We start from the raw sequence: 55,905 nt of genomic DNA on the forward strand, positions 1-55,905 counted from the left end.
CCCACACTGGACTTAGAACAAAACTGATGTGCTTTTCCCTAAAAAGACAGACTTGCACGCAATTCCTCCTGATCTGCACCCGTCGTATATAGAACACCGCTTAACATGAACTGCTCTTTGGAAACTGTCTCCAATAGACCTTGACTTTGCTTTGCCTTCTTCCCACATGCAGGTGGTCCTCAACGGAGCCCAAAATTGCTGTCGCTAAGTGAGGCAGTTGTTAAGTGAGTTTCGCCCCATTTCGCCACCTTTCCTCCAACAGTTGCTGAGCGAATCACTGCTCTTGTTAAGTTAGTATCAGGGTTGTTAAGTGGAGCTGGCTTTCCCATGGACTTTGCTTGTCAGAAGGTCGCAAAACGGGATCACGTGACCCGGGGACACTTCAACCGTCATAAATACCAGCCAGTTGCCTTCCTATTTACTATACTGGTCTATAAGGAGAAGAACCTGAATCTGTTTTCTGATCTTCTGGCGTGGGGTCACATTCACCTTTTGGCCCCTCTGCTTGTTCTCAGTTGCCCTGCGACAGAGCGTTGAACAGACAAGCATGTGCGTTTTTTAATGAGCTTGTGCGCCTTTTTGATACTTTTTGCCAGAATTTCTAACCTCCAGCTCAAGTGCCACCAGATTTCCTTTTAAAAAAAAAAAGAACAAAAATAACACACACACCCCCGTGCAAAATACCGTTTAAATAATGATGAGAGCCGAGATAGAGGCAGGACACCCCGAGCAGAAAATCGTACTTTAAAATATGAGCATACTTCTAAAAGAAACATTTGCCCTGTCAAGCATTGTCCAAGAATCACATGATGAACGATTGCTTAAACATTCCAAGGGAAATGAGGAGGAGGATTGGTTAATGAATGAAAATGGGAGAGGAAACAGTCAATGTCTTGGTGGTTTGACTTGAGTCAAGCTTGCTTCTCTGGCTGTGGCACTTTTCCTTTTTAAAAAAAGAGTTACGCAGAAATTAAGTTCAATGAATTCCTTGGAAATAAACTAGTGAGATGGGTCCATTATTATGAACGTCACCTGTGACCTCTTTTTTTCAGCTTTGTGTTATAGTTTGTGGGGGTTTTTTAATAATATGATCGTAGCTGCTTTAAGCATGGATTGATTGTTTTATCTTTGTCATATGACGCGCAGAGTCAACGCTTGTAAGAACTGGACAAATAAATAAATCAGATGCTCTCGTGACACCCTCACCATTGTCAATCATTAAGAGTTTTATTTGGCTTTACCTCCCAGAATGCCAAGACTTTCATGGGAAAGTCTTCTCTCTTGCCTAAATAGCACATTTCGCCAGGCAAGGAACTGTGGTTGCGCCTATCCAGTTAAAACTCATCTATGGGTATAATATGCACAGACCTGGGAACACTGAGAAATTTCATTGGTTTATTTGAAATCTTGGCATCACTTGGAAATCATCCGCAGGTCACCTTAAACAAGCACAGCTGGCATTTGGGAGTTTTGTAGATCTTCCTACGAAGCTTCTCCAGCCAAGTAGAAGCCTTTTTCAGGCTTTTTTTTTTTAGCTAAGGAAGAATATTCTGCGTTTGTTTTGATGGTTACTTTTGATCAGTGTTCTCCAGCTTTGGCAACTTTCAGGTGTGTGGACATCAACTCCCAGAATTCTCCTCAATAGCCATGCTGCTTGTGAAATTCAGGAAGTTGAAGTCTACCCTCTTGAGATTGTTATGACTGGAGAACATGGTGTTAGGTCATGGGTGGGATATCCATGGCCTAAGTTTTTTCAATTGTTAAGAATTTAAGCAAGGAGGGAAGAAGGGGCCGCATTTAGTGTCTTTATATGACTGCGTTATCCAGGATTAGCTTGATCTTTCTGCTTTAAACCATTAATTGTTCAGGTTGGATGTACACAATAAACTAGGCCGCATGTAGTTTATTCATTTCAGTGTAAACATAACCAGTCTCTAATCATGGACTCCCTATTTGTGACTGCAACATTCATCTGAATATTTATTTAGAGCTTTCTTTGATTTGGATATTAGGGATACCTTGTTCCACAAACCCTATCCATTAGTATGGATAGAACTTCCATCCGCATTGACATCAATATAGAATGATAACAGATGAAGAACTCTGGATCAGAAGCTGTGAAACTGTAAGTTGTCTTCTGATTTCCTCTCAACATTTCAGGAATCCATAAACTTGAGTTGCAAAGTTAATGTAGAGGTCTATATCTTCCCACACGTTGAGAACAATTCTTGGCCTCCTTCATTGTTGTCTGAACTGGCTGGAGCTACTCAGATTTGTAGTTCTTCTGGGTTCTTCGCCCCTGCGTTATAAAGATTTGACTTCCAAAGTCTGCTAATGCCAACATCAGCCTGAACAGATACGATTTTATTACTTCTAATCCCAAGTGTCTGAGAGCAGTCAGCAGCGGCCTATCTCTGCCTTCACTTCATTTGTTGATAGAGTCTAAAGCTGTTCCAGAGAGTAAAATAAACCAAGGCAGGCCAAAATGTGACCAAACAAGTAAGAACCCTTAATCATGGCCTGTAGAAGATTGGAACAAAACAATGGGTTATTTTGACCTTGCAGTGAAAAAGCAGAACAAGAGGTTCTCTTATTTATGATAAACAGACTGCATTTGCAGAAGGTTGATCAGTCTAGAGAGATTGCAGAGTACTGGATTAGATGAGCCAGAGAACAAGAAAGGAAGGAAGAACTGTGGCTTCTGAAGACAGCTAGACACAACATTCTTGGCGGGATCTGGGACACCAGAATATGCTGGTCTTCAGCCATCATAAGGCTTTTGCTTCTTTGCCACATCAGAAAGAAGATAATTCAAAGCAATCTTGATACTTCAGGGAGTTTATCCAACTATCATACTGTATTTTTACCCTGAACCAGTGTTGCAAATAAATAACCTGTGGCTGGGAACCAGTGAGCTATTACAGAAATTTGGGCCCTGTTTCTTTGTTAACCCTTTACTCAGCTCTTTCTAAATTCTCCATGCAAGTGTAGAATCGGGCTCAAACTAATAACCGATGAGAGAGCAGCCTTCATCAACATGCACCTTTGGAAATCAGCTCAGCTAAATGTCAGTGAAGATTCACAGTCATCCAGGTCCTAGTTGTCCCAAAGGTGCTTTTTCAAAAGGCAACTGGACTTTGTTTTCCCTTGAAGATGTTTCACTTCTCATCCAAGAAGCTTGTTCAGTTCTGACTGAAAGGTGGAGGGTGGAAGAATGTATGTTTCCTTCAATCATCTGGTTATTAGCACTCTTTCTGAGAGTTGTTGAAGGCCCAGATAAACCTGGCCTCAATGACTTTCAGAAAGACCTATCAGAACCACTGGCTACAAAGATAGGAATCAGTCAGCCCCTTCCTAGTTGCTATGCAGACCATCTTTTCTCTTAAGATGCCAGCCAAATAGCAGGGAATCTGTTGTCTGGACTGTGGTCACTAAACCCTGCAGCTCAACCCTTCTCAGTGCAGGTTTCAGACAGAAAAAAAGGGTCTCATGATATATGTACATGGGTCGTGATATTTGGGAAATATAATAAATGGAAGTCCCTAGAAGCTTGTTGCAATAAAATCTTTGGCAGATAAATTTCTACACCACAATGTACAGCCTCTGTCCAGGCTTCAGCACTAAATCTTACTCTCCTGTGTTTCCACGCCTTAATCTAGCTGCTAGACTGAGATTTAACTTACCTGTTTCAGACACTTGGCTTGGTAAGGCTGAACGGCAGACCTGACTGGAAACCAGAAGCAAACTGTTATGAAGAATTGATTGCATTCAGCTAATATGAAGGTTGATTTTCCTCTTACACTCCTGGTAATGATTCTTTGCTTCGTTGTCTGCACTTGTGAAGCCAAACAGTTGCTTGCTGTTGACATAACCAAGGTCTTTGACCTGAAAACCATTGGCTCTCAGCTTCTGTCATAAATGGCCAATGAACTAGATTCAACCTAGGTTGATGACTTCCCCAGATGATCCATCAAATAACTTGTCTCTCTGGAAATGTCAATTAAGAAGGGGGGAAATAGCTAACACAACAGAGAAGCAACAACTGATTAAAACACATGCATAATTATAGCAGTTAAGCATCAGGGTGGCACTAAAGAGGTTGAAATCACAGGAAATGGCTGTTTGGGGTCAATTTAACCTGCTTAACAATAGCTGCCAAAAATGGTCTTTCTTACAAGCCAAGTCATTATCTCCTTGTTTCACAGGAAGACTGAAAGGCTTCTAGTTTCCAAAGTTGCACACAACTGAGTCACATCTGTTTACAAAACGTCTTCAATGCTATTCCTGGTAAATCTCTGTTTTGAACAATACATTCTTGGACTGAATAACCTCAAAAACTGGAACGGATATAGCCTTTGCCTGAGAAGGCTACAAGGAAATAGAGGCCAGAGAAATGAAAGCAGGAATAAAAAAAGGACAAGAAAAAAGGAGATGGAAGTGTTAGGAAAGAGGGTTGTGCATAGTCAGGAGCTTTAAAAAAAAACAACAACCACAAGTTTCGATTCTCTTTTGATTTTAAGCCAACTGCCAGTTAAATTTTTCACTCCAGGCTTCTGGGCCTATATATTATCCTTAGTAGGAATGAATTCCAATGCCACATTTTTCTCATCGCAGATGAGAGGAATGCATGAGAGGGAAAAAATGGGAGGGGGGAGAGAGAGAAATGCAAAAATCTGTTTGTAATGCCCAGGAAAAGATCTAAGACCAAAAAGTGTGCAGGGCATCTAATCTCCAATCCACAGAGCTTTCCTTCATCTCCCTTGGTGTTGCATCCAGACAAAAGATTTCTCTTGAGCTTTTCTTAAGCCAGGAAAGAAAAACACGGTGCAGGGTGGCAACACAGGCAGTTTGGCTTTGATACGATTACACATAGATTTGCTCCAATGTGTTCATTTATTTATTTGACTTATCCCCACCACAATTGGAAATATTGGGAATTTACGACATTGATCAACGCGTTAAAGAAAATATTAGGGTAAAAATAAAATAAAACAGAATAACCTTTTTTAGAAAAATATTATAGGCAGTCCTTAACTTACCACCATCTGTTATAGCAATAGCAGTAAGATTTATATATATCACTTTATAGTGCTTTATAGCCCTCTCTAAGCGGTTTGCAGAGTCAGCCTCTTGCCCCCAACAATCTGAGTCCTCATTTTACCAACCTTGGAAGGATGGAAGGCTGAGTCAACTTTGAGCCAGTCAGGATCGAACTCTCGGCAGTGAGCAGTGAGTTAGCCTCCGATATTGCATTCTAACCACTGCGCCATCACGGCTCTTCAAGCCAGCCATGACTAGCACATTCTGGATGAAATGAAGCTTCTAGGAGATTTTTCTATAGAATATGTTGCAGTGTTCCAAATGGGAGGATATAACACCGTGAATTACAATTGGGAGGGCTTCCAGGTCCAGGTAGGGCCATAATTAACCCATCCCAGTCAAAGTAAGCCTATACATGGGCTCCCCTTGCCCATCTAACAGTACCTGTAAGCCCGGGAAGAAATCGCACGCAATACCGGAAGCTCAGAAAACACCAATTAACAAACAGGCATGGGAAAAATGCAGGACGGAATTAGGGTGGGGATGGAGGAAAAAATGCCCAGCTTTCATTATTTTCCAAGGAGCCCACAATGAATGCCAGACCATCTTGTGTCTGCCCAGCGCCGATGCTAAGGAAATTATCAAGGGTTTAACCAATAGTAAAAAAAACATGTTTTGGAACTTAGAGTTATTGTACCCGGACTCATAAAGGAGAGAGTCAGTGCGTTTTACCCTTAAGCCTAACTACTTTCTTTTTAAGCAACTGCAAAACAGCCAGTCAGCTGTTTTTACAAAACAGTCATCCCAGAAAAATCACACTTCCTTTGCTGTAGCCCTCTCATACTCAGCAACTCGGAGACCACCCACACTTGTGGTATTCCACCTCCCATTGTTCCCCTTCCTTTTTTCCCATCCACTGGATTCCCTTGCCTTACGTGCAGTCCTCTACCCAGCCTCCTCTGCCTGTATGTCTCTCCATTGCTTTTGAGAGCCTCTCCTTATTAACGAGTGACATTGGTAATTATTCTGTTTTGCTTTGGCCCACAAGAAATTGGGTGTGCTGCAAAGCCCAAGCAAAACTGCACCCCACAGGAAGGAAGGAAGAAAGGAAGGAAGGAAGGAAGGAAGGAAGGAAGGAAGGAAGGAAGGAAGGAAGGAAGGAAGGAAGGAAGGGATTCTAGCCATTATATGTCCATGACATCCTTCCCACATTTTTAAAGATGATCATAAAAATTAAATATTTATCATCAAAAGAAGGAAATAATTTTGTAACATTCTCATTGGACCATTGCCAGTCCAGTGAATGAATGGAAGGGCTTGTGATAAGTCACATGGCAGTCTACACTTTGGGCTCACAGAGCAAGGTAGATCCACTAGATCTGGTGATCAAGAGGGGCCCTTCAAGTCAGTTTTGACTTCTGGCAACTGGCTGGACTATTTCCTGATTTATTTATTTTGGGGTAAGTTTTTCCAGAAGTAGTTTGACATTGCCTTCTTCCTAGGACAGAGAGGAAGTGACAGGCCCAAGACGACCCAGCTGATTTCGTGCCTAAGGCAGGACTGGAACTCACAATTTCCTGGAGTCGAGCTGCAACTTTATGCCTTTTAATAAAATTTATTAGTTAAAAAAATGGGCTACCCGATTCCTTCTGGTTCTATCCTTCCTCCAGTAGACTGAAAATAACTTTCATAAATTAAATAATAAGATAATATTACAGCACAATGCTGATATGATTATTGAAATCAGGACCCATATCACAAAAGACAAAATCATATCACAAAAGACAAAACTCTTTAAATATTTAACCATTTTTATTTCAGGTTTGCCACTGACACACAAATAGCAGAAAACTGAGATATAGTATACATGGTATACACCAACCACCCAGTACCATAGGCATTTCCATCCTTTTGCTGTATATTTGGCAAAAGAACTATTTAAAAACCCACATACAATTAAAAGCCCTTCTCTCCCCAATATCACCAGAACCAAAAAACAAAACAAAAAAAGGACTTTAGTGCTGTATAGTTTACAAGACTCAACTATTGTGGAAGTGAAAGGTTTAAGGCAAGCCTCAGAGAAACACGGTAGGCCAATCCATGAATAAGGGGGTAGGAGAAATATTTAAAAAGATCGAATCACATTCGTTCTCAGGGAATCAACATTCCACTTGAGGTCTGCGTTTAATCTGTATTTGCACTGCAGAGGTATTGTAGGATATTCCCTCCTATGCTTATATTTAAGATATTCTGAAACTCCTTGGGCAGGTCTAAGACTCTTCAACCCCAAATTCCAAATTTCAGAATTCAATGGAATGGAATGTCCCAAAGGTGCTTTTTTTCCAAAAGGCAACTGGACTTCGTTTTTTCCTTGGAAGACGTTTTACTTCTCATTCAAGAAGCTTCTTCAGTTCAAGTCAGAATCAAAGAAGCTTCTTGGATGAGAACAGTGGTGGGATTCAGCTGGTTCGCATCAGTTCAGTAGAACCGGTAGCTAAATTTTGTTGAGTTTGGAGAACAAACTGAGGCTGAACCCATGCTGCTTCTGGAAGTCCGTTGTAGGCCTTGGAGGCCTAGAGGAGGTCTCCCAGGCCTAGAACGGCCCACTATGGATGTCACTTCTGGAAGTCTGTTTTAGGCCTCGTGGAGGCCTCCCAGGACTAGAACGGCCCACCGGAAGTGTGTGGATGTCACTTCCGGAAGTCCATTCTAGGCCTTGGAGGCCCAGGCCTGCATCCATGCAGAGAACTGGATGTTCAGGTATTTGAATCCCACCACTGGATGAGAAGCGAAATGTTTTCATGGAAAAAAACAAAGTCCACTTGCCTTTTGAAAAAAAACACCTTTGGGACAACCATGACGTGGATGGCTGAGAATTACCATAGACAGTGGAATGTAACAACAACTCATCTTAATCAAGGAAAATAGATACCTACATTTTTGCTAGATGAGTAATAAGGGCACCAAATTTTTGACATTGACACATTTATCAATCTGAAGAAAGAAACGAGATCACTCTACAAACAATAATTACATCAGGTGTATACTTAGCAGGGTATGTGTGTGCAGAAATCGTTAACCATTTGAACCTTCCCCCCCCCCCCACACACACACACAAATATGCATACATCTGCAAAGCTTTTGGGATAAGAAAAGACAAAACAGTTAAGTTGATGGACATAGAAGAAACCTAAATTAGTTGAACAGCTGTTTTTTCTCCCCAAGGAAATGTAGCTGTTTGTATCGAGAACTGTAACTTCTTACTGACATTTCTCGTTAACTTTGCCAAACTACAATTCCTAGGATTCTTAAAAGAGTTCATATACACACAAACACAGATACGCACACCGTATTTATAGGAGGAAGACGGTCGCCTTCCACTGTCCATCATTTGCTTTCCTTAGAGACGTAGATATTGTACACCATAGAATCAAATGGATTTAGTCATTCCCTTTCTCTAAATCATGGGAGCGATGGATTTCATAATGTCTCTTTACCCTACCGACTCCGGAATTGTTTAGAGAAAGCCTTGGCAGGATAATAAAAATTAAAATTGTGGTGTAATCAGAACCAGAAACTGACCTGACAATAAGTATGAATTTTTATGAGCTGGCAGGAGCCACTACATCTCTCTGAAAGATTAGTTCGGCCTTAGAATCTTTGACGTTGTTCTTTAGCATTTGAGCCTTAGAACAGCCATGCTGGAACAAGTCCACCACCCAACTGGTTGAACAGCCTCATGTTCCCATAAATATTCAGTGACTCATGCTTCCTTTGAACATGGAAATGTGTCATAACCAGCATGACACATAGAGACAGACCATGATTGATTATTCCCCATGAGCCAATGAAAAACCAAGTAATGGTGACCAACACCAGCTGCAAACTTGACAAGTGACATCTAAATCAAAAAAAGCTCCGAAACAGGTTCTAAAGCCAACCTATTACGCAAGCTAACTTTCCTATTTAGTGACATTTCCAACAGATACTATTTTCTGAGAATTTCTGATCTCTAGAGTCACACTGGAATTATTAACATTCTCAAGGACATATCCATACCAAAAAAACATATATTATTTCTTTTATTATTCCAGGTTAGCTGTCAAAAGAAACTGGCGGAAAAAACCCCAAAAGCAACCAAACTCAAGTCTGCACCAATAGCAATCTTGCTCAAGTACATCTTGTTCTTTTTTGGAGTAAAATCAGATAGTTAACTTTAAAAAAAAAGTAGCTGAATTCACTCTGAAAATGATAATTGAATTGATAAAATGTCAAAGAACTTCTTAAGTGTAACAGGGTTGATATTTTCAATATGAACATTTTCACATAAAAGTGTGTGTAGGAAGCATGAGAAATTTCTGGTTTGGGACTCAACAGATTGATTTTAGAACCCTTCAGAACAAAGGTCTAGAAATAACAGCAGTCAAGCACCTTGGAATTACAGTACCACTAAAGAAGAAGGACAACAAAAACAATTATGTCCAGTCCAGAAATTTACCATTCTACACACTACCTTGTTGACCAATGAATCTTCATAATTCTTCTTCCTACCATTTCAAGATCAGGAAAAGCCCTCCCATAAGAGGTTTAATCCTGCTCTGTTAAAATAAAAGCTATTGGTTTCTAAGGAGCCATTTCAACAGGCTTGGATATGGCCTTGTAGAACATAAGCCCCAGTTATCTTTGCTAATGGTTTTGTGAGTATTAAAAAAAAACCTCTTAAAAAACTTGTAAACATTTTTGGAGGAGAGAGAGAGAGAGAGGAATGGTCCTGTTTTTTGTAAATAGAAATCCTATTCAAAAATAGAACAAAGTAACTCATATCTGAAGCACCATTTCAAAAGCCCTAATTCCTCTCTTTGCTACATGCAGCTGAAAAGAAGCCCTTGCTCATCTTTGGAGAAGGCATGAAACATCTGGAGGAGGAGGAGGAGTGAATTTAAAGACCTAGAAACTCCAGAACAGTGGTGGCGAACCTATGGCATGCGTACCAGAGGCGGCACTCAGAGTCCTCTCTGTGAGTACGTGTGCCGTCGCCCCAGGCCCGCCTCCCCCAGTGGCCCCCTCCTCACCAGCAGCCCCCCCCAGAGGAGAGTTGCCCCCGAGTGCGGCCCGTGTGGAGCAACGCAGCCAAGGACATGGCAGCCAGGCAGCAGGGACAAGACTCTGCCCTCGTGCCCCGTCGCATGCAGTTGATGCTGTGGGGCGCGGGCAGAGGACATGGCTGCCATGGCGCTGCTGGGCTACCTGGGTGATCTGTGGTGGGTTGTGCAGGCAGTGGGTGGCCTTGCGGGCAGGTGGGGTGGGGGTGTGGGCAGGGGTGGGGCAGGGGTGGGGCAGGGGCAGTTTTTGGGCACTCGGTCTCTAAAAGGTTTGCCATCACTGTTCTAGGATAACTTGTCTCTCACCAAGATACACATTTGAGTCAAAGGAAGGTTTTCACTTTTATTTCTACTCCAGACTTCAAAATGTGCATTTTGGGGGCAGGGGATACTCCTTATTATTATAGAATCAAACCCAACTTCTGCAGCCAAAGGAAGTGGAAAAACAAGCAATGATGGTAGCCATCAAGAATCAGGCTTCAGTTGAAATAAATCCAGGACCCAAACATTAAGAGATGAAGGATCTGCTTTGATTAATTGCTGAAATGAAAACTCCCTAAGGCCAAAGTTCTACCATCCTAGGACTTGTTAATACTGTCTGACAGTCCATTGTGGTGGGGTTTTCCTGAAGGTCTCCTAGGGCATCTGCAGCTCAAAACTCCTATGCATTTTACCCCAGAATTTAAACCCTCTTGGAAGGCGTGGACAGCACCTGTAAAAGAACGATGACTGACACAAAAACATGGACACTTCTGTTCTCTTTCACACAATGTTATGGAAGTTGGACTGTCTTCCAGAGCATTGTCAACAGCTGCTTCACCTGAGGATAGCGAGAACAGCATGCTGTTTGCCTGTTAATTTGTTCTTACACTGCCAAAGGCTTTTACAATAATTGCCAAAAGAAATTCCAGTTGCTGCAAGAATATTTATTGTCTAGCATCCCCAAAGAAAGATGTAGAGACTGCATCCCAAACCAACAGACCCTAATATTACAAAATCAAGAACCTTGACTCTGGGTAGTGTCTCACTTCACATATCATTTTTCCTGCCCTGCTTTGCCCTAGGATGAACTTTAGGACTGCATTCCCACCTGGTCTATCTTATGGGAAGATATGGACCAAATACTGCTCTTTAGAGTATCTATAATATGCAGGAACGTTCTGCATTTCATGAGATGGGAACTATATTTTTTTACATACCCCCACCTTTCAGGTAGTAAAAAAATAGCTATTTCAATAATTCAATTTTAGCTTATAGAATTTATATAGAAAACATTAAGGTGCAATACCACCATAATAAGTTTTCAGTGCAGGACAACAAAGGATGCCTCTCTATTACAGATAAGATAGGATTGTTGTTCAATCTAATAGAATAACAGAGTCGAAAGGGACCTTGGAGGTCTTCTAGTCTAACCTCCTGTTCATGCATTTCAGACAAATGGTTGTCCAATCTTTTCTTAAAAACCTCCAGTATTGGAGCACCCACAACTTCTGGAGGCCAGTCGTTCCACCGATTAATTGTTCTAACTCTCAGGAAATTTCTCCTTAGTTTTAGGTTGCTTCTCTCTTTGATTAGTTGAGCATTACTTACAACTATATTTCCTCCCTCACTTTCTGGTCATGTTCAAATCGTCCAGAAAAATCATCCTGGGAGCATGACGCTCACCAGCTTTTCAGTTTTTCCTGCACAGAATAAAGCTAGCCTGGCCTAAATCCGAAACATTGCAGATGAACAAAAGCTCAGGTGTTCACAGGTATCTTGCAAACTTATTATGGATCAGAGACATGAAACAGTGACATTGGAAGACATGTGGGCTTAAATAACAAAAGCAAGAAGGAAAGGAAGAAAGATGAATTCCTGTTCACTAAGGAACAGGAAACTAAGATGCAGCTCCACCTTAGCCAACATAGCAGATCTCTTGGAATGAATCATGAGAAGTGGGCAAAGCCAACACTTCAGAGGCAATTTGGTCCAGCACCGTTAAAATGTATATTGCTCATAAATGTTAATTGGTAGCTACCAATCAGTGGCTGGTTATTAGTCCTGCACAAAACCCCAAGTGTGTCTAGAGACCTGCAATTCCATCAGAGCTAGGATGTCATTTACTTGGGGGGGGTGTATGTCTTACAATACTTTTGTTCCAGGCTCAATGGTACTTCTTTATGGTCCACTATAACTCTAGGAGTTGAAGGAGGTGGATAGTCCTAAGAGTCCCTTTTATGTTTTATGTTTATTTTTGAAGGGATTTAGAGCCAGGCTTTAAAGGATCATCTTCCTTGTCTTTGGTCCATCTCAATGCTGCCTTTCAGTTCTGGCCTTGCCTCCTCCTTCAGGGCCTCAGAATGCATGGCTGAATTGTGATAACTTCTAGGAGGTTCGGGCAACTTCGAGGTAGTTGTTTACTTCTGCTTTACTACTAAGTGACTGGATGGTCAAAACCTCTATCAAGCCCCCTTCTTATTGGTATTTTTCTTCTCCTCTCTTAGAATGTTCTTGATCAAAATGCACTATGTACCAGACCCCCTTTGATTCAGCTGGATCCCATTCCCTCCCCACCCCCACCTCCCCCCGGGGCTATGTTTACACTTTCAGCCACTTGTTCAGAAAGTAGCACATTTGGCTTTGCTCAGTTGTGGAGTTGTGGAGTCAGCAAGGTCTCAGGGTGCAAAAGTCCAACTCCTGTGGTTTCTTCCTGAGGTTGCAGCGTTCACGGGGCAGCAGGACGCCGCCTCGCCCTGTGCATCTCAGTATGCGCCTTTTAAACCCCCTGCCACACGTTTTTGAGCATAAGGACCAAGGCAATGCCTCCCATGTTGGGCAAGGATCTCCACATATCCTGATGTCAATAGGCCTCTGAGCGGCATCGCAAGAGGAGGCCAACTGGCCAAGGGCATCACGACACAGCACCATGCGTTTCTGCAGACCGTTGCCGCAAGTGACTGAACAGTCTTCCCAGTTGGTGGTGGCCCATTTGTAAGCGGGGCGTTTGTAATCCAGCTGACCCAGCTCCAGGCGGTTGGACAGGCTGAGAATACTGTTGTTGAGGACTGGAGGACGCTTCCCATCTTTACGGTGGTAGGAAGACTTGTCCTCTTTGCTTTCTTTGGGCAAATAAAAGGAATAGCGTACTCGAGGTGGTGTCATCTTCCCAACTGATAGCACTTCCACAGTCAGGGGTTCCTGGATGGGCATAAAGGCTTGAAGGCTTTCCACTGCTGTACCTGTTCCACTATAGCGAATCACACTGCCCTTGACTATTAAGTCCCTTTCCACCGCGGAGACAATGAAATGTCCATTCAGAAGATATTTGCCGTGCCCATTCTTCAGGGCCAGGTAATTGTCATCACTAACCAGACCCTTGTAGCCTCTCTGACGGATGTCAATGCTGGAAGCACCAGCTGGGAGGAGCACCACAAAGTTGTAGCCATGCCTGGAAGAAAGACAAAAGTAGAAGTAAGGCAAAACATTAATAAGAGTTAGCAAAGTCACCTAAGAGATGCCTGACTTGGGTTGGCTAGAAACAAGGGTTGTAAAGGTTAGACAGGGGAAATCATGCGGTGTCCCTATACGGGACCACAAATTTCAGCTGATTTAATAGAGTTAAGCATGCAGAATGGATTTTTGAGCTATGGCTCCTGTACGTTCCAGCACTGTGGACAGTATTAGGGATTTTTTTAAGACTGTTAACAGAGTAGGTTTCTGCCCTAAACATAATGTGCTCATTTTCCCCAAATGTCCTATTTGTTCTCTCAGAAGAGGATGGCATGAACATAGCCCATTAATTTATGATTCAATATATTGGGAAGACCAAGAAGATGGTTGATTCAGTCACCCAGTTAAGCATCTCATATGGATCTAGCAAAACATTGCCTTGTACTGAATCAAGTCATTGGTCTACCTAGATCCATTCAGTCTTTAAGCCGGCCTTTGGGTGACTCTACCCAAAGTTCACTCACATAGGTTTGGTGAACAAGCCTGAAACTTTCTTGCAGCTTTTGGTGTCTCCTCCACACACGCCACACTTGTCGAATTTCTTTTTGGAACCAAGTTTCCCATCGCATCCAGCTTTGATACATTTTCCCTGGACACATAGCGAGCTAGAGTCTGGAGAACATGGTGTACCATCCACCACCTGGAAATCAGAAGGATAAGAATAGCACCCAGTGCTGCTTTAGTAAAATCTAGAGATGGCTGGAAAGTTGACCTGTAGCCATTTGATTTGGAAACAAGCAATCATCTGCCATCCCTGCCCGTGGTCCTAGCAAAGAAAATGTTATCCTTTGCTCTGTCCAAAGAAGCTGGTTGCACCACTGTTCATTAGGACTTCTGTCATGTAGTTGAATGTTCCACAGTGCTATGTATGACAAATACCCGTTCATGAATCTTGATTTTTTAAAAATATATTTCTGAGATCCGGGCACTATCTGGATATGGGACAGGTATGAAGATTCAGAACCACCAAAATGATTCTAAGTAGCATACTAGCTGTTCTGCAACAAGGTAGTCCTCGACTTACAACCAGTGACTTTATGACCATTCAAAGTTATGATGAATCCCTCTCCCCCCCCCCCAAAAAAAGCTACTTATAACCAATTTTCATGGCCACAAACACCCTGAGTCAAATGATCACATTGTGGGCACTTGGAAAACAGATCACCTTTACAGCCATTGGCCATGTCCTACAGACACATGACTGCAATTTGCAATTTTTTTGCCAGTTCCCAGTGCTTAATTCCAGTTTCTAGCAAAATATACCCACTTGGGAAAATTGAGCTGCTTAACAACTATGGTGTACACTTAACAGCCACAGTGTTTGAAAAAAATGTGAAAAAATCAGGTCTGCTCACAACTGCAACAACTTATGACTGTAATTCCAGGCTCATTTATGGTTATAAGTCAAGGACTGCTTTTTTGTCACAGTGTCCTCCATGGTTCCCATTAGAAACCAAGGCTCTTTGTGCATAGAAGCAAGCAACATGGGATTGCAAACATTACACAAATAATTGTGCACAGAAGTGTTGTATTAGCACTGAGTATGTTTGTAGGCATTTGTCAACATTTCATCTAGATAATTATGGGACTGATATGTTTCCAGGAAAATCTAAATACCTTCAATTAATCACCCTTCAACAAGCATCCCTTTACAATTTCTTTTTTTTTCTCTAAATTGAACATTCATTAAAGTACATTCCTTTCATTTTAAAATATCCAGCGCAAGTACTTCTTTTTTGTCAGCCTTTGCCCTTTGCTGCCATCCAACTTTAGCAACAACAACAACAACAAAAGAATTTTAAAAAGTCCAACTTACCTTTGGGGCTAAGACATAAAAGTAGCCAGTTCCATTGGCTCGACAGATGAGCTTGCACTTATCCCGCGGTGACACCCCAGAATATTTGGGGACCCAGGAGACAATGGTGGTGAGTCGGTTCGTGCTATGGTTGTAGCCATTGAAAGCCTCGCATTGTTCTTCCCGAAAACTCTTTCCTGGAACTATGAGAAATCAGAAATTTTAGGAGCTGATTCCTACCAACACAAATAGAGCGAGCATCTAGTGCAGTGGTGGCGAACCTATGGCACGCATGCTAGAGGCGGCACTCAGAGCCCTCTCTGTGGGCACGCATGCTGTCACCCCAGCCTCCCCAGGGGAGAGTTGCCCCCAGGTGTGGCCTGCACAGAGTAGCGCAGACAAGGACATGGCAGCCGGGCAGCGGGGGCAAGACTCTGCCCTCGTGCCCCATTGTGCGCAGATGATGCTGCGGGGCACAGGCGGAGGGCATGGCTGCCATGGTGCTGCAGGGCCATCTGGGCGATCTGCTGCAGTGGGCCATGGAGGCAGTGGGTGGCCTTCTGGGTAGGCAGGCGGGAGTGGGGGTGGAGTGGGGGTAGGTGGGGTTGGGCATGGGGGCGGAGCAGGGGTGGGCGGAGGCAGGGTGGTTTTGGGGTACTCGGTCTTTAAAAGGTTCACCATCACTGATCTAGTGAATCTTCAGACAACATTGCACATAGTCATAAATATTGGATTTGAACATGAGCAGAGAAGGAAATACAACACAGCTGAACATTTCCTCCTCATAATGCCCAGATTTTTATCCTGCTTTTATTTTTATAAATAACTCAAGGCAGTGATCATACCTAATATCTCCTGCATCCTCATATGCCTAATACCCAGAACATGCCTAATACCTTACCTAATATCTCTTCCCCATAACAACAACCCTGCGTGGTGAGCTGGGCTGAGAGGGAGTGACTGGCACAAAGTCACCCAGTCAGTTTGCATGCTTTAAAGTGAAACTAGAACTCACAGTCTCATGGCAATTGGCTAAAAATCACCCAGCTGGCTTTCTTTCCTAAGGTGGGACTAGAATTCACCATCTCCTGGTGATTGGCCAAAAGTCACCCAATCAACTTTCATGCTTAAGGTGAGACTAAAACTCTTGTCTCCTGAAGTTTGGCTAAAAATCACCCAGCTGGCTTTCTTTCCTAAGGTGGGACTAGAACTCTCCATCTCCTGGTGATTGGCCCAAGTCACCCAGTCAGCTCCTGGTGATTGGCCAAAAGTCACCCAATCAACTTTCATGCTTAAGGTGGGACTAAAACTCTTGTCTCCTGAAGACTGGCTAAAAGTCACCCAGTAGCTTTCTTTCCTAAGGTGGAACTAGAGCTCACAATCTCCTGGTTTCTAGTCTGATGCCTTAACTACTGTACCAAGACCTAGTCTAGTCCTGTTATCCCCTCCAAAAGAATTGATCAGCCATCTTGACAGTGCTGCAGTTGGCACCTTCATTAAATCTCACCTGAAGCAAAGCAGGGATCCAAACCACAAGAGCGATATTTAACTCGAACCCCTTCACAATACTTCCCTTCATTGGCTGGAGCCGGATTGTTGCATTGACGTTTAGCCAGCTGGACTCCTCCACCACATGTCCTTGAACATGTTCCATAAGGTGCCCACTTCCCCCAGTTGCCATCCACCTGTCAGGCCATAAGACATTGAGCAGATATGAAACCCACAAGGATGCCATCCCTATTTTTTCTCAAGGAATGCAACACTTTGGCTAGCTAGTGCCATGAACTACGTGCACAATGCTTTTTCAGCATTTTTAATAATCAGCAGATTAGGAATTGTTTTTATCCCTTAGCATTTCAAAAGAGCTGACTTGTTGTGGAAACTAACAAGCAATTAAATCAACTGCTTGTGCAGATCTCTGCAATTTTCTTAAGTGGATTAAACTAAACCATAACAAAGCAAATCAGCAATGATTCAGGAGACTATGAGTACAACTATCCAAATCCATGTGGACTACAATGGTTAATTTAGACGCTTCCAAAACTCTCAGTTCTGGATAATTCATGCCTGGGTCGAATTACGTTGGATTGCCTATTTAGCATAGTCTTTTTCTGTTTGTTTGTTTGTTTGTTTGCGTATGCATCTATGGCCTGAACTAAACCTTTGTGAACATCAGCGTTTGGGCTGCTCTCCATGTAAAGAGCCATCAGTACTCACCCGGTACTTACTGATGTTATGCCTCTCCACACAGGCACCTTTCATGCAGAACTTCCCTTCTCCACAGCTGGTGCCATCAGCCCAAGGGAAATGACGGGTCTGGCACATGATGTGGCCACGAGCCTTTCCAGTGCACCAAAGCTTAGTGCAGTATTGCATGTATGGGCAAGGCTTGGAGCCAATGCCAAAGGCCAGCTCACACTGCTGGTTGAGATTATAGCTGGAACCGGGAAGTTCCTGAGGCAAGGAGATCGGCTTGGTGGGTTGGTCCAAAAGGCAATCACCTGGAGAAGACAGAGGGCTACAGTGGGAGATCATCCCAAAGGAAGTATCCATAGCAATAGCACTTACACTTATATACCACTTCATAGTGCTTTACAGCCCTCTCTAAGCGGGTTACAGAGTCAGCGTATATTGCCCCCAACAATCTGGGTCCTCATTTTGCTGACCTCAGAAGGATGGAAGGCTGAGTCAACTTGAGCTGGTCAGGATCGAACTCCTGGCAGTGGGCCGAGTCAGCCCACTGCACCTCCATGGCTCTGTAGCATCAGGACTATTTCTCTTGCTTTGTTACAGTGGTGACAGAGGTGAGAATGCAGTGGTCAGGATTTACATTTTTAAACTGTGAACTGATTTGGATATTTAGGTTGGAGGTTGGCACAGAAATCTGATATAAATCACATTTTTTTTAAAAAAAAGTTTCAAACAAGGATGAGTACAGTTGACCTGCTGCCCTATAATTCCAGATCCTTCTAAAATGGGTATTCCAAGTTAGATTCAGCCTTAGCATTTCTAATGATTTACAGCTTTCCAAGTGTAAATTGTTTAGTAAAAGTAGAGGAGTGTGCCAAAAAGAGCGTGATCGGGTGATTATTCTATTTTTCTAGACAGCTGGTTTTAAGAATCTCCAACACCCTCCAGGTTTACCTTCTCTAAGGGCTCAGTTTTTATATACTCCTAAGAGCAGATTCAAATAAACATCTTGATAGCATAAGAGCAAACATTAAGAATGTGCAAAACCTACTTGAGACGCTAACAAAAAATGGTGAAAGGTTTTGCTTTCCTTTCTCCAAAAAGGTTTGTTTCTTTTTTTTTCTCTCTCTCTCTTTAAATTAATAGAAAAATCATAATATTTCAGTGACATTCATCAGCAAAATGAATTTCCAAATTAAAGGGAAATTCTTTAGTAATTCCAAACCTGGCTTTAATAAAGTCACGGTCTAATATTGTGTTTGCATCACAATATCGAGTCGAAGTCAAATAAGTCTTAAGGAGGTTTGCCTAGTTTTGACTTAACAGTGTCTTCTATTCTATAATCCATAGTTTATGGCTCTGTAAAGCTCCATTGTAGCTTATTCAATGAATCATTGTTACAATAAAACCTAGCTTAGTACAGGAGATGAACCCAATTTGAAAAGTAATGGACTCCAACAGATCCATTACTGATAAAGAAAGGATAATATCTAGATCATATCATGACTACAGAGATTGCTCATGTTTTTGTGGGTCTCGGCTTTAGGATATGCAGAATCCCACAGAGAAATTCTGTTTGTTTAACTGAGTTTTGCTGGATGCTCCAGCAAAAAAGTAAATTCCAAGATTTGCCTTGAAATACCACGTTTATGGAGTCAGCACACTATAGAAAGGTGAACTGCACAGGATATCCTTTGTCACAATTACTTTGGCTGAGATTCATTGCCACCAAGAAGGACCACCAGCTCAGATCATTATAACTTACATGCAAAAATCAGCAGTGACGAACCACAAGAATTTACTATTCCAAAGTGTAAGCATTCACCAAGTGAGAAAAGTTGGCTTCTGGAGCAAATACTTTGATTGAACCACTTCCCTTTCTCTTAAGGACATCATTTCGCCACTACCCTTCTGACTTGTCCACCTAAATTTTGGTGACAAAGGTGTCTTCCAGCCCGTTTCTAGACAAGCATCCCTAATCTGTAGCCCCCATCTCTCTTTCATGGATCTACCTCCTGTCCCCTTCTCACCATGTCCGCTGTCCAGGAAGTCAGTGATGATGGCCGTGCTACAAGGTGACCATGGGTTAACACGATCAATTTGGATGAGAGTGGGGGACATCATATGGTTAGTCTTCAGTTTACCAAAGACTTCTTCACAAGCCTTCACGTTGTCATGGGGCATGTTGAACACATGTCCTAGAAAGAGAGTTATGGTTTGAAAATTGCAGCCAGCATTCTGGTACTTCCCGAGGGATGGAATTAGTAATGAATAGAAGTATCTGTTAGTTTCTCCTTCCAACATACTGTTTCCTCTTACTGAAACCTTTCTTTATGTAAAACAGGAGGTGGTAAACAGTGAGCTTGAGTCCTTCTAATTCAAGAACCTTGCTTTGTGTTCATAATCATGGTTAATTTGGTTATTGATTAAACCAATTTTTAATATGAACAACTGGCCAGATTTAACCTATTGGAAGGAGTCATCAAATCTCTTTCCTGCTGTCCAGGCAACAGTAGGGACACGATGCCAAAGCTGTTGGACTTGGCATGGTCTGGAGGTTTTACAAAGGTTTAATTTGTGTCCTCCACCTCCTCTTTGCTTTTTCTTCCTTAATCCATGAAAGAAGTGACCTCTGTTGCACATAGCTTTGCAAGGGCCTGCAGCAAAACTGTTGTACTCTACATTCCCTTTCCTAGATCCACAAACATCTTCCTTCTCATGTTCTAATCAGGTTGTCCCTCAAAGGCCAATAAATTTACAACAGATGCAGAGTGCAATTGCTGCCAGCAAGACCTGCAAGCCAGCAGTTTTCTTTGCCAAGACTCACACCATTTACTATGTGTGCAGATACTTGTCGTTTCGAAAGACTTGAGGGGGAAAAAATGAGAAACGAGGGAGGAGAAGAGAAAAAGAGAATTCCTTATTCAAGCTCATAACTACCCTGGGTGGAACATCTGAAAGCTGATCAGAGACATACTGGGACTAGTGGAAGAACATCTAGTTAAACTAGGTCAGAAATAAATTAACTCTATTTGTTTAATGTAATTTCAGAATATTAAATGCCTTCCTGCTAGATTAACTGGTAAACTATCTCACCCAGTATTCTGCTTCTCACTGGGCTGACCAGTTGCCTTTGGCATCCTTATTTTATTTTTCTTCTTGTGTTTTTCTGCAAGTGCGGGGTCTCCTTTTTTCAGATCAACTGAGAGTTGATCCATTTGGGATTGGAAATGATGGGAATTGACCAATTGGCTTGTTTTCTAAGCCTGACAATATGGGCTAAAAGAGAGTGACTGAACCAAATTCACCCAACCTGGTTTCATTCCTAAAGTGAGACTAGAACTCACAGTCTCCTGTGATTGGCCCAAAGTCATCCAGCTGTCTTTCATGCCTAAGGTGGGACTAGAACTCACAGTCTCCTGATGATTGGCCCAAAGTCACCCATCTTTCATTCCTAAGGTGGGACTAGAACTCACAGTCTCCTGTGATTGGCCCAGTCATCCAGCTGTCTTTCATGCTTAAGGTGGGACTAGAACTCACAGTCTCCTGATGATTGGCCCAAAGTCATCCAGCTGTCTTTCATGCTTAAGGTGGGACTAGAACTCACAGTCTCCTGTGATTGGCTCAAAGTCACCCATCTTTCATTCCTAAGGTGGGACTAGAACTCACAGTCTCCTGTGATTGGCCCAAAGTCATCCAGCTGTCTTTCATGCTTAAGGTGGGACTAGAACTCACAGTTTCCTGTGATTGGTCCAAAGTGCCACGGTTGGACACCCCTGCTTTAGGCAGAGGATAATCAAAAATGTCTTCACAATTTTTGGTTGGCTTTATTCAGTCATTACATGATACCTGTCAACTCACTGTGACAGTTGACTATGTGAAGAGATACAAGACAATGCAGCTGAATTTAATCCAGCATGGAACACCAAACCTGAAGGGAACCATCAAAAGGCAGCAAAGGGCCTTGCCATGAGCTAGCCTATCCCAGCCAGAGGAATCTAATTTGCAGTGAAACCATTTCTAATTTTAGGAGCTATTTTGAATCGGAATATTTTGCTCCTCTAAACCCCAAATCCTCCTCCTGCTTTCTAAATGAGAACCAAGCCATTTGGTTGTCAATTCAGGAGACACTCTGGCGCTCTGGATCGAGGTGTGTATCTAACGCATCCCAGCAATTACACATTATTTCAGGATCTCTAAAGCCTGGGAACAGAAGAGCCAGCAACGAGGAGCCCTCCGCTTGGGATTCCTTCTCTTTCGAACAGCTGTTCTCCAGCAGTTCCAACCGAGCCTTGTCGTTGCACAGGGAATAAAATTGCAGCCTTGTTGCTCTCTTTTTCCTCCGCAAACATATATACACATTCATTTACAAGGCTGAGTTTCCCACAAAACTATTCTTAAACTTTTGCTATTATCAAGACTTCCTGAATCCAGTACTGGGATTTATTTTAAACGTCAAGCTTCTTTCTCTAATTAGAGAGAGAATTCTTCTGTTAAAAATGGAATTAAGCCACATTCCTCTCCCTCCGTTTCCTTGGCAAAATCTCTTTGGCAGGTGTCAACCACATTACAGTGTGGGCTCTGCCTCTCAGCTGTGGCCTTGGTTAAGTGACCACTTCCAAAGTCACTGGCTGAGGGATTGAAACTGCTGGCCAAGAATGGCTTGCCAAACATCGGAAGGAGAGCATGCAAAACCGGGCAGATGCAAAGAACAAGCTGTAAATGATTGGATGCTGCTGGATTTAAGAGGCTAAACTAGCTGACTTGGAACCATCTTCTGGAGATCTGTGCTTTCACAGTTCCTAATCTCCCATTTCTTCCTTTTCTAACTATAGATGACCACCACCACAAAAGTCATAGAACATAGAAATGCCACATTTAGAATTGGGTTACAGGATTGGTATCTGTCAAAGTGCCGGCTGATGATCCCAACGAAGTAAGCACACCTGAGACATCATGATCTCTAATGCAAAATTTTATTGAGCACAACATACCGGCACTAATGAATGAAAAACCAGCTCCACCAATATGGCGCCTCTAAACGCTTGCCATAACTTCTCTTCTGCAACCTTGGTTCCCAGTGGATAGAAATCACCTGTGCATTCCATACATTCCCCTCCCCCCCTCGGAAGTGTTGGCAAGCTAGAAGCGGCATGGCTGTCCTAGGGCAAGCAATCTTCATAGCTTGACAGTATCTCGGAAAGAAAAGGTAGGAGGACCACAAGAAGAATCCATACAGGAATATATTTTTTTAGTCTTCAGAATCTTCAAGAGTTTCTCTTTTTTTTCTTAGTATTTATTCTTTTTATAAATAACGCAAGATGATGGACATACCTAATACTCCTTCCTCCTCCTATTTTCCACACAATAACAATGCTCTAAGGAAGGTTGGACTGAGAAAGAATGATTATCCCAAAGTCACCCAGCCAGCTTTCAGACTTAAAGTGGATTAGAATATATACAGTTTCCTAAACGATTAGCCCAAAGTTACCCAGCCGTCATTCATGCCTAAGGTGGGACTAAGAAATCACAGGCTCCTGGTGATTGGCCAAAAATCACCCAACCAGCTTTAGATGTTCTTCTAAGTCTTCTCTCTCATCTTTCTATCCTTTTTTGAAGCCGTTCCTTACCTAGCTCATGAGCTGTAGTAAAAGCAGAAGGAAGACCATCATCCTCAATGACGGAGCAACTGCGTTTGGGATCACACATGGTGCCGACATCCGCCATTCCCAGGGTGTCACAAGTGGTAGCACCACACAAATCCTGCCAGGAACAAGAAACTATCCTTTAATCTCAACAGTTCATTTTTCATAATTTAAAATGTTATGTATACACAATGCTTCCCACATATCATTTGCTTGGATTGATTTCAGCTTCAAAGGCAGACTTTTAAAGCAGTTCTATCTATTTTACTCATTTACAAAGCAGTCGATAACAGGAATAATAATGAAGAACATCTCCGGATTCAATCCTATAGACACCTATATATGAATAAAGCTGGCTAAATGCAATGGAACTTAATTTAAAATAGGTTTGTTTCTTTGCTCATTCACAGTGATCTTCTCAGCTTTCAGACAATAAGCCTCCAGGAGAAACTTACAATCAATACGAGAAGCCCATCTGCAAATAGGTAGACAGTCCTTTGTTAGAGGTCTTCAAGTAGTTGGCTGAAAGTCACAGAGAAACTTTTATTCTGGATATCTAAACTGAACAAGGGTTTGATTCGTTGAGCTGTGGGATACTTCCAACTGATCAGATTATGCTCAGCTTTAGAAGCACCAAATTACTGAACGTCTACGCTGAAGAAGTGCAATTAACCATGGCTGACTTCTAGATATTTGTCAGCACAGAGTTCCAGGTGATAAGAGGAAGCTGGAAGTCACCATCATCCCATATTTGAAAGTCTGAGTAGAAAGGGAGATGAAAGCTTTCTGCTTGGTACTCAAAATGTGGGCCATTTCTTCTGTTCACCAAACAATACGGCTAAGTTCAGACTAATTACCTAATGTTCTTCATATCTTCCATGGGAGGCTGGTTATAGCACATTCTATTTCTTATTTCCCTGTTCCTTCTTCCTTCTTGTTGCTTTTAAGGGTGGATTTACTATCTGTGAGATGGTCATGTGATCACCCTCATATTTTGAATATTTGTACTTGAGCTGAACCATCCACAAGCCAAATCCAGCTGAGATCTACTGGATAAGCCAAGTCTTGTTTAGAATTATTAGAGCTTAGTCATAGACAGGTGTCAAAGAACCAGCCAATGACCAAGAACCAGAGATGAGTGCTGAGGGGCTGAAGCCAGAATTCAGAACTAAGATAGATGAATTGAGAGGTCATGCCAGGAAATAAACTATCATTGCCAAGCTACGTTGTCCCAGTCTGCTTGGGATGCCCTGTTTGTTCTTTATAACAGAATAACGAAGTTGGAAGGGATCTTGGAGGATTTCTAGCCACTTGATAGGATCTCCCACTTGAACAGAGGGTTGGACTAAAAGAACTCCAAGGTCCCTTGCATCATTCTATTCTATTCTATTCTATTCTATTCTATTCTATTCTATTCTATTCTATTCTATTCTATTCTATTCTATTCTATTCTATTCCAGTCCAACCCCCTGCTCAAGCCAGAGACCTTATACCATTTTAGACAAATGGTTGTCCAGTCCCTTCTTAAAAATCTCCAGTGATGGAGCAACCACACCTTCTGGATGCTGTTCCACTGGTTGATTGTTTCCCTGTCAGGAAATTCCTCCTTAGTTCTAGGTTGCTTCTCTCCTAGATTAGTTTCCATCCATTGTTCTGACTTCAGGTGCTTTGAAGAATAGGTTGACCCATTCCTCTTAGTGGCAGCCCTTCAAGTATTGGAACACTGCTATCATGTCACCCCCTAGTCCACAGGTCTGCAACCCGCGGCTCCGGAGCCACATGCGGCTCTTTTAGCCATCTCCTGCGGCTCCCAGTCCTCTGCCATGTGCAGTCTAAAAAAAAAGTGGGACTAAAAAAGTTCAACCAATCAATTCAAGTATGCAGGGTAGGTGCATATCTCGCCTTGGCTCCACTCTTCAAACCCTGTTCTGCGCATGCGCACATGTACGTGCATGGGCACACATTTTTTGCGGCTCCCAGTTTTTCCTTTTGTGAGGGAACCGGTTCCGAGTGGCTCTTTCACTGTTTCAGGTTGCTGACCCCTGCCCTAGTCCTTCTTTTCTCTTTACTAGATATACCCAATTCCAGCAATGTTTTAGCCTGCAGCCCCCTAATCATCTTTGTCACTTATTCTCTGCACTCTTTCCAGAATCTCAACTTCTTTTTTATATTGTGGTGACCAAAACTGGATGCTGTATTCCAAGGGTGGTCTTAACAAGGTATTATAAAGCAGTAGTATCATTTCACGAGAAGTGATTTTTCTTTTCACAACAAGTTATCTTTCTTTCCAAGAGACTCAGGAATATATCCAGTACCTCAAACAGCTTACTCTCTAGGGAGGTATGCCTGTGTAAAGTGATGGTGGCTCATTGTAGCTGCAGCAATTCCTGAAAGAAGATATATTAGTTCTAAGAAGGGAGAATAATGGTACAGACAGATATGTCATTAATTTAGCTGTGTCAACTGGAGCATATAAAAACAGGCATATTGCTGGAAGGCAAAAATAAAAAAAAATCCACCTTCAGCCATGTCATGCAATCAATTAGAAAAGGCAGTTGTGCTTGGAATGATCAGTGGTAAAGAAAATGAGGCTGTCAAAATCACAGTGGCTAGATTCTGTCAAAGCTGATGCCAGCCAAAACATAGAACAACTGAAAGAAGCTGTGCAAAGTAGGAAAATGTAGAGAGATGGTCCTTAGAATCCCCAGGAATGGACATGATTGAATGGATAGCATCATTGTCAACAAGAGTGCTTTTAGAGCCAATGCTCAAATGTGAATGCGATCAAAAATAATTTCATCCATTATCCAGACACAAACCCAGGTTTGTTTTGAACCCATTTGCATCAAGGTTGCCTGACCCTCAGCCAAAGACTAAACTAGCTAAGAATTCTAGGAGTTGTAATGCCAACACTATCCAGAGGGCATCAAGTTGGCAACACACTGATATATCTCCTTGCTTATAGCAGTAGCACTTAGATTATATACCACTCCATAGTGTTTTACAGCCCTCTCTGGGCGGTTTACAGAGTCAGTGTATTGCCCCCAACAATCTGGGTTCTCATTTTACTGACCTTGGAAGGGTGGCTGAGTTAACCTTGAGCCCCATCATGATCAAACTCCAGGCTGTGGGCAGAGTTTGCCTGCAATACTGCATTCTAACCACTGTGCCACCAAGGCTCCTTAGGGCAACATTCATGCTTTACAGCTGCTCTTAAAACATCTCAGATCTAGATCTAGTAATGCTATGGATGAAGCACACTAAATGGCAACCTATTAATGTTGGGATTAGGTGGACCTGTGAAAAAATGCTCATAAATATGGGTTTCTGGCAGGCTTGACAAACTGACAAGGGGTGGGTGGGAGGGAAACCTTTTCTAGTAAAGAATACTAGGAGAAAAGTCATGAGCTATGCAGTATGAAGTCATGAGAAGAAACTGAGAACATAGTTAAAGAATTAAGCAAGGGACAAAAATTTCACCATACCAGAAAAAAGAAATAAGGCAAGTTAACTTTCAATGCTCAAAAAGCATCTCTTGCTGAAGACCATTCTTCCACCAATTAACAAGGCCATGTGGGTCAAACTTTTGGCTCTCATTGAGAATGATGCTCTTTGGTGTTCCTTGAGTGTGATGCCAATAATTCAGCTAAGATCATTCAAGGGGAACAAAGATCATTTCCCCAGCTGGAAACCTGAAGATGAGCTACATTTTTTTTTACATGTTCTAGATACGAAAGCTTCATGCCACGAAAGGCATCGCTGGAACAGATTAAGCCAACCACCCCCTTACCCAGCACCAGGCAGAACATAGGGGAAGCTTGCCACATCCCATTCTTACTGCTGCTGGGATCCAGGATTGACATCATGTCCCAAAGAGGTCAATTCACAATCTGGAGCAAAGACAGCATTGTTATGTTCTTATTGCAAATTGCTTCCATACCCTCTTGTTCAAAAGCAACAAGGAATAGCTCCAGGCTGTATCCTGCAAGACTTGAGACACATGTTGGGAAGAAAAGATACTTCTAGGCCTTGGGAAATTAGAAAATGGGGAAAAAAGAAACTCAAAACAACTCCACCTTGATTGAGTTAGATATAGGTTGCACTAGAGAGAAGCTTTGATAGACTTACAAATCATGTTACAAGAACCTGCCTAAAATAGATGCCACGATTCCTAGCCCCTTCCTGTTTCTTGAACTTGACTCCCTTGAAAGGCTGACAATATTTAATCTCTATCAATCTCAGCAATCTAGCAAAGAAGTCCCAAAGGTGCTTTTTCAGGAGGTAACTGGACTTTCTTGTTTTTCTCTGAAGACATTTTGCTTCTCATCCAAGAAGCTTCTTCAGCTCTGACTAGGTAGTGGGGAATGGAAGGGTTTATATTCCTTGCAGACTGCTAGTTATTTGCATTCTTTTAGAGAGTTGTTGAGGCCACTTGGAGGTTTAACTGTGTCCTCAGGGTCACCTGAGTAGTGCAAATGTGTGTGGAGCTTTCTTGGTTGCAGGATGTTTCCTGCCCTGTGTCCCTTCACTGTTGAAGACAAGCCTTCTATTCCCCACCATCTAATCAGAGCCGAAGAAGCTTCTTGGTTGAGAAGTGAAATGTCTTCAAAGAAAAACAAGAATGTCCAGTTGCCTCCTGAAAAAGCACCTTTGGGACAACCATGACCTGGATGACCAAGAATCTCCAAAGATATCTAGCAAAGAAATCTACAGAGACTAGACTTGGACTACAGGAGACACAGGGAGAAATGGCCATAATGTCCATAATTGTGAAAAGAATTAAGATTGCATAGTCAGGATGTCTGTAAAACAATCAGCAGAAAGGTCTAGACATGGTGTGATCATCACCAAACCATGCAAGATAAAACTGATCCACAAAAGTCAAAGTGGAATAGCACAAGGGTTGTGTGCTAAAGATTTCTTAAGTGCTATTTCTGATCATTCTCAGTATAATGAGCAAAAAATGCTTTCTTTTTTATTATTTTTTTTCTCAAAGGGGAAGAGTATTTTGGTGAAATATTTATCGGCCTAGGAATCCTGAAAATGACCTTAGGCAGCTAAGCGAGATGCTTGAGACCAGTTATTTTTTTGGTACTGTTCCAAAAATCTTCCATCTTCCCAGTTGTCCATACTTCAATTCAGTCCCAAGGGAAGGCATCATCAGTTTGCAGCCATAAAGTAAATTTGGACACATCGTTACAAAAAAAAAAATCTGAAAGAAATATTAAAGCACCCTGAGAATGAGAAAAAAAAGCAGGAAGAAGAAAACTTGGAGAAAACTGGACAGATTTTGTAAAGGAATTGTCTACATGTAGCATTAACATCATCAATCAGCTAAAGGTTCTGCCAAAATAGGTTCACGATTGACATCCCGCTGACTAAGAGACCTTTTTCACGTTTCCTGCAACAGGCGAATAAATCAACCCCCAGCGGAATTATGTCTTAAAAATGTAGCCAGAATTGCTCCATGCAGCTTTGCTTCCTTCCTCTTCTCAATGGTCATCTCAAAAATGCCATCAACAGAGAAATGGAGACAGGCTTACATCATTTTTTTTTTTACAAAAGACACATCTTCTAGCCAGCACAATCCTTTGTGGTGGATATAAATCAACTGAGCAGATGATCTGGCATTCAGTTTTGGGGGAAAAAATAATAAAATTAAAAAGAGGAAGCTAACCTGGCCGAGAAGCCAAAAAACATCTTCTCCAAGGCAACTACTTATCCTTAACAGGAAGCTAGCCGTATCGCTTCTCGCGTGGGGAAATCAGATGGAGAGAGTCTTTGAGTTTTAAGCCAACATCCGGAAAAAAAGGAATCAGTTGAACAGGATTGAAAGTTCCCAGTTTGGGATAGACCAAGAGTTGTGTGTTTAAAAAAAAAGAAAAAAGAAAAGAACGTATGCTATTGTGTATTCTACATTACAGCTAGATGACAAAGGGCTCAAAGTTCACAATGTAAACTGTTTCTTTATTTACCCTGACTCCAACAGACTCATTCATTCATTTATGTCATCAGTGGGTGTTGTAAAGGATTGCAACCAACAATATCCTCAAGGATAAACCTAAACAAAATAATTAAAAGAGCTCTCTCGGTGAGTCATCCAGCCTCCTGACCCACAGGCCCTGGGACAAGTTTTGAAACATTTAAAATTCATAAAGCAATCATAGAAGATTATTAGGCCCTGCAATCGGACCTTTATAGTGTGCCTTAAACATCAACGTTCTAAGGAAAGGTTTGAGCTTGACAACCTTCCCAAGCCCAGTAGATGATAATAATAATAATAATAATAATAATAATAATAATAATAATAATAATAATAATAATAATAATAATAATAATAATAATAATGATGATGATGATGATGATGGTGATGATGATGATGTTGGAAGGGACCTTGGAGGTCATCTAGTCCAACCCCCTGCTCAGGCAGGAAAGCCTATACCATTTCAGACAAATGGCTGTCCAGCCTCTCTTTAAAAACTTCCAGTGTTGGAGCACCCACGACTTCTGGAAGAAAGTTGTTCCACTGGTTAATTGTTCTAACTGTCAGGAAGTTTCTCCTTAGTTCTAGGTTGCTTCTCTCTTTGGTTAGTTTCCATCTGTTGCTTCTTGTCCTGCCTTCAGGCACTTTGGGGAATAGCTTGACTCCCTCTTCTTTGGGACAGCCCCTGAGAGATATTGGAAGGCTGCTATCATCTCCCCCCTCGTCCTTCTCTTCATTAAACTACCCAATTCCAGCAATTCCGTTCCTTATATGTTATAGCCTCCAGTCCCCTATTCATCTTTGTTGCTCTTCTCTGCGCTCTTTCTAGAGTCTCAACATCTTTTCTACCACAAGATGCCACAAAGAAATGGTGTTTCATAATGGTGTACGGCATAACATGCAATGCAATTATCTCAGAATCTCCAGCTCTGTTCTGGGGTCCAGATCACTAACAGGAGATAAGGATCATCTTTAAAGGACAGTTGTACCATACTAAGCTAAACTTTTGCCACCTACTTTTTAGCTTCAACAAAGCAATCAGTTTTACGCCCTGAATCACCACCCAGCAATAGGAAGAGAGAATTAACGGTCCAACGATGTTCACCTTTGTCCACAGAGTCATTACTACATCGCTACTCTGCCTTTATGACCCTTGCCACCAGACCAAACCATTTTAAAAAGGAAAAAAAAACAGGCCATAAAATGTGGCCTATTGCTGGGATATAAGACTGCAAAATTTCATGTTCCTTAAGCTCTTGCTGCTAATTTGGAGTGCTCCTTAGACAGAATGAATGGAATGGCATAAAATTAGCTACCGGAAAGGGAACATTGCAAAAACATTCTGATAAGCAGTGACTGCAGCTGGTATATGGTTCCAATTGTGCAGGAGCTGCTATAAAGCCACCCAGTATAAAGGTTGTTCTAATTATGTGCATATGAATATATAGTCCTGAGTTTTAAGAGAGAGAGAAAACATCACCCAGCAATTTGCAAAAAGAAAATCCTAAAGTTAAGTTCCAATGTCTCAGTTGAAATGTACAGTAAATACTGGCAATGCTCTCCTTCAACCCAATTCCCTGGATGAGATCTGTCAATCAAAGTAGATAGTATTGGCCTTGATGATAAAACCCACAGCTCATATCCAGGTCAGGATCCCACTTAAAACTGCAAGAAAACCCCTCCACTAATATCCACCATATGTTATGTAGCATTCCTAATGTCTGCATTTTGGTCTGTTATTTCTGAGCCAAGAAACATTCTAAGACGAATGCTAGCAGAGACTGAATTATGTGGCCATTGGTGCCGCAGTTGTCCCACGGCAGATGTCCCAAGCAAAAGTCCTGCTGGAAGTAACATTTGTTGGCCAGAGGTGGCTTATGAAAAGATGCTTAAAGTCATCCATTACCATCAGGTTCTCAGGGCATCAAGACAAGGAAGCAACCAAACTTCATACATAACATCCAATATTTCCTTATGCAATGAGATGGACTTGGAAAATGCAAGGATATAATCCCTACGAGAGTGCAACACAACAGGACCTGGGGGGGGAGGGGGCAGAGGGGGGCTCTCACCACTGGAAGTGGCTGACCGGGTAGAAAATCTCTTAAATCTCTTAAAAACTATTGATAAAATGTAAGAAAATTGCTTTTATTTGATGGTTAGAATAAAAACTGTGTTAATTTAAATACGAGACGGTGCATAATACGGGGGAAAAGAGAGGAAATATTTACTGTATTAGTTTGAGATTTGTACCAATGATATTTGCATGGAATTGAATTATAGTAACTCAGCCGCCACGTTGCTTTTCAAATATGTAATCGTAACATTAGAAAACCAATAAAAAAAATTTAAAAAAAAATCTCATCCCCATCCCATCCGTCTCTTGGCCCTTTTAGATGTGGTTTGAACACAGTTTTTAATAAAAAAAAATCGAGACGCTCGTGGTTTTGAGGAGATGGGGAAGAAATTCCCACCTCAGACATGTCACTTGACACAAGATACAGCCATTAGCATCCTGGCTTTACTTCTTTGCCGGCCTTCCTCCCTAGCTTTAATAGTTTTTGGGGTGGATAGTTTCAGGGGTTTTTCCCCCCTTAGATTAAAAATGGAGGACATACGTTTTAGGTGAAAGAAAGTTCAAAGGAAGCTGATACCTCTAAGCTCAGGGGAACTAGGTGAGATGCCAAAAAAAGGCCTCCATTAAATATGTTACCTTGCCCTTGTCCTCGCATTGTGCTAGTAACAGATGTAGAACATCACCGAGCATAAAGGGCAGACCATTGTAAGATAGTACATTTAATGGCATTTCATGATCTCACTCATCCCTCTATTCTCTCCGCTTCCTGAGCAAGAATAAAATTTGTAGATTCTCTCGCAGATATTACATAAACAGTGCCTGGGATTTCAGAAGATGCATTTTCAAATACTTTTCATGAGCACTTAAGTTGTTCGTTCCCGGAGACTATCGTGTCTCCCTAGTCAAGCTGAACACGTTAAAAATGTTCAGAAGGCATCGTTTTCTTGTCTAGACTAAGCAGAGTATTTGTGGAGATAAGAGGTTATTCCCTACGTGACCCCCCTAATTTGCTCAAGAGTAGCCTGTAGAGGTATCCCCATGGGGGGGGGAAAGTTGTTTGGGGATGGAAAATCCAGATGTAAAGTGTTTTTGTTTTGTATTGTGAAAAGATTTTTGAGCAAAAGCCAAGGAGTAGATGAAGCCCAGCCTTGGGCTATTTGACTTCAAATCAGAGAATAGGAAGTTCACAAAGACATTTGCCTGGACATAATCGTGTACAGCATGCTAAATTGTTGTTGTTGTTAGCTGCGAAGTCATGTCCGACCCATCGCGACCCTATGGACAATGTTCCTCCAGGCCTTCCTGTCCTCTACCATCTTCTGGAGTCCATTTAAGCTCACACCTACAGCTTCAGTGACTCCATCCAGCCACCTCATTCTCCGTCGTCCCCTTCTTCTCTTGCCCTCAATCTTTCCCAGCATTAGGCTCTTCTCCAGTGAGTCCTTCCTTCTCATTAGGTGGCCAAAGTATTTGCTAAATTAGACAGGTCCTTTGACTGATCTATAGGCAGCTCTTCATATTCACAAAATCTATGTGGGATATTTTTTCCAGGATCCATAAGCGACATTTTTCCAATCTGCATTTGCCTGCATTCAGAGCAATCTAAATTATAATAAGCCCTTGACCTACCACCACAATGGAGGCCAACATTTCAGTTGCTAAGCCAGACAGTTGTTAAGTGAGTTTTGACCCATTTTATGATCTTTTTTTTTGCCACAATTGTTAAGTGACAACTGACTTGGCTTGTCGGAAGGTCGCAAAAAGTGATCACATGGCCTGGGACCCACGACAACCACTGTAAATACATGCCACCTGCCTGAATTTTAATCGCATCATTGTAGGGATGTTGCAACGGTCATGTGAAGACCGGTCATAAGTCACTTTTTTCATTGCTGTTGTAACTTCAAACCCTCGCTAAGTGAATGATTGTAAGTTGAGGACTGTCAGTATTTCAAGGTCTCTCAAGACCCCCGGGGTTGAAATCTCAGTTCCTTTAGAAGACAACAGGAGAGATACCCATCCAGAACTGTGCCAGTCATGATGTAATATGAAACTGCTCTTAAATAGTCCATATGTTTTACTCAGAGGAAGCATAGTTTTGAGGTCCTTTGGTTCCAGAAAGTCAGAACGCTTGAGCTATAAGTCCTCTGGGGGGGAGAGCTGTTCTGTGGAAGTTAGCCAATGCCATTTGTTTGCTTTACTTACTCATTGTCTTTCTTTTTTTAAAAAAAAAAGTTTCCTCACTAGCTGAAAGTAGGTCTTGGCTCTTTGCCAAACACCTGCACTGACATACTGACCCACTTTCTCTCAGTGCTGGGCTAAAATGAACAAACAGCTCTTAACACACATTCCTTAGGCCTGGGTTCAAGGGGATATTAAGAACCATAAAGAGTCCCATCTTCTCTCAGAGGTTCTCGAGGCCAACGTTGACTCCCACATTGCCTTGATCTGACTGCACCAAACCTTCTCACTGGATCTCTGGAGGCTTCCAAGGTACTCCATTAAAAGGGTACTTAAAAGTTAACCATTGTTTCTTTTTTAGGGAGATATGCTATTAAGAGGAGCAGTAAATGAAAAAGGTGAGAGGTAATGAACAATTTTAAGTCAGCAAGTCACGCAATAGTAGAAAAACCCTGCCAGGTAGCTTGCCCCGGTGTTAAATAGTTGTAGGAATTGTTCTCCAAACAAGAAGAAGAAGAAGAAGAAGAAGAAGAAGAAGAAGAAGAAGAAGAAGAAGAAGAAGAAGAAGAAGAAGAAGAAGAAGAAGAAGAAGAAGAAGAAGAAGAAGAAGAAGAAGAAGAAGAAGAAGAAGAAGAAGAAGAAGAAGAAGAAGAAGAAGAAGAAGAGGAGGAGGAGGAGGAGGAGGAGGAGGAGGAGGAGGAGGAGGAGTTTGACCTGACGTAGGCAGCCTAGATTGCTTGGGATCGAGCAACCAAGGGCCACCTTGTCTCTTCAAAAGATGAACATTAATCTGGATTGACTTTCAAGCAAGTTATGTATAGGTTCTGTGTTGTTCTGCCCTTCTAATGCTTTTAGTACAGGTAGTCCTTGACATCCAACAATTCATTTAGTGACCAATCAAAGTTACAACAGCAGTGAAGGAAGTGAGTTGTGACTGTTATTCACACTTACAACCATTATACCATCCCACGGTCACGTGATCAATATTCAGATGCTTGGCACCTGATTTGTACTTATGACGCTTGCAGTGTCCCGGGGTTATGTGGTTCCCTTTTGCGACCATCTGACAAGCAAAGTCAGATGGGGAAGCCAGATCCACTTAACGACCGTGTCACTAACTTAATCACTACAGTGACGACTGTGGCAAAAGAGCTCATAAAATGAAGCTAAACTCACTTAACAAATGTCTCACTTGGCAACTTAAATCTCGGGCTCCATTGTGGTCGTGAATCAAGGACTATCTGTATAGTAAGCAGCCTAGAATCTGGTAAGCAGCCTAAACACTATCGGGGGAGATAAATGAATAAAACTGCACGACAGAGTCAGAAATGGGGAGATGGGTGAACACAAAGGGGGGAACAGGTCCCCATCAACCACTGCTTGCTCTCAACTCTATTAGCTGACTTCAGAGCCAGTTCCAGGAAACTCACCCTTTAACAGGAAAGTTACTGGTGGTCCACACTCACTGGCTCTTCCAGCTTTCAAGCAAAACAATATTCCAATCTGAACTGGCCATCCCAAGAGTAGCACTTCTGCCTTCTTGTACACAATGTATGTGCTTCACAATTGAACTCTAGCTCTTCATTTCTATGCTGAAATGTAGGGAGAAGGTGAGCAGCAATAGAGGACAAACCATTCCGTAGCAATTATCCGTATCTTGACCGTGTATTTGCTGTCTGGAGAAGAAGCTTATCCAAAAACCAAAATAAAAACAAGCAATCAAGCACGATCCCCAACTTGTCCGCAACTCCAAACTGTCTATCAATTAACTTCTCTTCTCTTCTCTTCTCTCTCTCTCTCTCTCTCTCTCTCTCTCTCTCTCTCTCTCTCTCTCTCTCTCTCTCTCTCTCTCTCTCTCTCTCTCTCTCTCTCTCTCTCTCTAATGAAATGAGAGCTCTGGGTTTATATAACATTTTTTGGCAGGAAAATAAATGTTATGGTATCAAGAGACTACAGATGGAAGAGTTCAAGAAAGGCAGATGTCTTTGTTGATCCAATGCCCTCACAATAGGATTTGAGGCATGAGTAAATAGCAATAGCAGTTAGACTTATATACCGCTTCACAGTGCTTTACAGCCCTCTCTAAGCAGTTTGAAGAATCAGCATATTGCCCCCCAACAATCTGGGTCCTTCTTTTACTGACCTCAGAAGCTTGATTGTTTTCTTGCAGACGTTTCATGACCCAACTAGGTAACATCATCAGTGCTAGAAAGGATTGGGCTTTGTTCAATGCTTATATATTTATATAAACTGGGAGCAAAGCTCACACTCACTCGTACTGATGATGTTACCTAGTTGGGTCATGAAATATCTGCAAGAAAGGAGCCCACAGTTTAACCCTGAGCTACAAATCTTCTCCTCTATTGGTACTTTAGAGTACGACTATCAAGAGATATGACTTAAGCAAATTAAACATATAAGCTGCAGATTTGTAATTTAGGGCATTTTCCTCAAGAACTCTGTGCCAGTTTGAAACTAACTCCAGATTTGTGGTTTTCTCCAACTTGGCAGCGCTCAAGAGGTAAGCCAGTTAATCACTGACTCTCTGCAATGTACTTGAAACTGCAGTAAAGCTAATGTTTTCTTTGCATTATTAAAGCTCTGTTAGAGCTTGTGGCTTTCTCAGATTGGAGGAATTCCTGCCTCACTTTACCTGCTCATTTCTTGATTTCATCCATCTTAACAGGCCCTTTCGAAGGAAAAAGTGTAGTTGTTCCCCTGGCTCAGCTCAAGCTTCTCTTTTCTCTTTTCTTTTTCTCTCTCTCTCTCTCTTTTTTGCATGCAAGACAAATCCACCCAACATGAAGTAAGACCATGGGAGGAAGGGAATGGAAGCAATTGGTTGTTGCGGTTCCCTTCATCATGGAGTAAAGGTGAGGAGACGCTGATTTCTCCGGGGACTGAGACACTGCTAGCTAGTAGAAGAGGAAGAAAAAAAAGTGGACCATCTTCAAACTGCTTTTGACATAGTAGAGAATAGAAATTATGTCAGCAATGTCTTTAAATAAGACTGGGACAAAGAAGAAAGAGGGAGAGGAGAGAGAGAGAGAGAAGTACAGGCAGTCAACTTACACTCATTCATTTAGCAACCATTCAAAGTTACAAAAGCACAGAGAAAAGTGATTTATTAGGTCTATGACAATTTGCCATGGTCAACTCGCCACAGCCAACTTGCCACAGTCAACTCAACTCACCACAGCCGACCCACCACAACCAACTCACCACAGCCAACTCGCCAGAGTCAACTCGCCAGAGCCAACTCGCCAGAGCCAACTTGTCACAGTCAACTACCATGGTCAACTCGCTACAGCCAACTCACCACAGCCAATTTGCCATGACCAACTTGCCATGGCAACATCTTGGGGTCACGTAATCACCACTTTCTCAGCCTGCTTCCAACAAGCAAAGTCAATAGGGGAAGCTGGATTTGCCTAATGACATCTGATCCACTTAACAACTGCAATGATTTGCTTAACAATCATGGCCAATACAATTGTAACATTGGGTGCGACTCACTTAATGCCCACCTTACTTAACAATGGAAATTCTGGTCTCAGTTGTGATCCTATCTTCACCCGTATCTTCAGCAGAAAGTGGATACACCACCATGGCATGAAGTACCCACTCACTCTTTTTGAGTGGCAAGAGGTTTTTAAACTTCACTGCAGAGAAACACAGGATCTCCTCAGCTGCTGGAGTTGAAGCATATCTTGTGTTAATTTGGTGGCTTGCTGTGAAGTCTGGGAGCTTCACAATTTAAAGCAAGCACCATAAAAAAGCGGAAATTTTTTGCATCTGGTCTGCAACAAACTGAAGGAGATGTTCTTTCTGTCTTCTCCATCCTAGCTTGATGCTGACAGAACTTAGTTACCTCCCTGAAATTGGCAGTAGGAAAAAAAAAGGTTTCCATTGGTGGGAGTCAAATTACTTTCTGAGAAGGATCTCAGAAGCCTTTGGAGATGTCATGGATGTGGAGGAATTCATCCTCCCCACACACAATGCTGTCACCCCAACCACTTCTCCTAGTATGCCAAGGAGGAAATCTTTCTAATCCACTGATAAGCGTGCAACGCTACCCAATTAACATTGCACAGTGACAGTGTTCACAAAATATACTTAAGCCGGGGAGAGGGGCTTAAGCTGGTCCATGAAGCTTGGCAGTATTCCTTGTATGGCCCCTAGAGCTAGCCATAAGTGGATGAGGCTCAAAACTTTGTCTCTCTGTGTATTTGGAATTGAGATTTAAAGAGTAAAACCATCACAATCAGGCTCGCAAACACTTGCCAACTCCTTCATCCAATCCCCAACTGCTTCCTACCCAAAACAGGAAGTTTTGGGGTGCCATGCAAAGCCTTAGAGATAGTGAGCCTTCAGTTGATGGATGTTTCCCAACTTAATTGCTACAGACACATAGTATATTGTGCAAGTGTCAACTCATTGCTGAGTTGGATCATTTTAGTTTCCAGGTACAGTTGGATAGGAGACTGAGATGACCCAAAATTCTTGCATGCAATAACTTCCTTTCCATAATTAGCTTTCAAGGGAGGATGCTATTCTTGTCTTCTGTCTGATTAGGTCCATGACATTCCCTCACATCACACCTCCCTCCTTCCATCCTGAAGAACAGTCTCACACTTGAGCCTACGTCTCCACCACAATTAGTGAGAACCAAGTCATCTCACCCAAGCTGAGTTAAAGGTCAATTCTCCATCCACTCATCACAACGTCTAGATATCTCCAAACTTATTTGGAGATCCATTTACTGAGTTCCCAAACGTATTTATTCTGGAACTTCTTATGGGGGGAAAAAGAACCCCAAGAAGGTATGATTTCTCTGGTTTAAATTCTACAGAATGAGAAGTCAGGGAGAAAAAAATGAGACACCTTTGCATTATCTATACCAAAACATTATTTTTCCTTTCTTTGTTGCTGTTACAGAAAGCAGGAAACCGTCGATCCGATTTCTACGACTCAAGCACAATCACCTTCCTTTTCTGCAAAGAACTCCTTAACCAGTTGTATTCTGGTTGCCACGTTCTCTTCTTCGTTTGCAAAGTGTCATGATACAACCAGTGGGAAGCATTCTGCTCTCTCTTGGAATTGATGGGGAATCTTCAAGGACTCAGTTGGCTGAAACAAAGGACTCACCCGCTGAGTTTATAATGTACATCATGTGAAGTTCCAGCATCTGATGGGCAGAGGGAGACCAGCCCAAATGTGCTGGATTTCATTTTACGTGGAGAAGGGGGGAAAAGAGTGCAAATATGTCTTAGCCTCACGTCTTCCATTCAGCACCATCATACACCAAAACACTAAGGCCAGTTACATTAATTGGCAACTCCTGCCACTCCAAGGAACAATGGTGTGGTTGTTTCTTAATGACCTTCCCCTCACCCCCTTTTGTTTAGCTCATGCAGCCTACAGGCCATCAGCTGCTCCCCCACCCCCTCCTTTCTCCCACCCCTAAAGTCCATTGAAACCAGACAGGGTTCAACTGGAACGGCACATGACACCCATCTTTTTCGGCTTCGGGAGATCATTAAGAACCAAGTTATCTAAGAGCATCTGTGATTTATCGATGTCACCATGCATTTCTACTGCTGTTCGGCTGTTTTTATCTTTTATCTGTGTTTTTATTGGGGGAAGAGAGTGCCCCTTTTTTTCATTAGTAGGCAATCCGAATTCTTCTTATGCTGGCAAACCACAAAGGGTCTTGTGGCGGGCAGATTGTGGGAGGTAAAAGTTTAACTAAATGGAGGGCTAAATAAACAAAGACGCCGTTGAACTTTGGCAAAGCAATTGAGCCCCTCCAAAAATGTGCGTGGTGGGTTTTAATGAAAGAACCCCATGGAAGGCAGAGTGTCGGTCTTAATAATGGCCTTATCAGACTCGGGGGTGGGGGGGAAACGTTAACCTTCTCTTTCGAGTTAGGATGTTGATGATTAGACAGGACCGATTAGGGAAAGAAGAGCAATACGGTGCAACTTTAGGGAGAGGGGGTCAAAGTATATCTGTACTTGTAAGTTACGTGAAGACTATTGGAAGGCTGTATTTTCTTCCTTTTCTATTTTTCTTCCACTTGGTTTACTTTTTCTTGCACTTTTTTCCTTTCTCTTTGATTCCTGTCTTTCCCCTTGTTCTTCCTTGCTTTCTATTGGTTTCTCTTCTTGTTTCAAAGTTTTAATAAAAACTATATACGCGCTGGCTCAGTGGGTTAGGACGCTGAGCTTGTCGATCAGAAGGTCGGCAGTTTGGTGGGTTGAATCCCGAGTGCCACGTAGCAGAGTGAGCACCTGTTACTCGTCCCAGCTCCTGCCAACCTAGCAGTTCGAAAGCACGTAAAAATGCAAGTAGAAAAATAGGGACCACTACGGTGGGAAGGTAACAGTGTTCCGTGCGCCTTTGGTGTCTAGTCATGCTGGCCACATGACCACAGAGACGTCCTCGGACAAGCGCTGGCTCTTCGGCTTTGAAACGGAGATGAGCACCGGCCCCTAGAGACGGAAACGACTAGCACGCATGTGCGGGGGAACCTTTACCTTTTATATACAATAAAAAGCAAAAGGTCCTAGCTTCCCATTGAAAAGTCAGCAAGAAACACTGAGTATCCACATCTGACCCACGTCTACTCTATGTGGGGGGGGGGCATCTCCTTTGCCTGATCATTCCCTTTCCCCATGGACTAAAAGAGAACCAACCTGTTTTAGGTAAGCAGAATAAGCAGAAGAAAGCTAAAGACGGTCTCCATTGGATCGAAGTTTAGTCTGCTTTGCCCTGGCTTAAGCTTAAGCAAACTCCATGTGTAGATGTGACTTCCATCATGGCTGTATTAATCAAGCTGGATCTCTCCCGCTAATGAAATCCTGACCTATATCACGTCTACATGTAGTCAACTAAGTTGGGCTGGCAGCTCAGACACAATCATCCTCAGTTTTATGATGTTCTACACCGTGATATAAAAAAGATGTTGAGACTCTAGAAAGAGTGCAGAGAACAGCACCAAAATGATTAGGAGCCTGGAGGCTAAAACATATGAAGAATGGTTGCAGGAATAGGTTGGGTCTAGTTTAATGAAAAGGAGTAGGGGTGACACAGTAGCAGTGTTCCAATATATCAAGGGTTGCCCCAAAGAAGAGGGAGTCAAGCTATTCTCCAAAGCATCTGAAGGCAGGACAAGAAGCAACGGATGGAAACTAGTCAAGGAGAGAAGCAACCTAGAACTAAGGAGAATTTCCTGACAGTTAGAACAATTAACCAGTGGAACAACTTGCTTTCAGAAGTTGTGAGTGCTCCAACATGGGGGGGGGGGGGTGTTAAAGAAGAGATTGGACAACCACTTGTCTGAAATGATATAGGGTCTTCTGTTTGACCAGGGGGTTGGACTAGAAGACCTCCAAGGTCCCTTCCAACTCTCTTATTCTGTTATATTCCATTCCTTTTCTGAAAAGGAAAGTAGTGTCTTTGAGCCCGAACTTGCAAAGCTGTAAGGAAGATAATTCTCCCATGTTGGACCCCAAACAAAGCCCTATTGAATTAATTAGTGGTAGTCACCAGCCATACTGAACAGGTTAGGTTGGACAATTAACTTCCATCATTTCCATGATGGCAACACTAAGAGAATTACACAGCCCAGCTAATCTAAGGATTGCCTGTCAAGGAAAGGTGTACCGACATACAAAAAAACCCCACTACTGATGAAATGAAACCTGGAAAAATAAGGTGGTGAAGAGAATGGAAATACTAGACTTTTGGTTAAAGCTTCTGTCATATAAAATGAGAAATCCAGATCAGAGGTGTGGAAACATCTCCCACAAATATAACTGGGTCTGTTGCCATGTATTGGAATGATAGGAACCACAAACGTTCAACCTGAGCATACCAAGAAAGTCCTCAATGAAACATGAAGCCCATTACCTGCTTAAATCCCAGTAGTTAGAATGCAAACAAGCTCTGCCCACAGCAAGCAGTTTGACCCTGGGTGGCTCCAGGTTGACATAGCCTTCCATCCTTCCCAGATCAGTAAAATGAGGACCCAGATTGTTGGGGGCAATAGGCTGACTCTGTCAAACCCCCCCCCAAAAATTGCTGGTGATTGATATGGACTCACAACAAACTGAGAACTTGCTTTCCTATTGGTCAAGAATCTATCACACCGACCATTCATAAGATATACTCAAGTTGTCAGCATCCACACAAAAGAAGTGAAGGGTGACACCCGAGAGGCATTTTTTTAAAAAAATGAAGAAGTCCAACGTCTGATTTCAGGATATAGTAGGAGGAAGCTGTGAGGACTGTGATGTTTCTAAAGTATGGTGCGACTGAATGACACTCACACTGTCCATGGGTTTGTGAAGGATATCCCCTGAGCCTCAAATGAGAGGAAAAGAAACCACACTGCAAGGAATAGAGTAGCAAATCCTTCTCTAATTAAGAACAAATCACAGGATTTCCCTTGAAGGACAAAGAGTCAGGCAATTAGATAAACAGAGTTGTTTACACCAACAGTAAATAAATCTTCCCATGAAAAATGAGACCTCCAGGGAACAAATGGTGAACTGGAGACAGCTCCACTAAAAGCAGAGCCAATGATGCCAGCCAGCAGAATGAAGAGCCGGCTATTAAACTGGCTTTTTGTCATTCCTCTCTGGATAAGGAGAAGACTTGAGATCACCCACTATGGCTCCGTACCATCTTGTGTCATTCTTGGGGAGCTGATTGAGCAAGGCTGTAACCACCTAACTATACAGCTCCAAGTTTAGGAAAACTACTCAACAGTACTTTGAAGGACTTAACTGCTTCTGGCCATAGAGAAGTTCTGTGAGAAGATCTAGAGAAAACCCTAGCTCTCCATCCTAAATTCTTAAACTTTGTAACAAGAAAACCCACTGAGTCATTCTATTCCAAAGAAAAGTTTTGTCCTAAATTTGTTATCTGATCAGAGGATGACCTTAGAGTTTGGGGTAATCAGCAACCTGGAGTCCTTCAGATGTTTTAAACTTTAACCCTTGTTAGGCAACAAACTGTGGAAGTTGTAGTTGAAGCACAAGGCTGCCTACACTTGTTCTAAGTCAAGAGCAGAAGAAGTAGAGCTACAGGAAGCATCAAGAAAGTCTTCCAGTCCACACCGATTACATCTTGTGTACATTTCACAAGGTCTGCCCTCCCCACCCCCTTTGTTTGTCTCCCCTATAAGTGAAGCCATCTATTGCCTTCACAGATGGAACTCTACAGACCACGAGATGGTAGGCAACTCTGCTTCATCCATGGAGCCACCAGACTGGACATCTAACAATGGGAAGAAAGAAGGGAAGATTCTGACATGCCCTTAGCAATTGGTATGGCTCTTGGTCAACAAGGCGGCTTCTTCCAATTCTGCCTTTTTCCCACGGCCTGTTTATTGGTCTCATTACAAACTATGCCAAAAATGTTCCACTCCAAAACTAGGTTCAGAAGGAATTTCAAGCATGTTAGATTGACAGCCGATGGCTGCAGAGAATCACAAACCTGAGCTTTGCAGGAGGTGAGCTGCCCTGAAATGATCTTCCCAGGAACTATCCATAAGTCACTTGTTGCCCTCCCACAGCAAAGCAAGACATTCTAGAGCAAGAGTGTCCAACCTTGGCAACTTTAAGACTTGTGGACTTCAACTCCCAGAATTCCCCAGAAGCTGGGAAAGTGAAATCCACAGTCTTAAAGTTGCCAAGGTTGGACACCCCTGTTCCAAGTGTCATTGGCCCATAAAGCCCATCCCACTTAAGTGACAGCACCCAGCTGACTTTCCCCTGCAGACGGTCCAGCCAGATCCAGTGAGCTGCGGGATGGGAGACCACACGGAAGACTGAGAAATATACATTCGACTGAGAAGTTAATATCTGAGATGAAAGCGAAGGCCAAAACCTCTTCCATGCTGCTAACAAGGAAATGAGAGATGGATATTTCCATGAAGTCAACCAGGCTGACTTACCTGGCCTCCCTTTACAAGTGTGTCCATACAAGCAATTTGTACCATCTGCCCCCTATCAAGCAGGCAAGCTTTACACGTGACAGTAGCAGGTGAGGCTCTCACTCCCTAATGGGCACATGTTTCAAGGGGTCTTCGACAGGACGTAGACCCACCCTCAACCCCCACTCCCTGTTTATTTGGAAGCTACCAGCCTACTGTGCCTTGCTTCTGGAGGGATCGAGTTTGCTGCCTAAGAAAAGGCTGGAAAGAAAGCCAGGCAAGGGAGCAAGGAGGATTCCATCACCACCATCCCTGCAAAAGTGTCCATCATCTGCACCACATCTGGATTCTTACAGCGCCTCCTCCCCGTCTGGTCCCGCTGCGAAGACACGGGGGAGCTCAGTGCTTCTGGAGGCGGCGAGGGCTGCGACAGTTCTCTCTTCCCCCCCCCCCCCGTCCCGTCCCGTCCCGTCCCGCCTGCAAAGCCACGCAGCCCTCGAGGGAGGAGACGAGCAGAAGCAGCCAGAAGGGAAGACAAGGTGGCCGCCAAACTGGCGAGGGCTCGGGAGCCCCACTCCAAAGCACCGGAGAGCGCAAGGGAGCGGAACCGCCTTTCCCCGGCCGTCCCGTCCCTCCGGCCCCGCTCGAGAACCCCCCACTCCTCTCCTCCCACCTGTTTGGTGAAGAGGATGGCGGTGTCCCAATACTCGGGGTGCTTGTCGCTGCCCTTGTTCCACTTCTTCTGCCAGACGCAGAAGTTGCGCAAGGTCAGCGCCGCGTTGTTCGTCACTTTGGGCCCCTTGTCGTCCTGCCCGATGACCAGGAACTTGACCACCGCCAGATTGATGGGGTTCTGGATGCTGGGGTGCCGGTAGAGCCGGGCGGCCGTGGCCATCAGGGTCAGCAGATAGTGCTGGAGGTCATCGCCGTGGAACTTGACCATGGACTCGTCGGCCACCACCAGCGTCTCCACGTACCTGGGGATGGAGACGAAGCGCTTGGCGCGGCCGCTTTTCCTGGCCGACGCGGGCAGCCCCCGGCCCGCCGTCTCGTTCTGGCCCGGCCTGGCCCCGCCGCCGCCGGGCCCGGAGCCCTTGTACTTCTCCAGGGCTTGCGCCAGGGCCGGGTGGGAGGCGGAATCCACCCCGCAGCGAGAGGTGGCCGCGGCGTGGCGGGGCGCGCTCCGCCGCTGCAACAGGTGCGCTCCTTGGCTGTTGCGCAGCGGCCGTCCAGCCTGGCTGCTGCTGGCGTTGCGGACCGGGCTGATGAGATACTCGGCCCCGCCGTAGCCGAAGGCGCCGGTCAGCCCTCCGCAGAGGCTCAGGGCGGCGAAGGAGTCCCGATCCGAGTTGACGTCGCCGGAGTAGAAGCAGCGGCGCAAGTCCCCGTGCTCAGCCCTCCGCGGGGCGCCCAGGTGGCGGGTGGCGAAGGCGGGCGCCAGGAACTGGGCATCCGGGCTCAGGTTCAGGTAGAAATCCTCCTGGAAGGCGGTGATCTGGAAGATGGCCCCTGGCTGGGGGGGCTCCTCGGCCCCCCGCTGGAAGTACTGCCGCCCGTTGAGATCCGGGTCCAGGCGGATGGGAGTCACGATCTCCGACGGCATCGGCGCGCCCAGGCCGGGCAGCAGAGCCAGCAGGCACAGCCAGCAGGAGCCCCGCAAGAGAGGCGGCATGGCTCGCCTGGCCCGGAGGGGGAAGCTGGCTCGCCTGGGCGCCGAGGTCACTTGCGCATCCGCCCGGCGGAAGGCAGACTCCCCCGGGCGGCTCCGGAGCCCCGAGCTGCGCCCGTTCCGCCCTCCGGTTCCTTCTTCGGCTTTTAAAGAGGCATCTTCGCCTCCTTCTTCTCCTTCTCCTTCTCCTTCTCCTCCTCCTCCGCCGCCTCCGGGCCTTTCCCCCCAGCGCCCAGCACCTGGCTTCTCCAAAAGGCGCTGGGATCGTTAAGGCTTTATATACAGAGCTGTCATGTGCCAATTCTCTCCCCCCCCCACCACCAACCCCCGACGGAGCCAAAGGTTTGTAATCAGACTTTCTTCTTGGTTTCCAAGGGGAGGTGCTGAAAGCTCTTATTGGGTCTGCCCGCAGCCACTTGAAGCTCGCGGAGTTCCGCGCTGCAGCTTCGGCACCGATTAAATCGCCCGCGATTTAAAGAGGCAGCGCCGGAGCTCGGCCGGATTGCCCGAGTTTAGCTGACTGGTGTGATTCTCCCTTGCCCACCGTCCTTCCCCCCGTTTCTTCTTCTTCTTCTTCTTCTTCTTCTTCTTCTTCTTCTTCTTCTTCTTCTTCTTCTTCTTCTTCTTCTTCTTCTTCTTCTTCTTCTTCTTCTTCTTCTTCTTCTTCTTCTTCTTCTTCTTCTTCTTCTTCTTCTTCTTCTTCTCTCTCTTTTTAAAGGCGGAACGTTTTGCAGCGCTGCCGTGTTTGCTGTGACTTTTTTTTGCTGTCTCTGCAGCCAGTTCGTCTCTCTCTCTCTCTCTCTCTCTCTCTCTCTCTCTCTCTCTCTCTCTCTCTCTCTCTCTCCCTTCTGCCTCTGCCTCTATCTCTCTCTCTATCTCTGCCTTTCTCTCTCTCTGCCTCTCTCTGTGTCTCTGTGTCTCTGTCTCTCTGTCTTTCTCATTGTTTCTCTGAACCAAACCAAAGTTTGGTTCTCTGATCCCATTGCTTTGGGGTTATGTTTTGTTTATAGCCAAATCTATTAATGGTCCCTGATTCCAACAAGTGTTGGCAAGGGGTGCTGCACATGGAGAGAGTACAGTGACCTGGCCCAACAGTGTATAAGGCTGCATTAGGATATTTATTTATTTATTTATTTTATTTATTTATTTATTAGTTTTTATAAACCGCCCTTCTCCCGAGGGACTCGGGGCGGTGTACAGAGGAAGGAAGGTATACAGATCGAACAATAAAAATAATAAGAAACACTAATGAACACAAACTGGGACCCCAATTAACGCTATCATGCCAGGCCAGCCTGCTGAAACAGGAAAGTTTTTAAGTCGCGACGGAAGGTACGGAGGTCAGGGGCCATCCGGATTTCTGTTGGTAAGGTGTTCCAGAGGGCTGGCGCACCCACTGAGAATGCCCTCCCCCTGGGGGCCACCAGCCGACATTCCTTGAGCGGTGGCACCCTGAGGAGGCCCTCTCTGTGGGAGCGCACAGGACGGTGGGGTGCTGACATCGGCAGAAGGTGCTCCCGAAGGTAGTCCGGACCCATGCCATGTAGGGCTTTGTAAGTCATCGTTAGCACCTTGAACTTCACACGGAAGGCAGCCGGAAGCCAGTGCAGCGCACGGAGGAGAGGTGTGATATGGGAGTATCGGGAGGCTCCCAAGAGTGTCCGTGCCGCCGCACTTTGCACCAGTTGAAGCTTCCGAGTGGATCTCAAGGGCAGCCCCATGTAGAGAGCGTTACAATAGTCTAGGCGAGATGTCACAAGGGCATGGGTGACTGTACGTAAGGAATCCAGGTCCAGATAAGGCCGTAGTTGGCGAATTAGTCGAACCCGGGAGAAGGCCCCCTTGGTCACAGCTCCAATGTGGTCTTCCAGGGAGAGCTGCGAGTCTAGGAGGACACCCAGGTTGCGGGCCCTATCAACAGGGGGAAGTAACTTGTCCCCAATGTTAAGCAGTGGGACGTTCTGAATCTCCTGGTTTCCCGGTACGTACAGCCATTCAGTCTTGTCCGGGTTCAGTTGAAGCCTGTTTCTCCCCATCCATTCCCGGACCGCTTTCAGGCAGCGGGACATCACGTCTAGGGCATCACTGATATTGTTTGGAGTTGAGATAAAAAGCTGGGTGTCATCAGCATACTGATGGTACCCTACTCCAAAACTGCGAATGATCTCACCCAGCGGTTTCATGTAGATGTTGAACAGGAGAGGCGAGAGGACCGACCCCTGAGGGACTCCGCAAGCGAGAGGCCTCGGGGTCGACCTCTGTCCCCCCGTCAGCACCGACTGCGAGCGACCCTGGAGAAAGGAGGAGAACCAACGCAGAACCGTGCCTCCCACTCCCAGTCCCCTGAGGCGTCGCAGCAAGATACCATGGTCGATGGTATCGAAAGCCGCCGAGAGGTCTAATAAGACTAGGACAGAGGAATGGCCCCTGTCCTGGGCTCTCCAGAGATCATTCATCAGAGCGACCAATGCCGTCTCCGTGCTGTAGCCCGGCCTGAAACCCGATTGGTACGGGTCTAGATAAACCGCTTCATCCAGGATCTGAGGAAGTTGGTGCGCCACCACGCTCTCAACAACCTTCGCAAGGAAGCGAAGATTGGAGACTGGACGAAAGTTATTCAAAGAGGATGGGTCCAAGGTGGGCTTCTTGAGGAGAGGTCTCACCACCGCCTCCTTCAAGGCGGTGGGGAAGTGACCCTCACTCAGAGAAGCAGAGATGACCGCTAGGAACCAGCCTCGTGTCGCCTCTCGAGCTGCATAGGCCAGCCAGGAAGGGCACGGGTCCAGTAAGCATGTGGAGGAGCTTAACCTTCTCATAATCCTGTCCACTTCCTTAGGAGTTACAGGATCAAATTCTTCCCAGATGACGTCGACAAGACTGTCCATGTCTTGTTCTTCCATCTCAGCCCAGTTGGAGTCCAGACCAGTTCGAATCCGAGCGATTTTATCCAGCAGATATTGACCAAATTCCTCGGCTCGACCCTGCAAGGGTTCCTCCCTCACCTCTTGGTTTAATAGGGAGCGAGTCACCCTGAACAAGGCAGCTGGGCGATTATCTGCGGACGCGATGAGGGTGGAAAAGTAGTTGGATTTTGCCACCCTTATCGCAGCGAGATAAGACCTGGTGAGGATTCTTAGTCGCAATCGGTCGGATTCGGATCGACTGGACCTCCAACGGCTCTCTAGGCCCCGTCTCCGACGCTTCATCTCCCGGAGCTCCTCGGTGAACCATGGGGCTCGCTGGGATCTGCGCCGGGTCAGAGGCCGCAAGGGTACAACTCGGTCCAGAGCCTCTGTGGCTGCCTTTTCCCAGGCTTCCACTAAGGCTTCCGCCGAGCTGTGAGCAGGGGGTGCATGCGAGTCCCTAAGCGCTGCCTGGAACTTATCAGGGTCCATTAGGCGCCTAGGGCGGTACCATCTGACTGGCACCGTGCACCCACGGTGGGGGGTGGCAAGGGGGAAGTCTAGCCGCAGGAGGTGGTGATCGGTCCATGACAGGGGCGTAACAGTTGTGGCACCCCCACCGACATCATCACGCCACCGTCCAGACAAGAACACCAAGTCTGGGTTGTGGCCTCTCTCATGAGTCGGCCCAGAAATTATTTGCAACAGGTCCATGGCCGTCATGGAAGCCATGAACTCCCGAGCCAGTTCGGACGATCCTCCCAGGGACGGTAGATTAAAGTCGCCCAAGACCATGAGTCTTGGGAATTCAACCACCAACTCTGAGAGGACATCGAGTAGCTCGGGTAGGGCCGCCGCTGCACGATTAGGTGGTAGGTACGCCAGCAGCAGACCCAGCTGCGCCCCTGGGCCGAATCTCAGTAGGAGAGACTCACACCCGACCATCTGAGGGACGGTGGTCTCTCGCGGGCTAAGGGATTCCCTGATGATAACTGCCACTCCCCCGCCCCTCCCATGAGCCCGGGGCTGGTGCAGTACCTGGAAACCTGGCGGGCAGAGGTCAACCAGAGGAACACCCCCCTCTGGGCCCAGCCAGGTTTCCGTGATGCAGGCCAGGTCCGCATGCTCACTCTCCAATAGGTCACGAATGAGGTGAGCTTTGTTGGCTGCGGACCTTGCATTCAGGTAGACCAGCCTCAGTATGGGAGGGTGCGCACCTTTGCTCCCGGGTCCTCCGGGGGAGAACAGAGGGTCGGAGCGTCTCACCGCCTTTACAGAGCGGAGATGACACTCCCGGTGACGATACGGCCCTCTGTCTGTGCACCTTCTGCCATTCCCCACCATCCTAGGGATGGGACGTTCGTCAGTACGCCACTGGGTGTTATCGGCGACTGGCCCTCGTTGTACGCCGTCGCGAACGGCCGTGGGCCTGGCATGCGTTATGGTGGCTGGAAGGTGTGCCTTTCCCGCGCAACCATAGTCTCCTCCCTCCCCCCTCCCTAACCCCACAAAAAACTTAGCTAAGAACTTAATCAGGGGCCTCTTGATGGGAATGTGCTGGAGGCCCCTGACCCTGCCCGGCCATCTCTCAGAGGCCCAGTGGTTGGGCCCGTCATCAAGATTGGATGTGATGAAGGCGGGTCGCACCCAGGAGAGTGGGGAACCCCTGAGGGCGTGCAGTGCTATGCTAGAGTATTGAACGGGCATAGTCACAGGTGGTTCCGGGAAGGTTGTCCCCTGGATGGTGAATTTGCAGGAGGGTCGAGCCGGGTAGGTGCGTATCTGGATCGTCGCCCTGCCACTGCCACTTGGCCGGGCGAACCCCCAGAAGCAGGCCACTCCTCATCCTCTCACGATGGGTTGTGTCTCTGCTTCCGGAGGTGGTCCAGAACGTACTCTGGGTGAGGCATACCCCATAGAGCTCTCACCACTATGGGGTAGCAGGTGTATGGCCCAGCCACTCTGCCACCGTGGCTAGCACCCAGGCCCGTTATGTCCTGTGGGGAGAGAATGGGCAAAGATGGGTGAGAATGGGCAGAAGGCAGGATGGAGGGATCCATTAATTGGCGTCAGCTCCGGTGGTTCAGCCGCCCCAAACAGTTCCCTCCCTGATCCTCTGGGCGTTGTTCCCGGCCGCAGTTCCATGGCCCCTATTGGTTGGGGACCGTCCAGAGCGTGGCATCTCAGAGGTACGGGAGACCCTGGTGTCATGCCCCTGGTGTTGCCGTCTCCGATCAAGATGTTTCGAGGAGGTGGGTCGGGCCGTCGCCTCCATTGTCCAGCGTCTCCTTTGGTGCGCATCTTTCGGAGGCACCGCCGTCCAGGGGCAGCCCACGGTGGTCGAGACGCCGCACCGCTGCTCTTACCGCCGAAGATGCCGCCGCCACCCGGGAGCCGGTCAGGGGCAGAGCAGAGCCTTCGGCCCCTCCTGTATGGCTGCGAGGGCTGCCGTGGTCCAGGGTTGTTGTGGTCCAGGGGCGGGTCTCTCACCTCCGGCGCCGCCAATGCCTCCGCCTCCGCCACCCGGCTGGTCCAGCTGGTCCGCGGCGTCTCCGCTGATAACCTGGAGACGCCGCCGTCGCCCGGGAGCCGGTGGGGGGGGGGCCGGGGCAGAGCAGAGCCTCCGGCCCCTCCTGGATGGCTGCGACGGCTGCCGTGGTCCAGGGGCGGGTCTCTCACCTCCGGCGCCGCCGATGCCTTCGCCTCCGCCACCCAGCTGGTCCAGCTGGTGCCGCCGTCGCCCGGGAGCCGGTGGGGGGGGGGGGGCGGGGCAGAGCAGAGCCTCCGGCCCCTCCTGGATGGCTGCGACGGCTGCCGTGGTCCAGGGGCGGGTCTCTCACCTCCGGCGCCGCCGATGCCTTCGCCTCCGCCACCCAGCTGGTCCAGCTGGTCCGCGGCGTCTCCGCTGATAACCTGGAGACGCCGCCGTCGCCCGGGAGCCTGTGGGGGGGCCGGGGCAGAGCAGAGCCTCCGGCCCCTCCTCGATGGCCAGGGGGGGGGGGCCTGGAGGCGCCCCGCCGCCACCGCCATCGCCGTTGCCAGCGTCCCTGGATCCACGACCAGCCTGGGGGCTTGAAAAAAAATCGTTGCCGCAGCCGCTGCCATCCTTCCCGCCGGGGCCTCCGCCGCACAGCTGATCGGCGGAGGCGCCGCCCTTGCTCAGCAGTTGACAGCGGCAGAGGCAGGGCGGAGGGTGCTGGCTCCGTTATAACGGTCGCCAGCGGCCCAGGCGGCGGGGCAGGGGTGTCCTGGCACCCCTGCAGTTGTTCCGGGAGGCAGCGGGCGGCATAGTTACCCAGCTGTTTTGCCCGAAATTCTTGCCCCACCCCAGGGGTCCATTGACGTCCCTGGGGGGCTCCTGGGGGGACGCCTTACTGTTGGGGGCTACGGAGCTCTCCCCAGCGCGTCCGCCATCTTCGGAGCCGGCAAAAAAAAAAAAAAAAAAAAAATAGATAGATAGATAGATAGATAGATAGATAGATAGATAGATAGATAGATAGATGGATGGATGGATGGATGGACGGACGGACAGACAGACAGACAGACAGACCCAAGGTCATGAAGCTGACTTCATATCGAACAAGGGACCAGAACTCACATATACCCAATTTCTACCCTGTTGTCTTCACCACTACAGGTAATCCTTGTTTAGCAACCACACTTAGGACCGGCAGCTGTCATTAAGGGAAGCAGTCACCAAGTGAAACCATGACTGAGCTTATGAGCTCACTTCAGCTTTCCTTTGCTTTACAGATCTGTGAAGATCGCTTGCATCCTGCGAGGGTACCTTTAACAAGATCTGCCCATCCCAGGTCCTTTTGGGAAGGGCTCAATAAGTAAATGAAAATGCCAAATCCAGTTTAAACATCTGGTTTATTGTGCAACCAACTCTAATAATAATAATAATAGTATCTTTTCCTTTTTTCCTTGAAAAGGGTTAAGAAAACCTGAGTAAAACCAGAGGCCTTTCTAGGCCAGTCTTCTATCCCTAAAGCAGCTGATCAAATGCATTTGGAGGAACTCATAAAGAGGACATGGGTGCAATGTTAGCATCCAAAATTGACACTCGGTGTGGAGACCTTCCGTACTATGGTATACAGTTTCATCCAGCCACTAGATCAAGGTTTCCCAACCAGGAGTGCTCACACCCTCTGCGGGTGCAAGACGATATTCCAGGGGGTGTGAAAACCTGGCTATTCAAAATTACAGTGTATATGCATAATTTGTTGCTGTTATTTCGAACTTTTGTAAGGGGTGCGAGAATCTATCAGAAGCATTCTAGGGGCACGGGGTATACAAAAGGTTGGGAGCTGCTGCACTAGATAGATCAGTCATGTAGACCAGGGCTTTTCAACCAGTGGTACGGGTACCACCTGTGGTACATTGGCACCTGGCAAGTGGTACGTGACCATCCTAGAAAAATGGTAGCGGGGGAGAGGAATGAGCTGAACTGGTGGCAGCACCGCACAAGCCTGAGCGAGAGACGGCTGGAGCTGCAGGGCTGTCAGGGCTCAGCGGAAGCGCCAGGATCAGTGCTTCTTTGGGGCTGTCAGGGCTCCAGCTGTAGCTCGGCGCTGATCCTGGCGCTTCTGAGCCCAGAAGAAGCGCTGATCAGCTGGAATGTTGCAGCATCTCCAGGGTCTTGTGATTTACATTCAGATGCTTGGCCACTGATTCATATTTACGATGGTCACAGTGTCCCAGGGTCATGTGAAGTGACCAAAACCTGCTGCAACCACCCAGCAGAGGGGGGGGGAATAAAAGCCAAACACCCCCCACCCCACCCCTGCTGCCAATCCTCAACAGAAATGCTCACAACAATGGAAACCTCAGACAGGAGGAAGAGCGCCATCAGGCGAGCAGGCAGGTGTCTTGCTCGTCTGTGGCTTGGGGGGCACTTTTTCAGTGCCATTGTAACTTCGAACAGTCATTAAGCGAACTGTTGTAAGTCGAGGACTACCTGTACTTCATCACTTTTTTCCTTTTTTTTTTTGGTGATCAAGTTTTTGACACCTTGCTAGGCGCCTGGTGGTCCTCAGATGTTGCCCTATCCTAAAAGTGGTACAACGGGTGAAAAGGTTGAAAAGCCCTGGGGTAGACAAGCTGATTTTTGTCCAAGGGTCCTTGTGCTGGTTCCAGGGACTCAGCCTGAGCTTCCATGCTAGACAATCTAGGCATCAGCTCGTGAAGGGAGGCTGGGCCAGCTCATTGTGCAGCTTGGAATAATTGTGTTTGCCTTCTAATTAAAGATGGGACGGAGGGCAGGGAGGGAGGGAGCACTGCAAGTAGTTTTCTGTGCTCAAGGGCGGGGAGAACAGAGGCAAAATGGTTGTTGCCTAATTAAGAAACCCCCTCTGAGATGGGCCCATTGCTTCCGATGTGGGAGGTTGTGTACACAAGTAGTCCTCCCCTTATCATTACGAATGGAACCAGAGTTTCCGTTGCTAAGCAAAGCAATCGTTAAGTGAGACCCATCTGGTTTCATGACCTTTTTGCCATGGTTGTTAAGCTCAAGTCGTTAAGTGAATCACACACTCATTAAGCAAATCCGGCAAAGATGATTAGGGGACTAGAGGCTAAATCACATGAAGAACGGTGCAGGAGACAGGAAGGGAGGGAGGGAGGGAGGAAGGAAGGAAGGAAGGAGGGAGGGACGGAGGGAGGGAGGGAGGGACGGAGGGAGGAAAGAAGGAAGGAAGGAAGGAGGGAGGGAGGGAGGGAGGAAGGAAGGAAGGAAGGAAGGAAGGAAGGAGGGAGGGAGGGAGGGAGGGAGGAAGGAAGGTAGCAAGGAAGCAAGGAAGCAAGGAAGGAAGATTCATTCTATTCTTTGTTACTTTCAGCATATGAATAAACAGTATCAGATCTGCACTTTGCTCCGTGTATACATACTTTCTAAGGCAGTACACGGAAATGGACAGTTCTTCACCTGTCCAACCTTTGATTTTCATATTTGTATTTCAAGCACACTGCTACAAAGGTAAGGGAAGAACGAGGAATGGGGTCATTATTTGCTGAAGTCAACAGGAACGTTCTCCCCACTGAATGAGCTCATAAAGAATTTTTGGCAGCGGTTGAATAAGAATGCCGATAAGGGTGGGGTTTGAGAGCAGAGTAGTGGGTCAGTTTCATCCGGGAGGATGTGGAATCTTGAAAAGTAGCCAATAACAATTATGTAAAAGCAAGGCTTGTTTTAATTGCTGGTTGTATAAAGGCAGCAACACACACACAAAAGTCAAAAGTACAAGCAAGAAGGATTTAGGGTTGCTATAGTTGAAGGTGGGGTGCAGGGGTCTCCAAACCTGGCCGCTTTAAGACTTGTGGACTTCAATTCCCAGAATTCTGGGAGTTGACGTCCACAAGTCTTAAAGCGGTCAAGTTTGGAGACCGTGGTGAGACCCAGCAGAATGTTGGCTGGGGTGCAGGGCACCATTAGACATTGAGAGTCAAAAGATCTCCCTAATCCCATAACTCAGTGGCCCTGTAGTAATAATCAGGAAATTCTCAAGGTTACCATTTCAAATTCACCCACCTTAGGGGCTCCCATTGAAGGCAATCCTGGGAGCAGAACTTCAAAGGCTGCAGTGCTACATTCTTTGAGAATGGGAGACACAAGCCTGATCTATGGGCCTTTTTCCTTCTGATACATTTTTCCAAATCCTGGAGATCCTATTCACTCTTGAAGTAGGGAAGGAGAACAGAGTTCTCAGCTATTGGAATTTCCGAAGAACCAGGTTAGCGACTGATTACTGTTGAGAAAATATTTCTAGGTGGTTGCTAAGAGTCGGTACCAAATTGATAGTGATGTATCTAATGGATCAGAAAAACTTTCCAGCAGTGGATGGATGGATGGATGGATGGATGGATGGATGGATGGATGGACGGACGGAGGGAGAGAGAGAGAGAGAGAGAGAGAGAGAGAGAGAGAGAGAGAGAGAGAGAGAGAGAGAGAGAGAGAGAGAGAGAGAGAGAGAGAGAGAGAGATGAATATCTTAAGAAAGCAGAATTGAAACACAATTATAAAAAGTCAGCATACCTTTTCAGAAATCTGGATTTTGTTTTTGCCTTCTTTGTTCCCCAAATCTTGTTTCTTATTCTGAATCATCAATAGGAACTTGATCTGCCCACTGAAATGTGTTGTGAGCCCCTTGGATAGGATTATGAGTGGTGGGGAAGTTCATGCCTTATTTACTTGCCAGGTTGTTACTTTTTCAGCAAAGATATGTATAAATGGCTTTCCATTTTGGAAACAGACCGAAACATCTGGAGAAGCATTCAGAGGTCAGTCACATAAAGCCACTTTTTTTGCCACCAAAATCTTAGTTCTGTTGGGGAAAAAATGAAGAAAAAAAAGGGAGAGATACTGAAAATATATTGCTGTTTTATTACTTAATTTTCCTCTCGATGTACTATTAATGTTTTCTGTTAGGAGGGACAATGATGGTCATTTCAACCTGTTTACTCCTCGTTAAAATGATAAAAATGGCTACCAACTTTCTTTTGGTGATAAAGTGCAGTGCGGTTTCCTTTAGAAGCATTTGACAACAAGTCCCAGAAATCTGAGGTAGAATTATCATGGTGGCTAGGGATTATGTGCACACTAAAAAGCAGAGACATCACCCTGTCAACAAAAGTGCGTATAGTCAAGGCTATGGTCTTCCCAGTTGCAATGTATGGCAGTGAAAGCTGGACCATAAGAAAGGCTGAGCGCCAAAGAATGGAGGCCTTTGAACTCTGGTGCTGGAGAAGACTCCTGCGAGTTCCTTGGACTGCAAGGCGATCCAACCGGTCAGTCCTAGAGGAGATCAACCCTGACTGCTCTTTAGAAGGCCAGATCCTGAAGTTAAAACTCAAATACTTTGGCCACCTAATGAGAAGGAAGGACTCA

The 55,905-nt window shown here is 45.3% G+C and overlaps 1 protein-coding gene across 1 annotated transcript; it reads right to left on the reverse strand.

The window, feature by feature from the left end:
* Positions 1 to 12,788: 12,788 nt before the first annotated feature.
* Positions 12,789 to 45,120, reverse strand: ADAMTS15 (ADAM metallopeptidase with thrombospondin type 1 motif 15; the record flags this gene model as incomplete). Its single annotated transcript, XM_081333622.1, has 8 exons — positions 12,789 to 13,572; positions 14,099 to 14,274; positions 15,451 to 15,632; positions 16,937 to 17,114; positions 17,647 to 17,930; positions 19,650 to 19,817; positions 23,250 to 23,382; positions 44,122 to 45,120. The coding sequence occupies 8 exons, from the start codon at positions 45,118 to 45,120 to the stop codon at positions 12,789 to 12,791; spliced, it is 2,904 nt and encodes a 967-aa protein (XP_081189748.1).
* Between the last annotated feature and the right edge of the window lie 10,785 nt (positions 45,121 to 55,905).

The sequence above is a fragment of the Vipera berus genome (genome assembly GCF_964194415.1).
Source record: "Vipera berus genome assembly, chromosome: 8".
Taxonomy (NCBI): domain Eukaryota; kingdom Metazoa; phylum Chordata; class Lepidosauria; order Squamata; family Viperidae; genus Vipera; species Vipera berus.